Here is a 70,995-nt window from a genome sequence, read left to right on the forward strand (position 1 = left end):
TTTTCTCAATTCATTCCCCTGTACACATAATTTTTTAATTTTTTTTTTTAATCCTACGCTTATTATGACCTTGTTATAAAAATCTCCCTTGCTAGGGTTGTTTGCTTTTGCCTCTCACAGGCAAGGAGGTCTGGGCCATTTTTTAGTATCCAGAAATTTGTCAGCAGGTTCAGGCTCTGCAGGCCCAGCCCCTGGCAAGCTCCCATGGGTCACAGAGGGCAGGAGTCTGTGCTACCAACCCCAAATTCTGCACTTCACAGACGGGTTAGCTATGTCCAGCTGCTCTACTGCTATGTTGGTACAACCCATGCTACAGTAGTTACTGAACTGGTTTTAGGACACATCAAATATTATTTTTTTCCCTTGACAAAGGGACAAAGAAGTGGGCTGGATTAGAAGCATTGCAGACAGCCTAAGTATTTATTGTTCTTCAGAGCAGAAAATCTAAATGAAGGAAAAGGTCTGGAATTAGTTCCAAATGACACCAAAGCCCAGGAAATACATTCATTTCCAGGAGAGGTTAATGACTTTGTGTAACACCCCTTGTGGCAGAATTACCCACTGGCTGGGGTCAGCCAAACAGCAATACAGGGAATCCTCTGCTTTCTGTGTCTTGTTTACTTTATCTCTTCCTGAAAGGAGGTTGTTTTCAGAGTTTTCATTTGTCACAGTTACTGCCTTTGGCTGGCTATGGCAATAAATCATTCCATAATAATCTAAAATGGAAATGCTGGCATGCAAAAGGATTGCTGCCTGACAGAAGGCACGTCCTATCCTGGCTGCCAGGACAAAGCAGCCCGTCACGTCCCCAGCCTGACCAGTGAAGTACAGAGGAATTATATCACAACAACAGTCCAATTAAATTCAGCTTGGGAGAATGCAGGAGGCACACTTTCAAAACCTAGTATGTCTCGCTGGAAGAACTTCCCGCATCCAAACAAGCTGTTGGAGCCCTGAGCAGCCAGGCAGGCTTCAGCACCCTGACCACCCTCGCCCAGGACTCCTGCTGGCTGCCCAAGGACTGCAGCTCCTTGCCACCTCGGCTCCCCTGATGACCACTGGATCATCGATCGGCAGGTCCTGTCACAGCCCTGGCTCTGTTCACATGTGGGGCATTCACATGTCAGGATGGGGTCTCCTCCACAGCTAGCTCCCTCCTGGGACAGCCCTGCTCTTCCTGCTCCCTGGCACAAACGTGCTGCCTTCAGATAAGCATTACTGCTTGGGTGAACAAGCAATAAAAATTACACAGTACACACAATAGCTACACAGAGGGAAAAGTGCCAGTTGCTGTTTCAATTGTAAATTATTTCACGGTCCAAGTTTTCAAAGGGGGCCTTAATCTTTAATGCAAAAAGGGAAAAAAACCCACACCTACCTTACATCATGAATAAACAAATACAGTATAAATCCGTTTTAGTCTCCTTCCCTTTGCCTGTAAAGTTTTAATGCAACATCTGTCATAATAGAAAATTTGGGATGCCAGTGGATATTGTAAGCCATAGTTCACATCGGTAAGGAAACAAGAGCTTTTCTTTCATTAGCACTGAAGCCACAAGTTTTTAAAACTTGAGAGAAAGAAAAAATGGAAGAATTTTATTTAAAGAAAGAGAAATAAAGCCATGTGAAAGGGGTACTTGGATTCTAGAAACGAGCAGTGAGAAAGCCTCCATTCAAAACATTAAAACAACTCTCCAAGGAAAGAAATCATGACCTCTAGTAATGTGCAGATGAGGGAGTATCCTGGAAATATTTCAAACATGAAAAAAACTGTTCAGAAAAAATTCCCCTCGTGCTCTGGCACAGCTTAGTGGGACAAGAGATCCTTGCTCAACAGAGGCTGCCGAGACCCAGTAAGACCATGCTCCTGAAAAGACCAGCAGTTATGTAATGTACTGGTCAAAACGGAATATTGATTTCAGGAAGTCCAAGTTCTCCTATTGCTCATGGGAGTACAAGGAAATAAACCTTTGATCTTTTTAATGTACACAGTAAGGCACCCTGGCTAATGTGGTGATAAGCTAATTTTCTCCTTGAAGTTTATGTCTCTTGTAAGCATCAATGCTATGACTTGTCCTGGCACTTCTTCTGGCAAAACACAGTTTAAATTCCTGTGTGTAGCTGGATGGAAAAAAAACAAAAAAAAAAAAAAAAAAAACCTACTCTGGAATAAACAAAGAACAGCCCTGAGGTTGTTTTTGTTAAAAAAAAAAAAAAATCTGTGATGGGTTAAGATGAAAATAATCAGAAACATTACAATTTGGAAAGTATCTTGCCGTGGTGTTAGTAATATACCTGAGACCCTCATGTAGTTCACTTCAAAAAGCTAAACCTGCTGACAATCCCTGGTTTAATAATATCCCAATCAAGCATCTGTTTTCTTCTTTATGACCTATTTCCACTAATCTAGTAAAATTTTATCTGAGCATTTGTCATTGATATTTTTGCTCTCTGCTGTGACAAGTTAGTGTTTCTCTAATCCACTGAACACAAATCAATGACAAACTCAAGAGAACTGTTTTTAAAAGCAGTGCCTGCTAAATGCATAATTCAGGCCTCATCTGGGCGATCTTTCTTTCATGCCACATATGCCAGCTCCTCTTCAGTCAACATGCACTCAATGAAGCCTGTTACCCATCCCAAGTCACTGTTTTCTGTTTGATTTCCCTGCTTCACCTGGACTTGTTGGCTCTGCTTGTGACAGCAGTGCTGCTTGTACCTGTCAGTCATCCACACCAGGTGAGTAGAGGGGGACTCGACCTGTCACAAAAGCTGACCAAAGGCATTTGAGTCTCTCACTACACTGTCAGAAATAATAGAAATAGTACTGCTAAGTGTCATAATAGAATGAAATATTTCAGGGAGCACCACTGTGCTTTTTAAGCGAGGTGACTTGGCATGGGAAGAGGGAATCCTCTGCGAGAAGAGTGCAGGGCTCTCTTGGCAGTTTTCCTTTCAGAGCAAAAGTGGCACTGCAAGTTGGTATGAGATGTCCTCTCTCCAGCACAACCCTCCCCTTCTCACTCATGCTCCTACTAGGACCCACAATTTTCCTCATCTTCCCTATCTTCTCAAACACTTACACTTTGCCCACAAAAGGCAGAGGCATTACAGGCAAGACAACGGGAAAGGAAAGGAGAGGGTTTGCAAGCATGTGGAGATGGGTTACTAGTCACAGGCTGAAGGGAAAATACACAAACTGCAACAAAAACATTAATTTACAGCGTGGCTTCAGATTCCATACGAAATCTGTATCATTGTGACATAATTCACGTGCAGGCGTTAAAAAGATAAATTACTTGTCGGCAGAATTGCCTTGTTAAAGTTGAGAGCTTGGGATGCTTTAATGATCTCAAATCTAGGGGGAGGTTAACAAAGCCTAAGGGCTTTGTTAGCAAACAGTAGCACCGATAATAGGCACAAAAGATGCAAAATTTACAGGCCACTAGGACATTTGGCAGAATTCCCAAGATAAGGAAGAAACCAACAAAACCAACCCAGCAACTGTGCTGAAATCAGTTCTGACTTGGTAAAAGGTAATTTCAGCAGGGGGATCTGCAACCACTGACCCAAGAAACCCACAAATCAAAAGCAAAAATAAGATAGACATGCAGACTAATTAGCATGATAAGTGAGGGAATCTTTAACCATAAAAGAAAGAATAATAATTAGTAAAATAATAAGATAACTTGTAGCCAATGAACATTAACACCTTTGTTTGCTAAAACGTATAAATAGAAAAAAGTTTTCGTAGTGCTGGCATTGTGGATTTCCCACCCAGCACCCTTTCTGCACAGAACTGTAAATAAATTGATTCTGTGTGTGGACTGGCTTCTTGCACAATGGGTGAAAGAACATATTTTGGTGACATTATGAGATCTCATATATTCACATTCAGAACTACTACATCTTGTATCACTTTGTGGATCAGAAAAAAAAAAACAAGGCACAGATGAACTGCTACAATTTGTAAACAGTACATAACAAATTATTAATGCCAAACTGACTGAGTAGCCTTCCTCCTGCCCAAAGAAGTACATGCACCCCTGAGAGAAAAGGATGCTGTAAATATCCTAACTTTCTTTCCCAGACTGGCAGAAAGAGCTGAACATGTTACCTTGTGTCATTCTGGATCTGTACTGCAGTCAAGAATTGCTACTCTTCTCATTTCAGTACAATATGTTTATTACTTCAGCTTCTTGATGAAAAGATCTCTACCACAAGTATGTATTAGAGATTATTAGATTAAACAAACAATGTTTACTAAACATTTCAGGATATCTATCTATCTTGCACCAGTCCGTTTAGCAGCATTAGTTGACAGCTTAAAATGTAATTTGATATGTTTTTGAAACCACAATGGATATGATATTGTGTCAGGCCAATGGCTTTCCTGTCATGAGCATTAGAGGAAAATCCTTTTCTATTTTTGATTTTAACTTCAGTTTGTGAATTGAGGGATAAAATATCATTAAACTATTAGTGTTTGTAGAGTGCTTTGAGAATATCAATGTGCTTAGAAGACACACGGTACATTACAACACTTCAATTTGTATTAAATCTGTCACAAACTTCCTATTCGTTTGAATTATTTGAATTTAATTTCTCAGCATTCACAAGTAGCTAAGTCTTCTTTCCAGTCCTTACCACGAAATTTTGAGTAAGAGATTTCTGTCCCTGAGATTACTACCCCTGTATTTTCTGCCATTCCCTCAAAGATGGTGATTTCTTGGTCTTGAAACCTAGTACCTCTATATGCTTGGAAGCTTTTTCATCACGAAATGTTCTTCCTGTGTTTGTTTAACTACACATGACCGTGCAGGTATGCATATGTATCCCAATATAAGATGGACATGGAACTGTTGGAGCAAGTCCAGAGGAGGCCACAAAGTTGGTAAGAGGACTGGAGCACTTCTGCTATGAAGTCAGGCTGAGAAAGCTGGAGCTGTTCAGTCTAGAGAAGAGAAGGTTATGTGGAGATTTCATAGCAACCTTCCAGTACCTGAACAAGGCTGACAGGGAAGCCAGAGAGGGACTCTTCATCAGGAACTGTATTGATAAGAATGGTGAGGAGAGACTGAAAGAGGGGAAACTTAGGCTAGATATTGGGAATAAATTAATTTCTGTGATGGTGGTGTGATATTGGAACAGGTTTCCCAGGGAAATTGTGGATGCCCCAAGCCCCAGCCCTGGCAGTGCTCAAGGCCAGGCTGGATGAGGCTCTGAACCTGATCTAGTGGAAGGTGTCAGGACTAGATGATTTTTAAGGTCTTTACAACCCAAGCCATTCTATGGTTCTAGGTATACACAATAGCTGGTTTTCATCAAAAAGGTGGATAGCATTTTATCTCATATAAAATGACATTTAACCTTGAAAGCATTTCAATTTAAATTAATCTAGAACTTTCTCACACAGCATGCCAGCTTCTTATTGGTAAGGCAACTTACCAATACGTGGTACTGTGCTCTGTTCCCAGCTCAAAATTCCTTTAGGAGCAGGTGGCCCTTGCTTTTTAAATCTTACCATATGGGACATGATCTCAGGAAGAAAATTACTCCTTCCTTTTATTTATAAAAGAGCCTCATGTTATTTCTGCAGGAATCTCTTTCCCTTCAAGTCATGGCGTTAAGCTGTTCAATGCCTTCTTATCCATGGAATTAAAATTCGGAACATCACACAAACGCACGAACAGCAAACTCACACTAAAACGTTGCTTTGGCTGTCACTATCCTATTCAAAAAACGAGAATCGAAGCACGAAACATTTTGGCATTATTTCTGGGAGAGGAGTGGCTGCAACTGTCAGGACAAAGTGGTTTTCTTCAGGACCGCGTTTGTTCCCTTAGCCAGCCCACGTGAGACCGGGACACACGTCGCCAAGACGGGAGCTGCAGGAACCGTTCCCGGGCACGGCAGTGTTGTGTGCGGCAGCACGGCCAGATCCGGGGGCTCCGGCAGCGCCCACCCCCGCCCGGGACCGCAGCTCCCGGGAAGGAGCCTCAACCCTCAGACCGCGCGGGACCGGCCGAGGCCACGCCCCCCTGGGCACACGGCCGCGTCCCATTGGCCACTCCCCCAAATGAGGCGTGTCCTGTCGGGAAAGCCACGCCCCCGATGGCCGCGCCCCTCCGGCTGCCGCGCACGCGCCGTCCACGAGACCCTGCCTAGCCCCTCCCCGCTCTTTGTTTACCCCGCGTGGGGCCGCGCGCCGGTCGATGGCGTCAGCGCGCCCGGCCCCGCCCTCAGGCCGCGTCCTCCGCGGCGACAGCGGCGCAGAGGGAGCTGCGGGAGCGTCCCTCCGGTGTTCCTGTCCCCGCCACGCCGCCCCGTGCCGAGCGCCGGCACACGCTGTTCGCCGCCCGGCAGCCGGCGGGCGCATGTTCCCGGGCGGGGTCGGCGCGCCGGCGGTGAGCGCGGGCGAGCATGGCCGCGCCCGGGTCGGAGAAGAGCAGCAAGAAGAAGACTGAGAAGAAGCTCGCCGCCCGCGAGGAGGCGAAACTGCTCGCCTCCTTCATGGGCGTCATGAACGCCATGCGCAAGCAGGTACGGGAGGCGCTCGCCGGGGCCGCAGCCCGCGGTGTCCGTGCTGCCCTGAGGGCAGGTCCCGCTCCCGCGCCGAGGGTCCCGTGGGTTTCCCGTCTCTTGGGCCCGACTGCGGGGAAAAGCCCAGCGGAGCCGGCCCCGCCGGTGCCTCAGGGTGTCTGGAGCCGCACAGCGGGAGTGGCGAGTTCCGATTCCGGCTCCGTGTGGGTGCTGGAGGCAGAAGACGCCGTGGATCTCTTTTTCCTTGTCTGATAACGCCTTGTGCGTGGCAGGGCAGGAGTGAGGCTCTGGTTGAGGGATGGCCCAGTGCCTCCAGTTAGCCCTTTTCGAACCGAAGCCTGGGGGCAGTGGAAAGGCACTGATGCTGGATTTTTTGACCGGAAGCTCTTCTCTGAACAAATTGACTGTGTAACCTGTGAACAGTGAAACTGCAGAGGGAGGAGCGGGACGAGCAGAACCATAGTTTGGTTTCACAGGTGGCTTTTTCATCTTGAATATCTCTGGCCATCGAACTAGGAAGCCATTGGCAGTGTAGGAGTTTGGTGGCTTCATCCAGCCTCAAATTGTGAATTCTTGGCCTGATCAGCTTCCATGGTCAATAGGTTAATGAGTATTAAATGTGACTCCTCTGTTTACCAATAGAGCAAAGGTGGTAACCAAAATTGCAGTCATACAAGTGCATTTCAGTTGAGCTGTCCAAACATAAATATTCATTTTAATTTCTTTTTTTTTTTAAACATTGAACTAATAGTACAAGGGCATAAGGATCATATGTGTAACTACTTATATATGAAGAAATCTTTCTTCTCAGTGGAGGATCTACATTGATCATGGAACTTTGGTTTGTTTAAAAATTGATGTGCAGCCAGAGTTAAAGCTGACACTGAAGCCACACTTACAGCACTGTCATGTATCTTCTGGGGTTTAGTTTTTTGTCCTCCAGTGGTAGTCTTGCCAGAGGCTCAGTGCAGCTTTTAATGCTGTCTGCACCAGCAGTCTGGGTCCTGACCTCACAAGTATTGGTGTTGGTTCTGCTTTTCTCTAGCACTTCAGCGCTGTTCTTCTCTCAGTAGCAGACAGTCAGTTATGTTGTCTCCATAAACCATTTCATGCAGCTAAGCTCTTATGTGTGAAAAACTAAATTTTTTTCAATTACTTCAAGTAGTAGTGTAAAGACTTAAAAAGCCTATGATCTCTGGTTTTTTTTAATGTAGGCTTAGTTTCTGATCTAAAAGTGTAAACATACTCCAAGGGGTGGCCAAATTCACAACTTGGTTCCCCAGTGTTTAGTTCATACCTCTGACATTGTTTAAAAGGGAATGCCAGATGCTATTATGATTTGTAAGTAGATAAAGGAAGTTTTGTCCTCCTGTAGATACATGTGCAATCCCCAGCACAGATATTCACAGAGCTTTACCATGTCCCTGTTGCAGTGTGTGGTACCACACTGTTCTGTGTAAGTGCCTCATCTTGCAGTATAGTAGAGTGCCTGCTCTCATGTAGCTGTGAATCGCTCCAAACAAGGAGTGAGAGGGTCAGGATTAAGTGCTGTGAAGTTTGTGTGTACTTCTGATTCAAGTCCCAGAATCTATTGTGCCCGGGAAGGTGCAGCTCTTGAGTTTTGCCTGCAAACTTCTCATCTGACCTCAGGTGAGCTTTACATGTCCCACACTGTGCTGACTGGTCCAGAGATTTTTGCAGATTTCATGAAACTCATGCTTCTTTTAGGAGTTGTTTGTAAGAGGACCTCAGGTATTACTGAGGGAGTAGGGGGAGGTATGATTATACAGGATCAGCTTGGGAAGTCAGCAGTAGTCAGAAGAAAACATGCTGGTTTCAGCTCATTGGTTGTGCTAAAGTTGTAAGAGGATTTGTAGCCAGTTCTTTCCTCTTCTATTTTGATAAATCAAGAACTATGCTGTAGTTATAAAACCTGAATATGATTTAAAATTTCCTGTGATGGAAATGTCAAGGTGTTCATGCAGCTCTAGATATTTAGCTCTTTAGTTTAATCCTGTAGGAATCTGGGCCAATGGGAACTTCCAGCTCACTTTAAGGAGGTTGCTTTTTGTGTGAGGTGGGATGAAGAGGAATCCTCCATTGAGTATGGGAGTTAAGAGTAAACTACGGACATACCTGCACTCAGTAGAGGTGAGATGTTGGGGCCAGGTGTGTTTAGTGCTTGAAGGACTTGTTGCTTGTCTCTGGCATTGATGACCCACATCTTTGTGGGTTTTCCAGAGCTATTGGACAGCATATGCTAAATCATTTGTTGCAACATTGCAGCTCAGTAGAGGTCAGCCAAGGATGAAGTCATTGGCAATGAAGCTGGCATAGAGCTGCAAGGTGTTGCTGAACCTGTTATTTAGAAGGTGAAGTGCCCTGCAGAAGCTGACACTCAGGTGTGTCCTTTGGTTACCACCAGTCACTTGTTGCATCATGGAGGTGACCCAGTGACAACAGTGTGTCCTTCTGGAAAGAAGTGCAGAAATCCTCAGAAGAGCATTAGTTGGAATGGAACCATCACACCCGAAAACATCCCAGGGAAAGAAGTTAAAATGATGGTCTGTTTTGGTTGGCAAATGCACCCAGAGGGCCTTAGAGCATCTGAGGTGTTTCAAGTGCTGAGTCATTTAAAGTGTCTTAGAAATGCAGTGTGGAGCTCAAGCAACAGCTGCAAGTCTTGGCAAAGCTTGGCCATAGGATTTTATGGTATCGTGTACTGCTAGTTTCCAATGCTTGTTTTGAACCAGGAGTATATTAGAAACTTCAGCTTTTAAATTATTTCTTCTGAGATTTTTTTCAGAATAGTCTCTCTTTTTTTGTTATTTCAATCCTAAATGGCTTAAAACTACTACTAAAAGGAAACTATGTGTCACCCCCATCTAACTTCCATTTAGATAATATTTTTTAAAGTATTATTTATATTTTTTCTAATATGTGCTTTTGAGTGTCCTGTAAAAAAAATAAAAACAGGCATGTTTAAAGGAACTGTAAATGTGCATTATCAGCCCTAGATAATTTTGTCTGCATGTGGAAAACACTCTTGCAGTTCTGAGCAAGTATGTATTTCCCACAGTTGAAATGTTCTTTTCTGGGGCTGGCCTTGGGATGGCTGTACGTAGATGTTTTTGAAAGCAGTTCCATGAACTTAAGGTAATAGTCCAAAATTATTTCCTGTTTTTTGAGGAAGCAGTGCTGCTCAGTTTTTCTTTCTTAATAGATAGTTATAATTACTATAGTATGATATGAATTTATTTCACTCAATATGTTCTTAGAAGAGATAGTATTTCAGAATCTATTCAAATTGTGTCTTTACCCCAGTCCTTCCTGACAGCTTTTATAAGTTCTCTTGCTTTCCCTTCTTCTGCCAGAGCATGACATTCACATGTAGGGTAGAAACTAGCTGCCTACATATAAACAGCAAACAAATGAGAAATAAATTGTCTCGTTTGGAAGCTAGTTGCTCATCAGGTATGACCAGTCAAAGCCTTCCACAGAAGTAGTATTTTTTTATACATTTTCTCTAAAATGCTCCACTGAATGTTTTAAGCTCATTCATCACTTTGACTCCAGTCAGGAAATAGGATAGCAGTCTTTACATAAGAAGTTCCTGTGAATTTTTTTGAAAATCAGAATCAGAGAAGAGCCACTGATAGATGAAAGCGGTGCAATATAAATGCAGCCCCTACTAGATGCTGCAGAGCCTACATTATTGTAGGCTGATGTAAAAGCTACAGGAAATACTTTAATCAGAGTTCATGTTGTTTGTGACCATCCTGTACAAATTAATGGGTAAACTGATATTTGCTAGTTCTTCAGGCTACTGAACTTTGACTTGAAGAAAATCTTTTTATCACATAATGGTCTTGAGTTGTGCATGTTGGAAAAAGTAGTGAATTTCCATAAACTGTTTTTAAAGGAATATTGTTGAGATATTTTTTAAATGCTGATTTGTCTTTTTTCCCCTTCTGATTCAGAAAACTCTTTGTGATGTCATTCTTATGGTTCAAGAAAGAAAGATCCCAGCTCACCGTGTTGTGCTTGCTTCAGCCAGTCATTTTTTTAACTTGATGTTTACTAGTAAGTCTTTTGAAAATTGATTAACTTTAAGCTTTCATTATGATATCCTGTTATATTTGTGTCTGTCAACTTGTTTATCTTATGAAAATGATTAATTTGAGTGATAAGTGTAAGGTGAAGATTTCTTATTTTGTGTCCTTCTTCCGTTCATCTCTGTTCACCCCTCCCTTCATTTTTCCTTTAACTCTGTTTTGGTCAAGTCAAGTGTTACGTCATATATAAACTCTCTTTATAACTGGGACCTATACATTGTATTAGAGTTTATCTCCCCTCCATAACCTGAAAATTGGGATTTTATTATTTTTGCCCATTACAGAATTTGTCTGTATATAAACTGGGCTTTCAGAAGTTAGAGACATGGTTTAGTGGCTGCAGTGGATGTTCTTAGAGATCTTTTCCAGCCTTAATGTGATTACCTTAATTCTGTGATTCTGTAATTCTCTCATTTATGCTCTCTTTAAAAATTCAGTTATGTAGTATCTTATCTATTGTATGCCTTACCCATGAATTGTAAATTTACTGTAAAATCAAAGTTGAGTGAAAGTAAAATAACCATTCATTCCAGTGGTCAGTGGTAACCATCTGTGGGCAAACCTAGTGCTGCATCTGGATGTGGGGAGCTCAGAGCTGTCTCCATTGTTATCAGCTTGAATGTGGAAATGGCTTTTCACAACATTGATGCTAATATGGCAGCCTGGCTGCAGTCAACAACATCTAGTACTTTTTTCTACTTAGCACAGTTTATCATAATTAAGATAATACAATGATGTACTCAAACCAGTTATCTTGTTTGTTCCACTGCCTCCTTTCCTGACTTGCATTAGCAATCCTGGGAAAACAGCAATCAACTCTGAGCAGTTTTTAGCAGGTTACCACTTTGTATAATTGCTTTATTTTTACTGTTTGCAAAGCATACAATAACTAGAGTGACTTCTTGATTAAAACTTCTTGATTAAAATTTTTAATCTGTTTGCAGCAAATATGATCGAATCAAAGTCCTTTGAAGTGGAGCTAAAAGATGCAGAGCCTGACATTATTGAACAGCTCGTGGAGTTTGCTTATACTGCGAGGTAGTTTTGTTATTTAAAGCTGACACTTTTCTATGAAGTCTGCCAATTTCAAATTATTATAATAATTTTGAAAGCATTAAAGTAATGCTTTTGTGATTCATCAGTTTTGTTACCATAAAAATTCTTTCCTTTGTTTAAAGCCTGATGTGACTAGACCTTCTGTCCTTCTTCCTTTTTATTTAAACAGTAGGAAGCCCAACAGACTAAAGAGAAGGGTATTTTTCTCCAGAAAGCATTCAAAGCACTTCAAGCTCCAAGTGATGTTTCCTGTTGTTCTGTAATTCCGGTCCTTATTGAGGTCAGCAGGGTCTCTTTGTGGCCGTAGTAGCTATGGCACAGAACCATTTCCAGGAGTTATACCTTCATCTCAAAACAGGCAGGGTGGATAACTCTTCTGTTAACAGTGTTTCCCCCATCTCAGCTTGTCCATGTATTTGGGGGTTTTTGTGGTTTTTTTTTTGTGTGTGTTTTTTTTTCTCTTCCAACCTCCCCCACCCAACAGAGCTCTTGCAGATGGCTATGATTGTAAAGAGTACTTAGTCAGCTTTAATCAGACCTATGGATGGCAGGCCTTTCATCTAATGGGGTTAACTCTCATTAGGGAGGCTTTCTCCTTTCTTTTGAGAGGAATCTTCTTGTATAGTCCATCAGTGGTAAGAGACAGTCTGTGTCAACAGCATCCTCCCCCCCCCAGCCACATGGTTGCCTGCCCTGATACCCAAGCCCTAGACTGCGGCTTCCGTAATGTCTCTTGAAGCACTGCCCAACTGGTTGTTCTGCTTATGCACTCTGGGCACAACAGCCAGACCAGTCTTGACAGAGTTTAGACAGATTTTGCTGGTGTCTGTTTGGGAGTTGAAAATGGTCATTAAAAAAGGTTTTGGGTTTGTTTTTTGTTTTTTCCCTTTCGTGAAAGTGGTTAATCACACAACTCATAGCAATAGTATAGGACTGCACAGGACCAGTGTTAAAAGCTTATTCTTCAGATTCCAAGACTGGTTCTTCTTTGCCTTGCCTGGGTAAAGCAGAGCAAGCAAACACAGTTTGGAAACATCATGAACAATGTGTCCTTGGACTGTATGTGAAAGATTCTTGGGTAGATAGGAGGGAAATAATTTTGCAATTTATGTGAATTTGTGTGAGTTGCTTTTTTTTATTGCCGCAACTTTGGTCATTTCAGTGATGCTAATTTTACATCTTCTGTTTTGCAGAATCTCAGTTAACAGCAATAATGTCCAGTCTTTATTAGATGCAGCAAACCAGTATCAGATTGAACCTGTGAAAAAAATGTGTGTGGACTTTTTAAAAGAGCAAGTTGATGCTTCCAACTGTCTTGGTAAGAGAAATAGACTTAAAGTTACTGTTTATTTTTTAACTTTGCTGTATGATCTGTCTGTGGATAGACAGTAACATTTGGCTAAATTCAGGCATGTGAAAATAATTTTTCTCTGAATCTGAACTGTCACCCCTTGCCACAGGGTCTACTGACTGTGCAAGGTTTCATCCAGCTTGGCAGGACACTGGGTCTTCTTGTTTGTTAGAGAACTGCATGTGTTTTGTGAGGTGGATCTTTCATTTGTTACTTTACTTGCAGACAAAATTTGACATATTTATAACTTTTACAAAACTAGCATATCTCTCACAAATATAATCAGAGTAAGTTTAGGCTACTTTTGGTTTTACTCACTTTTAATTTTGACTGAAAACAATGAATGTCATCTGGGCAGGTTTGATATCATGTTCTGTAGCTCTGATGTGAACTCAGTGTTGCAGAAAAGGTAAACAAGTAGAACTAAATACTTTTCATGCTTAAGATTTGGTGCACTTTATATAAGCAGAAATTTAAGATAAACTTATTTTAGTGTTTTTTATTGACACTGTTAGGTAATTCTCCTAGTAACATCTCGATCATATTACAGATGCTTATGGCAGCAATAGAAATGTTTTGCAGAGTATACCTGAATTGCAGTGACTCAACTGACACTTCAGTGCAGTACAGCTGTGGCTCTGAAGCAACTGCTGGAAGAAAGGCACTACCTAAGGAAGGTGTCACTTAGGCTTGCTTTGAGGCATATTTCTGCCCTGTGGCTTCTGTTAGGTGGAAAATTAATTATGGTCTCTAACGCTTGCATACTTCGTTGCTAATTTATTGTAAAAAGGTTAAAACAATTTTTCCATAAGGCACTGTTTTTCAATTGAAACATGTTTTGTACTTATAAGCAAGTACACAGTTCATTAAAAAAAATATTTGAAAGAAACCATGGCTTAATTTGAATCTCGAAATTTTGTCATATATGTGGAGTTTATCTTTCTAGCTTGCAGTTTACCACTCTGAGCAAGTTAGACTAATTGTAACCCATATATTAGTGAGTTGCTCCTACCCCACTTGCCATTTCCTGAAATGGAAGGAAAAGGAAGACTGTGGCATGATGAGAATTTGCTGCTGAAAAGCTCTATGCTTACATGGTTTTTAATACCAAAGTTGGTAGTGGTGCTTCTCACCTGCTAATGCTGTTTATACCTTTATGCCAATCTTCTGTTCTTCCAGCAACATTAGCTTGAACCACCTTTGTTTTGGTCTGTAGCTGTCTGCTACATGAATAGAAAGGTCCCAGTCCACCATGACTCTTGAAGGAAACTGGGCTTGGTTAGTGACTGATGCTGCATGAGCAGGTCAGGAGAGGTTGTAAAATGTGGATCCAGTTTCTCAAGCTGTTCTGGTTAGACATGGCTAGTGTGGCTTGCCTCAGACTTGGTTAAGGTGCTGTTGTCTGCCTTGTAATTGGGAAAGAAACAGTGAGGAAATAGTGCTGAGAGACAGTTAATACAGCAAGTGTTGCAGGTCTGACTCTCCAGTTAGTTCATTACGGATAGGGGTCAGGAGCTTGTCTCTGTCTTAGTTTGCCTTGAATTGCAGATGAGTTATGGAAGCATGTGTTTCAGTGGGGGGGAAAGGCATTGTAATAAATATTAAACTGTAATTGTAAGTATCACTGGAGTTACAGTAATTGTATTCTATTTTAATATATTAACGGTTATTGAAGTTCAAGTTGAGAAGGGCTTTTCCTTAATTTTCCTTCATAGGCATAAGTGTGCTAGCAGAATGCCTAGACTGCCCAGAACTGAAAGCTACTGCAGATGACTTCATTCATCAGCATTTCACTGAGGTTTACAAGACAGATGAGTTTCTTCAGCTTGATGTTAAGCGTGTGACACATCTCCTGAACCAAGATACATTGACAGTGAGGGCAGAAGACCAGGTGAGATCTGTTTTATAGCACCTAAAAGCATTGAACTTAACTATCTTTTCTTAATCAAGAACTGGCTTCAGGTATTCAAGTATCTCACTTCTGATGCTCCTAGAGGATATGATGCACATAGTGCTTGCTAAATTGGGGAATTAAAGGTGCATCCTAACTTGATCAAAACCAAATATTTATAAATATTCACATTTCAAGTGTGGCTTATATGACTGTTGTTTTGGCAAAGTTGGAAGAAGGTCTCAGAGGGAGTAAGCAGAACAGTTTCCTTTGTCAAGATAGCTATAGGGCTTCTGATTCAGTAGTACATGAGCTAAATTGTTTGTAGTGGTTGCTTCTAGATTGGGATTTATGTGCTTCTGGTGGAAGTGGACCACTTCAAAGTGGTGAGCAAACTGCACCTTAATGGGTGTATGTATGAGTATGGCCCAGCCCATTCCAGAGAGGAGTTTTCACATGGAAACATATACATACACAGGCCTAGGGAGCTGAAGGACTTGAAAGTTAGATGAGTAAAACACTGAAAGCTACATGCATTAACAGTGGTGGATTGCTGTAAGACCTTTATTTGGGGACTGGACATAAAAATGTTTAGGTGGCTGAAAGGAGCCTGGAGTTCACTCAGTTAAAATTTGTAACCTGTTCTAGGAATTCACAGCTGTCCTATTTGGAATGCTTGATTCAGCATTGAGCTCAGCCCTGAATTACTACTTACCAGCTTTTTCTTCCTACTGCAGGAAATAGGAAGCATATAGGTGTCTACACTGCAGCCCAGTAGGTGGCTATAAGCTGGTTGTAGCAGTGTAGAGTGGTAATTACTTGTAGCTTCTTAGTCAAAGCTGTTGAAAACAAACTGAAATCTTACTTTTGTAGCTCTGCTATTCTGGTGCTTGAATGAGGTAATTTAGGTTTGTGTGGCTGTGGCATCATAAGTTGACTTGTACCTTTGAAGTATGAGGGATATTGTAGCTGAGATGGTATGTATATCCTCTTGTAGATGGATGTTCTGCTGACTGTGAAGTTTCCATTGACATTGACCTCCAACAGGCAGAAGAATTAATTTTAAGCATTAAGGTTTAGTTATTTGTTCTACTGTATGGTGATGTAACTCATGAAAATAAGAATTACTAAGAGTGGGGGATAATATCAGGTGGTTGAATATGGTAGTTGGTTTGTTACAGGTATAAATATGAGTAATGTCACAGTTCAGCATTATTTCTGAGTGCTGGGAAAAGTTCAGATCATGGGGTAGCATTCGCAGAGCTGGAAGTGTTGATTGGCTTGCAGTCAAAATGACACTTAAGATTTCTGTTCTTGAAGTTCTGTTGGTAAGGTAGGATGATGTGCTTTAACCTGGCAGCAGTGGTAGAAATGTTATGCATTCAGCATAGCATCATTAAAATTCCTTTAGAAAACTGGTAGTGTGCAGTAGGAAACTATAGAAGTTTACCAGTTGTACTATAGGAATCTTATTTCTCAGGAATACTGCTAGAAAGTTGACATTATACTCTAACTTTTGTTTTGGTGTGGAGCATAGTTACATTTAGAAAAAGGGAAAGATACCATTAAGTACAGTCTGTCCTATACAATATTCCTGTTCAAGTCATTCTGTTGAATTTCCTTAGCTGATGGAATTGAGCCTTTAATTATTTTCTTTGCTCTCCCACATTTCCTGGTAATTTTGCAAAGTTACAACTGGGGTGTAGTTTTGAATAAGTCTTCCAGGAAGTCGTTCCATGTTATATCTCAGTCACTCAGCACCAATCACTGTGACCAGTTTCAGCTGCAGGTTTAAGCACTGGCTGTGCTATTGCTTACAGTGAGGTTGTCCTGCCACTTCAGAGTCAATGCTATTGGATAAGCTTCCTGTGTCTGAGAGCAGCATGAAAGTAACAATATGTCCATATAATCCTGGATATTTTTTTTTTTCATTTCTTCCTGACCCAGCAGGCAACTATAAATAGAGCAGATTTCTTGATTATCTTCCCTGTTCTACCTTCCCTGACCCCTAAGAAAACTCATTATCTTTTCCTGTGATGAGGAGAAAAAGAGGAGACACTCTGGTAAATTTATAGTAGTTTGCAGATAGAAACTTTGATTTAAATGGTCCCCTAGGACACAACAATAACCATGTATTTGGAGTCCCAACATGATGATTTGGTAAGAGAAGCAGTTTATCACCTCAGGAGACTATATCAAGTAGAAGTTATTTCATTTCTGCGAAAGCATTACTGATGTTTTGGCACAGAACTTGAAGAGTATTAGATTTAACCTTTTACAGGAGTTACTGACGTAAATGTGAATTGCAGATGCATGTTTTCCATTTGGAGAGAAAAAAGTTTAACAGCAGAATTAGTAGGTATTTGAAGTTTGTAGATGAGCTTTGTTCAGTAGCTGTGCATTTGTTTTACTTATTTGAGCATTGTCTTTCTTTTGGTTTGGTTGACTTTTGTTGTAGGGGGGTTTTAGTTTTTGTTTTTTTTTATTTTTTTGAAAGATGGCAATGGGATGCCCACATAATAAAATGTTAGCATAGGTTAACCTCCAACAGGCATTAGAATCAATTCATAGCATGAAGATTCTGTTAGTTGTCTTGCTGTGTGGTAATGTACCTAATCCCTTTCTCTCCTTGTCTCTTGTTTAAGGTTTATGATGCAGCAGTCAGATGGCTGAAGTATGATGAGCCAAATCGCCAGCCGTACATGGTTGATATTCTTGCTAAAGTCCGATTTCCTCTAATATCAAAGAACTTCTTAAGTAAAACAGTTCAGGCTGAACCACTTATTCAGGATAACCCAGAATGCCTTAAAATGGTGATCAGTAAGTTGACCTCTAGCTGAAATCTTTATGATGTTCTGTATAATTAGAAAAATGCTTTGAAAATTTTTGAAAATTGTTTGCTTTAAAATAGCGTAACATATTCACATTAAATCAATTTGTATTCCCTCTAGGATGCTGTGTTTAGTTGAAGTTGGATTAGCAGATTATTATGTGAATAAAACTCATTTTATGTAACAGTGTGACTTTGATTTGTTTTCTCCTAGCAAATGGCATGAACTCTATGAGAAGTAATGGAATGGAGATTTTGTCAATGACTCATTAGAGTAACTGAAAGTTAGTCTGCCTTTGTGACAGGCTCATAACTTCAATATTGTTCATGTTAATACGTGCATTAATAAAAGAAATATGTCATTTGGAATATTTTAAAGCTTTCCTAAGCAAATTAGAATTTTAAGCGTATGTATGTTTTTATCTACTATATACTGGTGATTGATCCTGCATTTGCATTCTCAGGGTGCAAATGAAATGGGAAACAAGCTTCCCTTTTGTTTTTAGACACCATTTGTAAAATTTTATCATGTAAGAAAGAAAGGCAACTTGATAGCAGTTAACTAGTAGGCTTCAATTTAGTGTAGATCTAAAAATCAGTACACAGCTGTTTTCCTTCAGACTCAATGAGCAAAATTCAAAATAACCTATGTGTTGGTAAGTGCTGGCATTTGACATCAGTCATACTTCTTGTGTGACACCAAGTTGGGTGCATTGTACAGGAAATAAGGATTTTTGTCTGGTTTTAGTGGCTTGTAATGTCAGTGACATTTTTGCACTCTTTGGAATGCTTTTTTTCTGGACTTGCTTCCTTTTAAGTGTTTCAGTGCAACAATCCTAATTGCTTGTTAATATTGGATAAATGAGCTGATGAATCCATTGGTACATAGCATGAGTCTGTATTTGTCCTGTGTTCACATGGAGCAGCCAGTTTGGAATAGGGTGTAAATGGATGTATGTTCCCACCCTCACATGCTGCAGTGCATTCTTCCATTTTGAGTCAAAGCATATAGGTGTAATGTAGAAACTTGGTTTTCCTCTTTTCCCTCCCTTCCATCTCTCTCCCATCCCTGCCTCTGAAACATCCCTATCCATGTATGAGCTACACTGGGTCTGCAACAGTTGTCTTCCTTGCAGGTGGGATGCGATACCACCTCCTTTCCCCAGAAGACCGAGAAGAGTTAGTGGAAGGTACCCGGCCAAGAAGAAAAAAACATGATTATCGCATTGCTTTGTTTGGAGGCTCTCAGCCCCAGTCCTGCAGATATTTTAATCCCAAGGTAATCGTTACCTCAGAATGCATTAAGATTCACTGTTTGTAATCTTACCTGTTTTCTTTGCTGATGATCTTAACTAAGATGTAATGATCTACAAAATGATATTAGGAAGGAAGTATTCCCTCCCTCCTGGGTATACAATTGGAAGAATATGGTTAATTAAGTATTTTTAAGTCTGTGTACCTAGATGTAATAGTTCATTTTGAATAGAATGATTGTGTTTGTTTCTTAGCAATATTAGATATGGAGATCTAATCAATCCGTCTGAGTTGAGCATTGATTGGTGTGTGCATTCCACAGCTGCAAATAAACAAAAGGTCACTAGAACATCAAGCAATTGATTAGGAATATATGAAAGTCTGTATGCATGTGCATGCACCTGGGTGTTTAGAGATTAACTCAAAACAGGTTTTTCTAGCGCATGTTAAGTTACTGGCTAATATGTTAGTGTAGAACCCAGTTTTTATAAGGGTTTTTAGTGCATTTATTATAAATATGCAACCACTTCTAAATTCCAATGGTTCACAGTTTTGTTTGTTCTTAAGAGTATATAAGGAAAAGAATGGGGAGCCAAGTATTACATAAGAAAAGAATGAGATTAGAGATGGTCAGTTTAGAGCAAGCAAGTTCTTCCTGAAATTTATCCCATATTTCTTGAATAAAATCAAGCCACAGGAATGGTATGCATTTCAGCTATGCAGACTAAAGGGTCTAAAAACATCAACTGCATGCGGAAGGATTACCCATACCCTGTTTTACCAGGCAAGTACATACACTAATATAGAACAAATTTGCTATGTAAACATCAGGGCTTCCTTAAGTTATGACATCCCATGCATGTAAAATTTTTTTGAAGAAATTCTGGTTCTAACTCAGCATATTAAATGCTTGTTAAAATTTCAAACAGTTCTGTGTGCTGTGTGAACTTCGTAGTCAATGTGAGCTTTGTCAAAGCTAATTCTGAACGACTGAGCCTTTGGGATGTGTTTTGAACTTTTCTTTCACATTCCTTTTGTTAGATAAAATTCAAGCCAGTTTTCTGAGTACCATTCAAGTCTGGGGGAAAAAAATCCCCAAACCTACCAGCTTTGCTCACTTAGCTTGAGAGACGCTTAATATGTATTCCTACTGGGAGTTCAAAATTCTTAGCTAATGACTGCCTTTTTTCTTTATACATATACTCAAGATAAGCACCACTTCAACTGAGGGTGAGGAGGTGAGGGGTACAGAGCAGATAATTCTCTCCTTTCCAAGGTCTAAGTTTGGGAAGCCTTTTTTGATCCAGACATTCATAACTTTTCAAGCAGTTGCATGGTTTTGGCAAAGAAATCTGTTTTGTAGACTAAAAGTAGTGTCCGTAAAGGTCCACATAAAGCATAGAATAAAAGAACTTAACCTTTTATAGACTACTTGTCCAGGTATAACACCATAAAATAACTGAATTTGAAATAAATTTTGAAGAATTGCCTCTTTATCAAGACTTACAGCCCTGCATGTGGAATAAGGAAGAAGGAGGCTGGAAAGGAAAAATTTAGAAGTGTGTGACTGGATATCTTTATTCTAACAAGCATGTGTTCCTTCAGTGTTTTCCTAGTGCTTATATGCTTTCTTGGGTACTCTTAGCCAGCCTGTCATGTCTTGTTGAACAGCTTTTACTTAATTTCCAACTCTTAAGCTATTTAAAGGTCCTTTTCTGGATGTTTTGCTTGAGTATTTGATTTTAATCTTTAAACTGTGACAGTAGCTTACAAGATGCAAGAAACAAAGGATCCAGAACCCCTGCCAAATTACCATCTAACTCACTTTGGTCTCATCAAAAGATGATGGGAGAGTCACAGAACAGAGAATTAAGCTTATGTATGTACTTTTGCAAGGTTAGGACCTTGGGAAAAAATTGGAATTTTGCTTGTCTGTTGAACTGATTGAGTAGTGACCTAGACTTTCACTTCTGATTTTAATTAAAATCAGAAAATTAATTAAATTGTTACATGTCACGTAAACAATTCAAGACAGAGGTTATATTTTTCCAGAAAGTATTTTCTTGGTTGCAATATGAGTTACCATAACTGTTATATGATAAAACTAGTGCAAAAATTTTAATTTTCACTGATTCCTTTGCACATAAAATTAGTCTCTAATGCTGATATTAATTTCCTTGTTGTCAGAAGGGTTCTTTAAATAAGACTGGATTGGATACTCTGTTTTATTTGTTGAAAATGTTAGCAGTATTATTTTAAGACTATTTGCTATCTTTGTTGCACTGTAACTGGTATTTCTATTGATGCATGTACTTCATCAGGAAAGCAAAATGGTGCAATGGGACAGATGCAGATGGGCATAACAGTTGTGCAACAGTCTGGCACTAATATGAGTAGACATACATGATTTCAGAATACTACTAGAAATCCTAGGTGTTCTATTAACAGTTGTGGGGAAGCATTTTCTTGTTGAATTTTTCACAGAATAATAAAAAAAATAAATTCCCTAGGTTGGGAATAAAACACTTGTTGTTTTGTTTTATGAATTCTCAGTACAGAATTTATATATGATTGAGATTTTGTGTCAGCAATATGCTTATTCTTTTGAAATTACTATCTCTAGCACCCAGAAAAAATTGGAAGTTTTAAATTCTCAGCAGTGCAAAATTCAACAATGGCAAATAAAAAGAAACAGATACCTGGAAATAGCATTCTATTTGTTGATGATTAAAGGAACCAGCATACCTTTAGAGGAGATAGAGCTATAGTCAGTAAGCTATTAGTGAGGAGATTGTCCACAGTGGGCATGTCTGCTGGTTTTTATGACAAACTGGGAAGAGGATTCAACTGAAAATGAGGAAAAGTCTTAAATGACAAAAGGTACTTTTTCACAGGGCCCATAATTATGTGTGCCATTCTTGTGACAGGGTCTTGAGGCTCCGAGGAGTTCAGGTAGTGTAGTAGGTGATTCAATAAATTGACAAAAGAGAAAAAGGTATAACTTTTGCCTCTGGTGTCCTGCATTGCAGTTTGATGATCACAGAGATCAGCAGGGAAAGAGTCACCATATCTTGGTCTGTCTTTCCCTACTCAGTCCCCGAGAACTGAGACTTGCACTGACCAGAGCTGTGTGGTTCTTGACTGTGGTGTAAAGCAACACATCTGCATAATTCCTAAATGTGTTAAATTCAAAAATTGAAATCAGTTCTATGTGGTACAGACTAACATCGAAGAGCATTGCAAGAGGATGACCTAAATTGCCTCCTGCTGAAAGAGGAGGATACTGCTGAGTATACTCAAGTTATGGCTTTTCATTTGATAAAGGTATGGATGAAATGGATACGTGAACAGAAGCCATAAAAGTGGGTCAGGTCACAGCCCTTTATAACAGTAAAGGAAAAGAGGATATTTTGTAAAATTGCCAGAAGTTTGAGCTAGAAAGTATGTTATCTTACACAATGCACTGAGACATTTTCTTAAGATTTATGCAGCTATTTATTTTGCCATGCTGTAGTATGGCTTTCCTTTCTAGGATGCCCCAGGACCTGTTTCTCACCATAAAGGGCCACATGCAGCTGACAGCTCTTCTTGATATGGGGGATGCTACAAGAAAAGATTGTAAGATGTTCTGGACTATAACATGCTCTGCCTCTCTTTCTTTGAACCCCCATGTAGGAGTCGCTGTTCTTCCTCATTGACCAAGGTGTTTGAAGTATGTCCTTGCTAAGAAAATGTAATGATGTAACGTCTTGTGTGAACCACTACAGTGAAGGTCATTCAGCAGGTTGAGGTAGACCTTCTTGAGGTGGCACAGATAACAGTTAAGGTCCCATACTTTCCTGTTCAGTATAGGATTCAAGCTATGCTCATGGAATATGTGAGATGCTATTACTCAAGAAGTGTTTCTTGTGCTGTATGCTATCCTGGTTTGCCATCAGTTGTTGAGTTTGGTGTTTTAAAGGCTTTGGGCATTATTGCTCATATTTGATACTTGCTGATTTTGCCAATCTATGCAAAATCAGTTTCTAGGCATCACGACTGCCAGTATTTGTGATGGAGCATTACCCTATTTCTCATGCTATCAACTGTGGATAGCTATAGAACATTTGTGTTTTGTAAATTCTGTAAATAAGCTTCTAGTTGTCATGGTAATAAAGTATGTATCAGAGCTTTTTTACTGAGTTGCTTGTCAATTTGGATATTATCTTCTTTTTCCGTTGTCTTTGTTTGGTACATTCTGTATTTTATTATTTTTTAGAAAGAATCTGTTACTATATGTAAGATGTCTTTTTTCCATTGCTATAAAACAACATGCAATCCTACTTTATTGATTACATGCATTGTTTCTAACATGATAGCAGCAGGAGGTCAGTTGTGTTGGAAAAACCACCAAAACTGTTTTTCAGGGAAGCTCTACTGGGTGCACACAGGGAATGAGGAAATAGAAATTCATAATGTCATGGTTCATTGCAGCTAACTATGTCTGTGTCTAAGAGAATTTTTCAAGAGTACGCCTGAGGAGTATTCTTCAATAAACAGTGTTCATGTTTGTTTTGAAAAGGAACTTAAAACTGACCATATCTAAATCTCTATGAAAAGCTCTGTTTGAAAAACACTCACTGTGCAGGTAAGTGTTATAATCTATTAGACATTACTTGTGTTTTGTAATGCAGGATTACAGCTGGACAGACATCCGATGTCCCTTTGAAAAGCGCAGGGATGCAGCTTGTGTCTTCTGGGACAACGTAGTTTATATTTTGGGTGGTTCCCAGCTCTTCCCTATAAAGCGAATGGACTGCTACAATGTGGTGAAGGATAGCTGGTATTCCAAGCTAGGACCTCCAACACCTCGAGATAGCCTTGCAGCCTGTGCTGCTGAGGGCAAAATTTATACATCTGGTGGTTCAGAAGTGGGTAAGACACTAAAAATCTTTAAAACAAACAAAAAAGCACAAAGAAAGATAGCTGGAAATTTTTCTGGTTTTTTGCATGATTTTGTTGACAAGAAACTGCACGTTGCCATGTTAGCCTAATGAGTTTATTTTCCCATATTTAGGATTTTATTCCCCTTTTCCTAGTCCAACAACCTATTTCTGTTGTGTTTTGAAAATGGTTTCACTGATCGAAATGAATAATATTCACATTAATTGGAGTAAAAAGTACCCTGCTCTTAAAGCTTTTAAAGAGTTAAATAAGGACAAGATTGGGTGGAGCTCTGAGCAACTTGATCTAGTGGAAGGTGTCCCTGTCCATGGCAAAGGGGTTAGAAATTGATGATCATTAAGGTCCCTTCCAGTCAAAACCATTCTATGATGGTCTGATTTAATTAAATATATTTTGGGAGTCCCACTCTTACCTATCTTCTATAAATCCACAGAATTCAGTGTAGTTTAAAATTTTCTGGAATGTGTGACCAGAATAGCTGCATTTTGCCAACTGCCTTCTTTTTTATAAAGCATATGTTGGGCCTAATGAGGTGGTCTAACTTTTACAACTACTGCTTTTGGTAGTGAAATTGTACTTGGTTCCTTGGTAAAGGAATTTGTCCAATTTTTCTGTCAAATGACAGAATTTGTCTTGTTATTTTGTTGGTTTACTTCCACAAATGGAGAAATTATACTTCCTTTAGACATTATTATTCAACGCAGTAAAGAAAATAAAATGCCATTGGGATTTTTTATCTCTCCAAAAAACCCAGAAAATGACTTATGCTGTGGTGTTACAGGAACATTTTATTTTGTCTAAACATGATGCATCATGATCAACCCAAAGGTTGAAATGCAGGCATTGTATACCCATAAAATAGTTACGCTAATAAAGCTGTGTTCTGGGGAATAAAAACAAATGGGAAAAAAATCCTAGAATAAAGATCCTTTTGAGGTGTGCCTTGCTGCAGAGGGAGGTGAACAGAGGAAAGAATTGTCATGATCGGTACTTAACATTAATAAGTCACTTAATGGAGGTTGTAACATTTAGGCCATGTTACCTGACCTTTAAAATATTTTAGGAGGTCTAATGTAGCAGCAGAATAAGCAGTTCCCAGCTGCCACCTCGTGTGGTGAATGTGAAACAGCACCTTTCCCATTACTTTAAACAGGCTTAACGAAGCCTAGCATTGGGAAACTTGAAACACTACAACATCTCATAAACCTTTGCAGTTTCCCATATTTCAATTCATGAGGAATAACAATAGGAATTTTTGATTGTACAGTATATTTTCTAACACATTGTACTGTTAATACAACTGTAGTTGAAATTTTGATGTAGCAGTTCTCTTAGGAACACACCCTCACATTACTGCACAGTTTTACTTTGCTTTCCATAAATATTAATCAAGAAAGAATAGTAAAAGCTAAACATTAATAATGGAGTTTATTTTGCCTGTACTTTTTCTTCAGAATTCAGTGAATACTGAAAGTTTGGAAAGGTCTCTCTCCTGAATCTAGTGTTTCCTAATTTGAAGCAGGCGATTATGTTGAAAGTATTAATCTGATAAAATGCTGCAGTGTGCTTAGCTGTAAAGAAATCTAAAAATGGCATGTTTTTTCCATCAATTGAAGAGGTTGGATTACTGTGCCATTACAGATCACGTGGCTCATTTCCCCTTCTTGAATTGATGGGAGTCCTGTTCTATTTGCAATAACTAGCAGAGTTTGGAAGCTGAACGTACCAGATTCTTCCACTATTGTTTCAGTGCAGAAGAAATGATTAACATTATACTAAAAATGGAAGCTTCTACCTTTTTAAAAAAAAGAAAAAGACAGATCTGTATTTTCCATGGATGGGAATTTACAACTTCAAAGCAATAAGAAAGTCTTTACATCAAAGAAAACATATTTACACCAAAGAAAAAATGTCCCACTCTATACTGAGAACAATAGGGTGGGAGTGAATAAGTGCACGCTTTATAGGAGTGTGTTTATAGGAGTCATTTTGGGTTTGGAAACATAGCATCCTTTTGAAGGTTCAAATCCTCAGCTGGTACTAACTGCTGCTAGTGTGACATGCCTAATTTTTGGAAGCAGAAAACCAAGGTAAAACAGGCACAAGAAAAGGCACTTTTAACTGTTCCAGGTGAATATAGCTCTTGAAACAAAGGGAATAAGGATATGGTTCTTTTCTGAGAAAGTTGTATTCAGCCTTCTCTGCCTTGGCTATGATTCAGTTACTTACCTGAGCACAAGTTTTGAGCCCCCATCTATCTTCATTAGAAAAATTGCTTTTGATTTCACAGTTTTCATGGCTTTTGAGGGAAGAGTACACAGACCCTGCGCTTCCAGACAATAAGTGTCTACCAGTCTTCAGGAAGAAAGTAAATTGGGCAGACATAGCTGTTTTGTGGTTGCTAATAATTCCAGGAGTATCTTATGACCTAAGCTATCAAATTCCAAACAAGTATTCTGTGTATTGGGCAAGTCACATTGCTTAGAGGAAAAAGATTCATGAACCTGTAGTGAGTTTACAAAGCTGGTTTCAGCTTCACATATGAAAGTTCAATATGTTTCCAAGTAGTAAGAGTAGCATGAGTTGATGATAATGGGATGCTCTATTTAGCACTCATTCCCCTCCAAGAAAGAAAAACCAACTTATTTTCTCGTTGCTTTTAAACACAAATAGCAATTTTGTAAACTTAACATATTTTTGAACAAAAGAGTCAAAATAATTACAAGTACGTGCTTTCTGAATAATCCCAAGTTTAAAGCTGGTTAGTTATATTTTTGGAGGTGGGAAAGCAGCTTTCCCTTTTCCTCTAATAAACAAAGCATCAATTTGATAATTGCTGTTAGACACTTCTCTTGAAAGACAACCATAAAGATTAATGCCACTTTGGTGGGTTTCTATTTTTTTAAGGCAATTCTGCACTGTATTTATTTGAATGCTATGACACAAGAACAGAGAGCTGGCACACAAAGCCCAGCATGCTGACTCAGCGATGCAGCCATGGAATGGTAGAGGCGAATGGGCTCATTTATGTATGCGGAGGGAGCCTGGGAAACAATGTTTCCGGAAGAGTCCTGAATTCCTGTGAAGTTTATGATCCAGCCACAGAAACGTAAGTGTTGTTTAAGTCAGGGTGGCTTTAGTCACTTATATCTTTGCTAGCTCTGTGAATGACTGAAGTATAGATGACTACAGGAAAAACTCTGGTAAAGAATTTTTTTCTGAATCAATATGAACAAATCAGTTATTTGTAGATCTACTTGAAAGGTGTTTTTTTCCTTAAGCAGCTTTCTTACATGTTTTATTTTCTGAATTACAGGTTATGCTTATTTTCTATGAACCAGATGGTGATTTATCCTTTTCTGTTTGATTTCTTTTCCCCAGGTGGACTGAACTGTGTCCAATGATTGAAGCCAGAAAGAATCATGGGCTGGTGTTTGTAAAGGACAAAATATTTGCTGTGGGTGGACAAAATAGTTTAGGTACTTTAATTCTATTAATTCTTTAGCTAGTCACACAGTTTCAGGGTTTTTTTTTTTTTCTGTTCTGGAATGAATTCATTCCACTCTGTTCAGCTGAAAAGCTTGGAGCGGCACCCTCAGATATGTCCTGTTGTTGTCACATCAGTGTTGCCTTCTTCCTTTCACATCCCCATTTCACTGTTATCTTATTTTTCAAATTCTTGTACTAATGGCAGTGAAGTTCAGATACGGATCTCTACTGTAGCCCAGTTCTGAAGCAGTTAATATGGCTAAACCAGGCATTTGAGGGAAGATTTTTTTTGTTTGTTTGGGGGTTTTTTTGTTTTATTTTTTGAGGGGACTTTTTAGTTATTCATGTGGTTTCAGAGATCTTGGTATTCTTTTGAGAGACAGGTAAAGGTGTAGCCACTATTTTAGGAACTTCAGTCTAAAGACTTAAATCTAGTCTGATACTGAAAAATTGTGAAAATGTGAGACCTGTTTTGACTGCTCTAGCTTTGAAATATGATATACTGTCATGGCAAGGTCAATTATGATCTGCCTGTCTCCTTGTCTTTCAAACTAGAATAATACTTCTTAAGAAGAATTGAATTTTAATTGAACAGGGTTTCTGAAATGCTTTTCAAAATGAAAAATTCTCTTTTATGAGGTTTTTTTAATTGCTGTTTATGGGAAGTGGAATACTTGATTTCAGATGCATGCTATTTTAGAATGTAGCTTGGTTTTAATTTGCTACTGGAACTATTCCATTGTGATTGATTCCCAATTCAAAAATAATAGATACATTTATTGCACAAACATTTTATCAATCCATAATCTGCCATCTTGCAAAATATAAATGTATTCACTGAATGCTCCTCTTAGAAGTGTTTAGAATTGTTCTTACTAGAGTAAAATGAGGAAGAGTTATGTCTTGGGTGAAAAACTCCTATCTATTAATATGATAGATTTCTTAATCTCTCAGATCTAATAATTCAGTACTGGAACTGAAAACTTATTTAAATAGGAACAGCAGGATGTTTGTAGCTATTGTCAAGTGTAATTACTAGTGTATTTCCTGATGAAGCAAATCTTAGTCACAAAACCTACTCTTCTCTAATAACTTTTGGTTCCTTTGGCCCTTTTCAAAGGGATTTAGGCTTTTACACTTCAATGATTTTAGTATCATCATGATGAGAGACCTTCTCTATCAGTAAATGGCCAGTTTTGCTAGAAGTACCTATGAGCCCTCTAGAATAAAATGCCATTGCTATAGGGAAGTTTCAGGTGATTCCTGAGTTTTAGTCACTAGCCCCAAATACATCAGAAATTCAGCATCAAAATTCCTTCTGTTCTTGAAGTACCATATTGGAATCTATAGAAACCATCTATGGGAATTTGTTAGAATGCATGTTACTTTCTATCTCCTTTTCACTTTTCTCTGGTTTTGTATTTATACAAGGATAAGCTGCTAGTTTAGAAATGGGTGTATTTCAGATTTGCTTTCCTAAGTGTAGGCTTTTTTAAACCTTGAAAATAAAAGACTGAAGTTTGCATGCTTTAGTGCAGTCCATGCAGTGCAACATAATAAGCAGTTATCTATCTCATTGCTTTGTAGGTGGCCTTGATAATGTAGAATATTACGATATCAAGATGAATGAATGGAAGATGGTGTCTCCAATGCCATGGAAAGGTGTAACAGTGAAGTGTGCTGCAGTGGGATCTATAGTCTATGTCCTGGCTGGTTTTCAGGGTGTTGGTCGCTTAGGGCACATTCTTGAATATAACACTGAAACAGACAAATGGATAGCCAACTCCAAAGTCCGTGCTTTTCCAGTGACAAGTTGTTTAATCTGTGTTGTAGACACTTGTGGGGCAAATGAAGAAACTCTAGAGATCTGAAGACTGTAGGAGATGCTGAGGCATTCTTCAAGGACTTGGGAAAAGATGGTTATTGGTGCTTTGCTTCCATGTTTTATTGAACCATGTTAAATTTAGTAACAGGAGAAAAAAATGAGATGCAGTCTTTCACTTTGTGTATACAGCATATTGTATGATGTGGATTTTGTCACGCCCATTTTCTTGTCTGTTTTAAAGAGATGGGGATGTGTTTTGAGAATCCACTTACCTAGGTGATACCACATGGCATCTTCCTTTAGAAGGACTGTGGGTATGGCCCTGTCAAACACAAACCCAATCCAAATATTTAGAATGCCTCTAAAGCATTTGATGAGGAAAAAGTTTTTGGTTAAATGACATTTTACCAAGTTCAATTGCAGAGACACTTCCCTTTATGAAGGTGAGTAAATACAGCTTGGCTCATAAGACAGATGAGCAACAATTTTTTCTCCTTCACACCTACCTGCAGAAATCTTACTGGGATTAAATGAAGATATTTTCTCAGGAAAGACCAAGGACTGCTGTCTAATAAAGATTCCCGATGTTTCAACAGCTCTCTAGATCATGATAGCTGCCCTCTTCCAGTGAGTTTCTTCCATCATTTGCATGACTGCTTATCAATTTTTTTAAGGTGAGAGGCCATATATAGAAATTAGAGAAACACTTTGATGGTTTCTTTGGCATATTTTGGAGCTTTCCCAGAAAGACTTTTTGATTTTTTTTTTTTTTTTATATTACACTGAGGTAGGGAATGGTGGGACAAGTTGATGAGAATTGTGCACTATAATTAGCAAGTTGGAAACCTGGAAAGAATTTTCAATCTTCCCAGGCATCAGACTGTACCATACTGTGAATGCCAAACCATTAGCAAACATGGGAACAGGAATGAGAAAAGCAAAGTCAATACAACAGATATACTGATTTTCTTCTTGAAAATTACTGTTTTTAAAATGGCATGAACCAAGTAATTAAAGATACTTTACAGAAGTCTTCAGAAGTCACGCATGGTTATTCATCTCTGGTTTAGAAGCACAGAGTTCTGTAAATGCTTCCAGCCCACATGATGGTAAATTTCTTCATGCAACTTTGAAGTCCAGCCTCTCAAGCTCTGGGTGTCATCAACATTGTGTGCCTCTTCCCAGTTCTGGAAAGCTATATGAATGATCTCTGTCCTGCTCCCCTGCTGGTTTATTCATAGCTGCATCGTAGTTTTGTCACCTCTCTTCTAACTTGCTGATTTTTTTCAGGTCTGTTTCTATGAGACTAGTGAATTAACTTCAAAAGTTGGTGCTTGCCTACCTCTACATCGCTGGTTCTGTGGATGTTTAGTCTGTTTTAGTTCTGAAACTTATCCAGCTTCTCCTAAGTAGATCTTGGTTTTTCAAAGTCAGTGCATTGTAGATTTGCTCCTCGTTTCCTTCCCTCATCCTGACAACTCTGCCTGAACAGACAGGATTAGATGCACTCACGGCCTCCGTTGTGATTCCTGCAATTCCGTTCTTTATTCAGCAGTAAGTGAAGGGCGTGTGACTTCTTTTCTGTTTTCCCTTGCCTTTTCACTTCTCCTAGCCACGAAACGTGTCCCTGGTGTCTCCGCTCCTTGAGTCTAAACTACTGGAATCCTGGAGGGTGAAGTGTGTACCTTTTAGACTGGACAAGCTCTTTTATCTGTATTGCATCCGCTTTTAAACTCGCGGCCCCCGTTGTCCTGAAGGGTGGACAGTCCCCGCACGCCTGTGCGGCGGCAGCGCCGAGCGGACGCGCTCCCCCTTTGGCTCTGCGGGGCTGCGGCCGCCTCGGGGCCCGGCGCCGGGAGCGGCCCCCCCGCGCTCGGACACACATCCGCACCCCCGGCCCACGGCACCCACACGGGCTGCGGGCCGCTCCCGGTCCTGCCCCGGTGCTTCCCCGGGGCGCTCCGTGCGGCCGCTGGCGGGAGCTCCGGAGCAGAGCGGGCCGGGCGGGTCGCGGCCGGGGCTGCGGGCGGCAGCCCCTGGTTCGGCACTCGCAGGGTTGAGCTCTGGAAAGGGACTGCGGGATGATGGGGCCGGGGCAAGGCAGCTCGGGGATCTCGGCTGCCAGGAGCAGCGTGCAGCAGCTGCGTGTTATTTCCATTGTCACCCGCTTCCGTGGTGCGGAGCTTTGGAAGGCGAGGAACTAAACGGAGAGCCGAAGGCTGCGGTTGATGGTCGTTATTCCTGCTCGAAGAGAGACGGCGTTTGCCAATTCATTTGGGGCGTTCACACGTCTGCAGGTCTTGAATGAATCCTTCGTGTCTCCGACTGTGACTGTTTCCGAAGCGCCAATATACCAAAGGCCCACGTCTTTGTAATTGTGGAGGGTGGTTAGAAGTATTAATCAGTTTTCTTGGAAGTTTTTGATTTTTCCTGTCCTTGCAGGCTTTTTAGATGTCTCTTCAGAAGAACTGCATCTGGAGTACTGTGACAGCAAACAATATAATTGGGAAATGTGTAAGCAGTTTAAAAATGATGACTCATGGGGACAGTCCTAGGGATAAGAATTATTACCAATCTTCAGGTGGCAACTCTTGACTTATTTATGTCCCAACTCTACGAGTTATTAGAATGCCAAAATTTCCTTCAATTCCCGGACACCGAAGAGAATGCCAAAATCACAGCTGGTCGATATGGTCTACCATAACATGGTATTTTTGCCCGACGTCTCTGGCTCAGACTGTCTGATCTGATATTGCTCTTTATGTAAAGACATAAAAATTTGGTATAAGGGCAATGGTAAGAGTATTTAAATAAATCTTGTATAAATAACAAAAATTTCATCTTTTCACATTAAAGTGGAAGAAAAGCAAAATTCATCTGTTGGATTAATGAAGTTACATTTCGACTTCTAAATATCTTTGTTTGGTTCAGTTGACAGACCACCTTTTTTTAATCCATTTTTTGAACTCTTTCCCAATAATAAAAAAATGCACTTTTTTTTCTTCTCTCTCATTTCAGATAGATGCTGTTGAACTGTTAGCAGAACAGTGGGAAAATTGGCTGATTCAGTGAAAAGCTTTAATTGCAATAGCAAAAGGAGCATTGGTAGGTGTTCACGAATGGTAACATGTCTCTGTCCCTGATACCATTTTTAAATGAAGTCATTTACACAGATGTTAAGTATTAAGGTTGAAAAGACTTCTGAGATGTGGCAGTTGTGATGTGCCAGCTGGATGTATTCTCTGGACTCCTGAAATCAGTGAATTGCAGGTGGTGTAATAAAGCCTTTCAGTTAACTGGGGGGAAGCATGCATAGGGATGGTTCCATGTTAGCAAGGCAGCGGCTGCATGCCAGCTTTGGAATACTCTCATTGCAAGCCACATGAAAACAACCAGAGCTTAAGGTTGGGATATGGTTGTGTATGTGACCAGGAAGAGGCCAATCCCCAGCCCACCGCTTTTTTCCCATGTGCTGATGTTGGCTCTTCCAAGACAGGACCAGCAGACTGGACCAGAATTGCTCTCCAGGACGCCTTAGGATAAATGGAGCATTTGGCCAATGTCAGAATTGAGAGATAGGTGGGAGAGAAGCCCCCTGGATAACATCTGAAGATAGAAAGAGTCATTGGTCCTGGGAAGGTGACAAACACTTGTGAGTGGAGATGGCTTTTCAGAAGCAAATGCTTGAGTTACAGCCCACATGAAATGATGTGGGAGACAGAGGAAGTGGCTCTCTCTATTTGAGTGCCGTGTGCATGAAGTGCAGTGAAGGTTGAGTAATATGATCCCAGCCCTTGGTGTGTTCAGTGCTGAAGGTGGACAAGCAGCACTTGGGCTTTACCACAGGAGGCGGGATGGGCCGAGGACAGAGAACAGAGTGAGTCAAAGCTGTGCCCTAAATACAGCCATGGAGCACAACCTGGAATAGGAAGAGGTGAGAATGAGAGCTCCCAGGTGGGATCAGCTCATTGAGTGACAGGCAGAAATCGATCAGTTGGAACAGATTTGCATTTCTGGAGGGTTTTACAGAGAAGGGCATGTATGGCCTTAGAGCACTTAAAGCACTGCAAGAACAGGCAGTTGTGAGGAGTGATCACTGTCCAGCATGGTCTGAGTTGGATTCAGTAGGACTGGGCAGCTCTAATTTTGTTTCAAATCGTTACTGAGAGAGAGTTCCCTGTTTTGGAATCTAGTTTTCATGTGCATCTGTGGAATTTTTCCAGCTGTCTGCTTTCAAGACTACGGGCACTCACCCAGCCCCTGCCTTTGGAATGGGAGGACAGCAAGCCTCAAGCTTTGGGCTGTCAAGTAAGTTCCTGTTCTAAGAACCAAAACATTTTAACATTTTCTGTAGTTTGCTGCTGCTGCATCTTTGAAATACAGCAGTGGTTTACTATTCCCGGGGTACTGTCTTGGTTTGAAAGACAGGTGCATGCTAACACATGCAGGACCCTCTCTTTGAAATGGAGACTGTAAACCCTCTCCCTCTAAATTATTATAATTTTGAAATTAAGGGGCTCTTAGGCAAAAATATGGGAATAGGAATAACAGTTCTTTACTAGGAAAAAATAGGACAGAAATACAGTATGATAAACAACAAACCCAAAAACACTGACAGAGTCAGAATGCAGCCTGACACCCCATCAGTCAGGGTGTTGGTAGCAGTCCCATTAAATGGTGACTGCCGTCTTCCTGCAGTGATAGATGTGGTTCAGTTGAAGCAGTGGTCCTGTAGAAGGATGCAGTTTTCTTCCAAAGGTCCAGTGATGATGTGGAAAGGTCCGGTTTTCATCTGGAATCCAGTGGGAAAAAAAGGCTGCTTTGGTGTTCCAAATCTCAAATTTTATCTAGGTAGGACAGGATTGGCTCCTCCCACTGGATGCAGCATTTCATAATGGGATGATGTAATTTTATCAGTCATACAGTGGCACTCAGTGGCCTATTAACTGTTGATATCTTCCTGGAGGAAGGATGGGTTGTGGAAAAGATAAAGAACACTGCCCCACCTGGTTTCAACAGATGGTGATAGAATATATACTTCTGGTCACATCCTGTATTGCAACTTAAGACAGATACCCATTCTAATATTTTTTGTAAATTCTCTACTTGCAGGCTTTCCTGTCAGCAGCAGCAGTACTAGTGCCAGCAGTTTCTCTTTTAAAACCACTTCCAGCCTCATTGGGTCGACTTTATCTGGGAGCAGCCCTGCTGCTGGGAGCTCTTCTGCTGCTGCAAATCCTCCTGCATTTGGGACAACATCCTCTCCTAGCGCTCCCCAATCCGTTGGCTTTGGCGGCCCGGCCGCTCCATCCGCAGCTTCCTTCTCCTTTAAAGCAGCTGCCACAGCTGGTGGCTTTGGGACTGCTGGCTTTTCAGGCTTTGGTAATGCTTCTGCTGTGAACTCTGCAAGCACCACTCCCCTCCCAGCCTTTGGAGCCTTTAGCGCCACCGTAGCCACTTCTGCCTCGCCTTCCAGCAGTGCTTTATTTGGCCAGAGCAGCAGTGCCTCTGGAGCTGCTGTCACCTCAGCCTCTGCTGCAGCCACCAGCTCCAGCCCTGCCTCAGAGAAGTTATTCACACCCAAGAGTGAATTGTCAGCTGAAGAGTGGCACCAGTTTGAAGCAAAGGAGTTCACAATTGGAAAGATTCCTCTTAAGCCACCACCATTAGAACTTTTACATGCTTTTGACCTTGTAAGTTTATTCTGAAATGTTGTTAATTTTTATTTCCTCTCTCAATTCTCTTCTGCAGAAATAATAGTGAAAGTATAAACTTTTGAATGTTATTTTGGGACAAACTTTTTACATCTGAGAGATGAACTATTGAAAGTGAAATGAAACATTTCCTTCTCTATTCTGTCCTGTGAAATTCTTTGCCAAGACTGTATGAAAAACCTACACTTGGATCAGATTATCATCTCCAAATGTACACTCCATGGGTTGTAGGACTGGCCACAAAAGCTTTTTTCCACATTGCCCCAACAATTGGTATTGTATCTTTATTGGTGAGACCTTACTGATAGTTATTATTGAATGTGTGCCTTTGCTGTCTATCTGTTGTTTTATTCCACAGTTTTACTGAAACTAGATGATCTGTGAGGGATGCTTTCCTACTGTCTTCCAATCCCCTTCACTCATTATCAAAGTCCTCCAGCATCCAAATGTTTACATCTTTAAGCTGACCCTTCCTGCCCACAAATGGCATGTGGATTCAGGTCAAAAGGAGGGGCCATTTCAGACCCCACAACCCCTGCCTATCCTTTTGCCTTCTCTAATACCTTTCTCTTTTCATCCACATTAAAAATGGGTTTAATATAGCCTGCATATCCCACCAATTAGGGTTATGAGTCAGCATGATAGTTTCCAAAAGCTGATACATTGCCTCAGGATACTGTCATTATGAACCAACAGATCATTTCCAATTCAAAAATCAAAATTAGTACAAGGAACATGTCCAGAAAAAAATGGCTGATGCTCTGCCCCCACTCTGTCTTACCACTGGCTGGGTATGTCTCTGAGTCCAGCCCACAACAGGAGTAAAATCCCCACTTCCTGTGTGCTCTTTATTTTGATCTGTATCCTCTTTATCCATCTCCACCCTGCTGTTACAAGGGTGTGGAATGAAGGGAACTAACATTTGCACATAAAACCTGATCCCCTTTTCCAAAATCCACTGTGAGATATTATTGATCTGCCATGACATATTTTCCCCATATTCCAATTTATAAAGTGGCCACCAGTGATGACAATATCGCTTCATTTTATCTTTAGTCACTGGATCTCACCTAAACATATTCCAGTGTTTTGGGATGCATCCTAGACAGCTATGGGAAGAAACTGTGGATTGGCATGTTCATTAAATTTAATAACATTCAAGTTACCCAATCCTTTACCCTTAGGTCCAGACCTTCAGTAGTTACACAACACAAATCCCTCTGATTGGTCACACTGATAAACAACAATTACAATTACAACTGAATTATATTCCCCTTTTTGCACTTATTTGAGTCTCTCTGCAGTATTGCACCTCTGAGTTGCTCACCACCGTAGTACGGGAGAGGATTTGATGGAGTCTGTGATCAGGTGGTCAGTACATGCTGCAGTCCTGTCTCATCCAATTCTTCATTGCCAGAGGAAGCAAGATGGTCTAGTCAAGGCTTTTGGCCATCCCACCTGGATACTCAGAACTCCCAAATACAGGTTCTACTGGGTGCAAGAAGCAGATTCTCACACAGAGTGAAGTTCATAGAATATCTTGAGTTGGAAAGGACCCACAAGGATCATCAAAGTCCAATTCCTGGCCCTGCATAGGGCCATCCCCAAGAGTCACACCATGTGCCTGCGCTCTGTCAAGTTGGTGCTGTGACCATTTTCCTGGAGAGCCTGATCCAGTGCCCAACCACCCTCTGGGTGAAGAACCTTTTTCTAATATCCAACCTAAACCTCCCCTGACACAACTTTAGGCTATTCCCTCAGGTCCTGTCACTGGTCACCAGCGAGACCAGTGCCTGCCCCTCTACTTCCTGAGAAGTTGTAGACTGCAGCTCAGTCTCATCTTGTCCAGGCTGAACCAACCAAGTGCCCTCAGCTGCTCCTCATAGGGCTTACCCTCAAGGCCCTTCTTGATCTTCGTTGCCTTCCTTTGGGCACTCTCTAACAGTTTTATGTCCTTCTTATACTGAGGTGCTCAAAACTGCCCCCAGGTTTGCCCCCTTTGAGATGAGGCCACCCCAGTGCAGAGTGGAGTGGGACAATCCCCCCCCCCTTGCCTGGCTGGCAATGCTGGGCCTGGTGCACAGAGATCTTTGTTATGTGGCTGTGCACATGGGTGCTGGGTGGTGAATCCCTAAATGTAGGATGGCCTCTGTGTGCAAGCCACCCACTTTTATACACTTCAAACAGCAACAGGTCAGCATGTCCCATATAGACAGAACAATCTGAAGCTATACTGTACCTACAGTGAGAGGATTAGAGAAAATGGCCTTCACCTGAGAGGGGGGATTCAGGTTAGATTTTAGAAAGCATTGGAATAGCTTGCCCAGGGAGGTGGTGCAGTCACTGTTGCAATATGTGGTACAATTTTCTTAAGAAAGGATGTTGTTTAATGCTTGATCGTTATGTACTTTCAAGCCTAATCATCAAGAAGGGAGATTTAATCCCTGAAACAGATAGCAGCTGGCAAGCTCTAAATGATGCTCACGTGTTAGAAAAACAAATTACTTGTAGGTAGAATTGCCCTGTTAAGGTTCAGGGCTGGACATGTTTCAATGGTATCCAATCTCAGGAAAGGTTAGCAAAGCTTGCGAAGAAGGATGTACCACTGATAGTGGACACAAAGAATGCAGAATTCACGGGCCACACACAAGGACATTTGGTAGAACACCCAAGATGGGGAAGAAACTAATAAAAACAACTCAGCAACTGTGCTGAAACCAGCCTTGACTGGGTGAAAGGTTATTCTGGCAGGGGGATCTGTGACCACCAACCCAAGAAACCCACGAGCCGACAGGAAGACTGAGCATGTGGACTAATTGGCATGAGAAGTGAGAGAATAATTAGCCAATAGAAGATAGAATACAAATTAATAAGAGTAACTTGTAGACAATGAACATTAATTCCTTTGTTTGCTAAAACGTGTAAATAGCAAAAAGTTTTGATAGTTGGTGTGTTTGATTTGTGGAATACCGTCTACCACCCAGGCTTGTGCAACTGAAATAAACAGCCTTTCAAATACATAATTTTTGGTTTGTCACTGGGTTAGGAATCCAATTTTTGCAGACAACATCACCATCCCTGGGGTGTTTAAGCGGCACCTGGATCTGCTGGGTGATGCGGTTTAGTGGATTACAGCGGTAGTGAACGGGTTGGTGGTTGGACTGGATGATCCTAAAGGTGTCTTCCAACCCTGACGATTCTGTAGCCATGGGCTATACACATTTCTTAGTCTCCCCATGAAGACTCGGCACAGAAACGCGTTACCGCGCAGGCTGCGCGGAGAAGGGGCTGATGCGAGTGAGGGGCGACTACAGCCGAGGGCGGCTGTTTTACCGCGTCCGTGACTGAAGGCTTGCACAGCACAAATCAAATCCGTACTTGGTTTTGTCACCTACTTTGCCCTGGCCATCCCCCGGTCTGGCCGCACGTAAGCGCCGGCCGACGGGCTCCTCCCGGGGCGGCCCCCGGCCCAGCTCGGCCCCACCCGCGGGGCCGCCCCTCGCGTCAGAGCCGCGCGACGGCGGCGCGGCCATGGGCGTCTGCCAGTTCTTCCTGCGGGGCTACTGCCGCTTCGGGGACCGCTGCTGGAACGAGCACCCCCGCGGCGGTACGGGCCGCACCGGGGCTGCCCCGGCCCACGGTACCCACACCGGGACGGGACGGGACGGGACGGGAGGGGCGGGGCGGGAGCTCCGGAGCAGAGCGGGCCGGGCGGGTCTGGGCCGGGACTGTCGGCGGCAGCCCCTGGTTCGGCACTCGCAGGGTTGAGCTCTGGAGAAGGGACTGGAGCACAAGTGCTGTGAGGAGCGGCGGAGGGTGCTGGGAGCCTTTAGCCTGGAGAAAAGGAAACTTGTCGGCTTATCGCTCTCTACAAGTGCCTGGAAGGAGGCTGTAGCCGAGGGGGCGGCGGTCCTCTTCTCCCAGGCAACCAGCGACGGGAGGAGACACGGCCTTAAACTGCACCGGGGGAGGTTTGGGTTGGACATTCACGGAAAGGGTGACGAGGCATTGGAAATGGGCTGCCCAGGGAGGCGGTGGAGTCGCTGTCCCTGGAGGTGTTTAAGGAAAGACTGGATGTGGCACTTGTGCCATGGTCTGGCTGACAAGGTGCTCTCTGGTCAGTGGTTGAACTCGATGATCTCAGAGCTCTTTTCCAGCTTAATTGATCTTGTGATTCTGTGGCTGCGGGATGGGCCGCAAGGCAGTGGGAAACCGGCTTGGAAAACTCGTGAGCAAGGAGCAAGTTTCCAGCAGCTGTGTGTTGTACCCAGTAAAGGCTGTTTCCATTCTCATCGGCTCGGGGAGCTTTGGGAAGGAAAGGGGCACGCCGGAGAGCTGAGGGCTGCAGTGGTGGCACGGCAGGAACTCACTGCAGCCGCTTGTCCTTCCTGCTGGAGGGAAGGTCGGGCTTTGCCTGTAACAACACGGACAGGTGTGTCCGAGGCCTCAGAATGAGACTCAGGAGCTCCCTGTGCTGGAGCAGAGCCCCTGCTGTAGCTACAGCGGCAGGAGTCCCTAAAACAAACTTAATGGTGTGTGAAATTTATTTTTTTCTGCTGGGGTAGTTACTTCATGAAACAACCAAAGCAAAACTAAGCCAGTGTCTTTCTGCAGTGCTGCAAGTTGTTGGCACGGTGATCTAGTTGAAGGTGTCTCTCTGCTCATTAAGGCACAGGGAAGGTCGAACCGGATGAGTTTTAAAGGTGCCTTCTAGTCCAAACTGTTCTGTTTGAGAAGTAGCACTTGAGAACTACCTTGGGTAACTCACTAGCTAAGCTAAAATAATAGCTTAATAATGAGGTTAACACATTAGGAAAAAAATGTTTCAGTTTCAAACTTTTTTATTGCCACTGTAAGACTAGTTATACTTAGAGTTTTTGTTGATGTTGATGCATATCTTAAGGATTAAAATTTTTTGTTGTTTGCTTTTTTGTTTGTTTTTTTTAATTGGAAGTTACCAGTGGAAGAGGAGGAGGAGGATGGGGTACCTCTAACCAGAGATACAGTAATGTTATCCAGCCATCTTCCTTCAAGTCTGATACATGGGGTGGCAGCAGAGATCACGGAAGAGGATTCTTTGGCTCCTCTGACATTGGATCGTCAGGCGGCAGCAGCAGAAATGCAGACTTTTCACAGAACAGGTTCTCTGCCTTAGCCAACAGTCAAAATGTTGCTGATGGTTCTAAAGATGAAGAGGAGAGACTTCTGTAAGTTATAGTCCTGTCTTACTGAAAGCATTTAGAATGAGCAGGTTGAAAGCTTACTGACTTCCTAGAGATAATGCAGAGGACAGGATCGTGAGGAGAAGGCTGGGACATGGGAGGAAACATAGAGAACATTACTTCATTTGGTTGTCTGGAATGATGCTGGCATGGGGAGGAAGTGGTCCTTGTTTGGGGCCTGGGCTGGGCAGATAGTCAACTGTGATATTAATGAGACGGTGTGGTATTTAAGTTGTGCTCAGGAGGATAAGGAAGGAAACAGATTTCAGTGTTTGAAAATAAGAAATCAGAGCCCCTTTAAGAAAATGAATTATTTTACTTGTTTTTTTGACACTTAAGAAAACTAATCTTTCTGCCTACAGCAAAACTATTGGCTTCTCAGAGGTGTATGTTACAGTCAGTTACAAGCGACCAGCACCTGCAGGGCAGGTATTGAGAAGCAGCAGACAGTGTGATTTCCCAGAGAAGCAAGGTTTTGGAAACACTTTCTATCAATTTTTTTTTAAGATTACATTAAGAAAATGTTTGGTTTTCACAGTAGCAGGTTTTTGACTCTGAATTTGGATTCAAACCAATTGTTTGAATTGGTCGTTACTGGAATTTTTGGTTTGACCATGGAATTTCACCTTCATCTCTGATTTTGTTTTGTTTGTTAGTGAATGTGTAGTTAAAGACATGGAAATTTGGGACTCTTCTGGACAATGGATATTTTCATGTTACTCACCAATGAAAGAAAAGCCCAATGTCTCAGGTAGGTAATGTTTTCAGTGTTGTGTATTGCTGCTGTTTAGGATGTTTCTATGACTTGCCCACACTCTTGTACCTCTGTGCAGTCATTAACAAGGAGATGATTTGCCTTGTGATAAAACAGAAAGGAATATTAGTTGATGGCAAATTCATTTTGGATGCTCACACCTCTGACACTCTATAATGAATCTTTTTTTGTCTCTGACTATAAATGTCTTAAAACAGTGTATCAAGGTTGACATCTTAATAACTGTAGAGGACAGTTGAAAGTATCAGTCTGTTTTCTTGGAGGTTTTTTGACTATTCCTGTCCTTGCAGGCTTTTCAGATGTCTCACCAGAAGAGCTGCGTCTGGAGTACTACGACAGCAGGTCAAACAGTATCATTGGGAATTATGTAAGTATTTAAAAATGTTGGCTGGTGTGGACACTCTCAGGACAGGACTTGTTACTGTTCTTCAGGTTGCAACTCTTGATTAATTTATCTCCCAATGCTAGGAAATGATCGGAATGCCAAGATACTTTTCAATTCCTTTGCATCAAAGCAAATAAAAAACGAGCTGCTAGGCACTCCTTGGTTTAATCTTGTCCCTGCTCCTGTGTGTTATTTGTAGAAGTTACTTGAATCCTGTCTCAGAAGTTTAATGCCTTCTATGCCGTTAGTCAGTTTGGTTGTTATAGGTGGTTATTTGGTGCTTTAAATAGAAGACTGAGCAAGTTAATTTGACCTTGTTCATTTTCATACCTTTGTTGGCAGGGAATTAATGATGAAAATAGCAGATACTTCTTTTCTAGAAACAGATACATATATACTCATTTGGAAGTAAGGCATATGTTTTAATGTAAAACAATGTATGTATATCACTCAGTGTATATATATCATTCCTTCCTTGTAGTCCTGTCAATACCAAGGAAGCTAGCAGAGTTTAATGTTGTACCAGGAAAGAAATTAGGCTGTTGGATAGATGCAAGTACAAATTAATTCAAGCTGCATTGCACTCTTTCCTCTTTTTCTTGGTTGTGTGTTACAGAAAGAATTGCTCTTGTCACCATTCTTGCTTCACATGTTTAGATTTACTGGAACTGCATTTTTAGAGACAGGAGATGCATAATTTTTTAAAAACTCCAATTAAAGTAATAAACTGAAATAATAATAAATAATAAGCAATATGCTATACATGGCTATTAAAAAAATAAAATTATTACCTCATCAAAGCAGTAAATGCAAGTTTTCCTAACTCTCAGTGTATAGATGATAACTGTATGTACAGTTCTCTTAGAAAATGTTTAAGTACAACATGTCTTTTCTGTGTTTCTATTCTTAAACTGGGTCAAAATCTGAATTTTCCAGTTTGTTGTATAGAAGCAGATACCAAGCAACATGATCTTCCACCATGTGACTAGACACAAAGGAATTATTTATGTTTGTGATGTAAAACTATTTTGAAAAAATAAGGAATTTGTCTGCAAAAAAAATTACTCATTCCATTTTTGCAGGCATTTGTGACACTAGGTGTTTTACTTGTTTTGATTTTAAGGAAAATTCAGTTAGGTCAGGCAGAATAGATGCGTTGCTAAACGTAAGTGTAAATGTAGGAAATTCGGGTTTGAAATTCCTGAAAGGTTGTTTGAAGACTTTTCAGGTTTTTGCTTAGCATTAAATCACAGTTATCAAGACACAGATACCATTAATCGCTCCACTGTTCTGTGGAGTTATCTGATGGATCACACTAAGGGGGTGGATTTAAATTAAGGAAGCTAATTTAATCAAAAGTAACTAGTCTAGGATGATACTATTGAACTGTTCTAAATTACAGTGGTTTTAGAAGGGTTGTTTTGGTTTTTTTCCCTGAAAATGCGGAAGAAGCTAAGGTAGATCTTAGGACTTCGGTTTACTGAGTGAGTGCATAAGTGGAAAGACCAGATTGAAGGGTTTGTTCACATATATATAAAACTTACATTTCTTGTCTTGTGTCATTTTTTGTCCCCAAGCATCTAATTTGGAAGAAAATAGAATTTGGATTTGTAAAGTCCCAGAACTCGTTTGAATATTACCCTTATGTAAAGTAAAAGGGTGGATTTAAGGACAATAGTAGGAGAGTTTAAAAGAATTCTCTGTTAAAAAGAGAGATCAGCTTTTCATGTTGAAATTTCAGGAACGAAAATATCTTCTTGGGTTAATGAAATTTAATTCCTAATTTTAGATTTCTTTTTTCCATTCAGTTGCCAAATGACAGGGATTTTTTAAGTCTTTAGTGATAAAAGCATGCTTTTATTTACACCTTTTCAGATAGATGCTGTCCAAAAGTTAGTACTACAGTGGAAAAATCGGCTATTTCAGTTGAGAGCTTTAAATGCATCAACAAAAGCATCATTGGTAAGTGTTCACGAATGGTAACATGTCTCTGTCCCTGATACCATTTTTAAATGAAGTCATTTACACAGATGTTAAGTATTAAAGTTGAAAAGACTTCTGAGATGTGGCAATTGTGATGTGCCAGCTGGATGTATTCTCTGGACTCCTGAAATCAGTGAATTGCAGGTGGTGTAATAAAGCCTTTCAGTTAACTGGGGGGAAGCATGCATAGGGATGGTTCCATGTTAGCAAGGCAGCGGCTGCATGCCAGCTTTGGAATACTCTCATTGCAAGCCACATGAAAACAACCAGAGCTTAAGGTTGGGATATGGTTGTGTATGTGACCAGGAAGAGGCCAATCCCCAGCCCACCGCTTTTTTCCCATGTGCTGATGTTGGCTCTTCCAAGACAGGACCAGCAGACTGGACCAGAATTGCTCTCCAGGACGCCTTAGGATAAATGGAGCATTTGGCCAATGTCAGAATTGAGAGATAGGTGGGAGAGAAGCCCCCTGGATAACATCTGAAGATAGAAAGAGTCATTGGTCCTGGGAAGGTGACAAACACTTGTGAGTGGAGATGGCTTTTCAGAAGCAAATGCTTGAGTTACAGCCCACATGAAATGATGTGGGAGACAGAGGAAGTGGCTCTCTCTATTTGAGTGCCGTGTGCATGAAGTGCAGTGAAGGTTGAGTAATATGATCCCAGCCCTTGGTGTGTTCAGTGCTGAAGGTGGACAAGCAGCACTTGGGCTTTACCACAGGAGGCGGGATGGGCCGAGGACAGAGAACAGAGTGAGTCAAAGCTGTGCCCTAAATACAGCCATGGAGCACAACCTGGAATAGGAAGAGGTGAGAATGAGAGCTCCCAGGTGGGATCAGCTCATTGAGTGACAGGCAGAAATCGATCAGTTGGAACAGATTTGCATTTCTGGAGGGTTTTACAGAGAAGGGCATGTATGGCCTTAGAGCACTTAAAGCACTGCAAGAACAGGCAGTTGTGAGGAGTGATCACTGTCCAGCATGGTCTGAGTTGGATTCAGTAGGACTGGGCAGCTCTAATTTTGTTTCAAATAGTTACTGAGAGAGAGTTCCCTGTTTTGGAATCTAGTTTTCATGTGCATCTGTGGAATTTTTCCAGCTGTCTGCTTTCAAGACTACGGGCACTCACCCAGCCCCTGCCTTTGGAATGGGAGGACAGCAAGCCTCAAGCTTTGGGCTGTCAAGTAAGTTCCTGTTCTAAGAACCAAAACATTTTAACATTTTCTGTAGTTTGCTGCTGCTGCATCTTTGAAATACAGCAGTGGTTTACTATCCCTGGGGTACCCATTCTAATATTTTTTGTAAATTCTCTACTTGCAGGCTTTCCTGTCAGCAGCAGCAGTACTAGTGCCAGCAGTTTCTCTTTTAAAACCACTTCCAGCCTCATTGGGTCGACTTTATCTGGGAGCAGCCCTGCTGCTGGGAGCTCTTCTGCTGCTGCAAATCCTCCTGCATTTGGGACAACATCCTCTCCTAGCGCTCCCCAATCCGTTGGCTTTGGCGGCCCGGCCGCTCCATCCGCAGCTTCCTTCTCCTTTAAAGCAGCTGCCACAGCTGGTGGCTTTGGGACTGCTGGCTTTTCAGGCTTTGGTAATGCTTCTGCTGTGAACTCTGCAAGCACCACTCCCCTCCCAGCCTTTGGAGCCTTTAGCGCCACCGTAGCCACTTCTGCCTCGCCTTCCAGCAGTGCTTTATTTGGCCAGAGCAGCAGTGCCTCTGGAGCTGCTGTCACCTCAGCCTCTGCTGCAGCCACCAGCTCCAGCCCTGCCTCAGAGAAGTTATTCACACCCAAGAGCGAATTGTCAGCTGAAGAGTGGCACCAGTTTGAAGCAAAGGAGTTCACAATTGGAAAGATTCCTCTTAAGCCACCACCATTAGAACTTTTACATGCTTTTGACCTTGTAAGTTTATTCAGAAGTAACATGTTTTGAAATGAAATAAAATGCTACTGTTAACTTTTGTTTCATCTCTCAAGTGTCCTGAAGGAATAAATTTACAAGTGTAAACATGTGGACTTTGTATAAGTTTTTAGTTAGTATGGGACAGACTTTTTGCAAGCTGTTGAAAATAAAATGGAACACTTTCTTCTATTTGTTGTCCTGTGAAAGTCTGGGGAAACACTGTATATAAAAAGGTAGTGTCAAAAGAAACAGTGCTTTAGTCAAGTATTCACAGCCTCCTGTGAATAGAACCCTAGAAAGACAAATGCAGTGCAAGTGCTTTCTGTCGGACAGCCTTGTCTTCTGTCTCTTTGAAGTTTTGTGCAGCAGTGGAGGATTGTGTGGCAGGAGAGTGGGATGGGTCCTGTGTGGTCTGTGTCATCCTACACCCTTCTGTCCCCTGGGAGCCATCTCATTGTGCCAGTTGACATAACTCAGCTGTTGTTCATAGTTTTGCCTGAGGTCACCAAGCCTGCAGGCGTAAATGGGAGAGGACAGCCCTGAAAGCATTCATCCTGCTGCAGAAGGAGCCTGCAGGTTGTTATTTTGATGCCTCTTAGGTGAAACTTTGCAAGCAATAGCAAAACTGCTATGGTGAAACAGCTTAGGGGTAAAGCATTCATCCTGCTGCAGAAGGAGCCTGCAGGTTGTTATTTTGATGCCTCTTAGGTGAAACTTTGCAAGCAATAGCAAAACTGCTATGGTGAAACAGCTTAGGGGTAAAATAGCAAAACTGCGTTTTTGTGAAGCATGTCAGGTTGTTGTCAGCCTCTCAAAACTTGATCGGTGCATATATTAACGTTACCTGTCCGGAAGTCATGATGCTAAAAGGGATCAATTTTGTTGCCAAGATGCTCAAAACAGGAGTCAGGAATCTTCCAGAGGATGTCCTAGACTCAGGGAAGGAGAACATTTGCTCTTGACCAGACCCTCCCCTTAGTAGTCTATCATTGCCAAACCTCATTCTTTAAGAGGAAAGCAGAAGTTTACTTCAGGATACACATAACTAAATCAATTGTTTCTTTAACACTTGTAGATAACATTTCAGTTCTCAGTATGGACCTCGTGGTCCTACGTAAAACTTCACCTCTCTTGTATCCAATCATAGTTCCGTCAGCTACTGGCTTACTAAAGCAGTGGGAATGCCTGGAACAACATGTAGAATGTTAGGCTGGGGGTAGACACTCAGCAGCCTTCATAGAGATCCAGGTTCCTTAGTATGTGTGCTCAGATGTAGCAGAAACTTGCAAGTGTTATATATCTCAGCAGCCTGTTGCTGCTAAACTGCTGTAGGAGCTTTCCAGGCTTAAAAGTGAGCATGTGCTGTTTTAAATGGAAGCATTTTGTTTAAAAAAGAATAAAATTGTAAGGCTATAAAAATCTGGATATTCTCCTGCACACACCCAAACAATCTTGGCTAGATTTTCTCAAACATCCTTCTAACATACAGAGACCTAGAGGAAGAAGGGAATTTTTAAGTGTTAGGTCACATTGCCATTAATGAACAAAGATTGAGTTGTTTCTAATTCTGAGGGCAAGAAATAAAAAAATATGATCAAATGTAGTTTTTTAAATCATCTCCTCACCCTTAAAAGTTTTTTTAAAAATTACTACTACAGAGGTACTAGGATTTGGTGTTTTCACAAATGGGCTTCAGAGCATCTGAAAAGATGGCAGGGAGCAGTGTGATAAGACTTACCTGGCAAAAGGCAAGATGTGTGTTTGGCTGCAAAAGTATGGATAGGGATAGGATAGAAGAGAAGGGAATAATAGTACTCTAGGGGGCTCACTAAGCTACAGAAAATAGGCAACAATTTTTTAGACCAAAGAAATCTACCCCAGTCTTTGCTCTGCATTTATTTTGTGTTTCTTCTGTTCATATTTTTCTGCTTTTGGTATACTTGATATCAAAGTTGGTTGCAAGCACAAAGGAGGATAAATAATATCTTCTATTAGCTACAATTCTTCCATTCTTTTAACTTCTACTTTTTGCAACTGGTTTTTTTTTGTTTGTTTTTTGTTTTTGGTTTTTTTTTGGTATATGGCTGCTCCCCAGAAAGCCATAATATTGTGGTCTGGCATATAAAAACATATATAGGGTAGCAGCAAACTCACAGATGTCACTTACTGTATTTTGATTTAGAACAGAAAACATGAGGTGAATGTCCAAGCAAAGATGCATAATGTCCTTGATTAGCTGAAAATCTTGGTCTGTGAAATAGGCTGGAACATTCAAGCTCCGTGTGATATTTTCAAGTGCTTCCCTTACTTCAAAATAACAGGATTTATGAGTCACTGAAATTCCTGCAGTGTGGTGCAAACAACTAATTTGAAGAATGAAGTTTTGGTTTCCAAGAGATCATGGATTAATCCCCGGACAGCAGCACATGAGGCTGGCTTTATACAGGAGAAAAACTCTGCACTGCCCCATCTGAGGAAGCAATCCAGCATCTAACAAATTGATTTTTCTCTGCCCTTTTTCTCACATACTAGCAGCATTGGCAGATCTCAAAATGTGATCTAGCAGCTGAGAAGGAAAAAAACCCTGTGAACCTCAGAAAGCATTACAATTAATTAGGTCTTAAAAATTAAACATCACAGTAGCCCCATACTCTGTAGTTTCACAGGGTGCAGCAGCAAGTGGCATGGTAGCCTTACACTGAATGAGGGAAGATGGGCTGCAAATAATCAGCTGACTGGATTTAAGCCTCAGAGAACAAGCTAAGGGCATCCACAACAATAAATTAACAACAACCAGAAGACTAAGGAAAGAAGAGCTTTCATAAATGTGCCTGGGGAGGGAAAGGAATATGAAAAACCTATTAATACAGGAACACTGAATTGAGATTGATAAGACTGAAATGGTGGAAAGCTATTTTAAAAGTACTTGAAATGAGGGATGGTTGAAAATCAATAAGGATGTAATGGAGTAACTGATGAAAATAAGTAAGAAAATATTTGTGAAATGTGAGCTTACTGCAGCACAGTGGGAGTCCAGATAATTTGCTGTATGGGTCAGTAAGGGAATCAGATAATGGACTTGCTACAATTCTGGTAAGTGATGCCACTCAGATAAGTGGCAGGACACCAGGGATTGCTAGCAAACCACGGAAAAAACACACCTCTGTGAGCAAAGGTACTTAATTTGTTGACAGCTACAAATAATTTGAGGAGATTGTAAAGACAGATCAACTAACTGGCTTTTAGTGAGGCATTTGATACAAGCATTTAGGAGGTTTCAGAGTTTTATGTGACCGTGATTAGGGTTAGTGATTAACCAGAAACATCTATGAGTGAAAGCTTTTGTTTCTAGTCCACCTCCCTGTCCTAATGCAGAGGATAGACAGAGAGAGATCTACCTGGGCAACAGTGGAGGCAAAAAGCCACAAATCGTATTTAGACAGTTTGTCTAAATTGATACCTACTTAGATATCAATTTAAGTAGGTATCTAATTATTATTGACCCAGTATAAGCCTAATGTAAGCTGAAGGAAAAGTCTGACACTACTAGTGTTCAGAGAGTGGGAGCAAACTGCAGAGTTGAAAAGTGCTGACAATAAGTGAGATCTGAAGCCATGGTGGTTCAGATCAGTAAAATGCAGTTTGAGTTGTAGCAGTCTCCTATAGCTACAGTAATGCTGTACTTAGTTCTGAGCCTGCAGTTGCCAGAGATAAGTAGAAGGAAATTCAGAGTGCAAGCAAAGCCATTGGAAATGAGAATTCAGGAGGGAACTTAAGAGCTGAATATTTACTGCTTGCTGAAAGCAGAGGCTGCAACATGCAATGATTGTCTTTGAAAGGGCACCCTCTCAGGAAGGAGGAAAAAGGACTTTTCTAGTAATCAGTATATTGAGCTACTTTCACAGACTTGTCTTGGACAGGAAGTTTCCCACCTGGAAAAGTCCTGTTCTACACCTTTGTTAAGATCTGGCCAAGCCAAAATCAAAACAAGAGAATGAAGTCAGGACTTGTCAGAACTAACAGCACATGTCCTTAGGGATGCAGCAATCAGCATAAGTAGATTTAATCCCTTCCCTTTGAACCAAAATACGCCAACACTTTTGCAGAGAGTGACAGGATTGCAACAGAGATGTGTGTGACTGCCACCTCTCCTGGAAATGATTCAGGGTGCTGGTCATAAAGAGGGAGCTTCTCTCCTCTGAGTTTAAAGAGGCAGATTAACTCTCTAGCCCTGAGAGTGAATATGCCCCTTGGTCTTGAAACTTCCACTTGCAATTGCCTGGTTCTCCTGTTAAGAATAGCTAAGTCAAAAACCAGAGTTGTTCTTAGCAGCTCAGCCTTAGGCAATATGCTTATTTAATCTCCAACACTCTTGCAAATTTTCAGTATCACGCAACAGGCTCCTTGGTGGGACTAACTCTTTTGCAAAAAAAAAAAAAAAAAAAAAAAAAAAAAAAAGTCTTAAAATGGAGGGAAGAAGAGCAAGAAGAACAAGATTTAAATGTCAGTAGGCTGATGAGCATTTGTGTTCAGGTACACAGATTGCTTTGTCTTTCCTCCCCAGCCAGTAGGATTTAATCCTACCATGTCACATGAGGGACATAAGAAACAAGTTTTATGCCTTTCCCCTTCCAGCAAGCAGGTCTGTTACGTTGCTAATTACATGATAGTCATCAGAAATGAAGTCTGGTGGTTTTAAAGTACCTGCAGCAATTATATCCTGTTCCACCTGAATTTCTATTTTGTAGTGGCAGTGGGTTCTTAGCAAACTAAATGCATTCTGGTCAACATCAAGGAAGGCTCCTGTTCTTCAATGGAGCCTTATCTTTGCAAGTCACATGAAATATTCCCACTGCATATGCCCTACAAACTAACTAGAATAGTTCTAACTGTACCACATAAACCAACCCTCCTGTGTCAATCAAACAAGCAACATTTGCATGTATGCATGTAAAACCATGTCCTATCACATTTAAGAGGTAACTGAGGTACAGTTGTGATCTCTGATAGCTTTTCTTTCAGAGAAAAGGCTACCCAATGCTGTGGTGGTTTTCTGACAAGTGTTTGTGGATCTCTGGCTTGTGATGCACTTCAGTATTAAAGCACTCTTTATAGGCACATGATATTTTGTTACTGCAGTTTACTTCTGTAAGTATAGGCTTCTCTTGAAGTATCTGCAATGATAAAATAGAACTAAAACAATATAGAACTGAAATAAAAGTTTATAACCATGGGTTACATTAAAAAAAAAAAAGGACTGGTATCACTGTATCACTTACTGATTCATACACATACTGTATGATAATGTATGATAAATGGACCATAGATGAGGTGGAGGTCCTTCTGTATTCAGGATACATGAACTCTTTGGGGCAGAAGAGAGCCTTCAGCATTCTCCCATAGCCTTGTTCAGGAGCTCCCATGGGCTGGGGGCCAACAGGCCCTTGCAAAATGAAGAGCTGCTTGAACTTCACCCCAGGAGCTTGGCAGAGCCTAAAAGAGAGCCCCAGGCAGACCTGCCTGACTTGAGATACGGCCTTTTCAAATTTTACTGCAGATCCTTGTGCCTGGAGTCTGCTTCAGACATCTCTGTCTCTATCTAACCTACCTGACTTGCTGGAGACTGATTTCTTTACTCCCTGCCCTATGTGCCTCCCACTCCTCCGAGCCCTTGCACGCATGGAGCTGTGACTCCCTCAGCCTCCCTGTGCAGGTTTTGCAGAGGGAAATGGCCACCAGCAACCCCTCCTCTTTAGAAGTCTCTGCCTGTGGGAACTCACATGATATCAGGACACAGCATTCATGACTCGAGATACCTCCGAGCCAGCCTGAGCACACAAGCAGAGCTGTACATCACAGTGGGGGCTGACACAGCTCCCTGGAGGGAGCTGACACAGCAGGACCTGTCCTTCCAGCTGGTGCTGTTTCAAGGTTCTGTCCCATCAGTGCACTTTGCTCACATATTCAAACTCCCTATCATATGGCATTGCTAGCAAAATGATTCCCACTTAAACCTTTGATCATGCTCTATAACCACTGGGCAACCCAACCTGCCTGTTCTTCCCAGACAGCTGCCTCTGCCTGTACTTCTCAGGAGTGGTACACCTAGAAACTCAGGGGTACTAAAGCTCCTCCTTGACCCTGACAGGAGAGTGCTGCTGCTTCTCCAGGCACTTGTCTGAAACACATCTAAAGGTTTCTTTTCTCCCAAAGAACAGTACAGTGGTACAGTGAGGTAGCTTCCTTCTGGCTTGTGCTCTAGTCTCCCACCCCTTCAGTGCACTGGGGCCAGAGGGGGCACCACATTTTGTCATCCATCGGCTGTACAACCCAGGGAAGGAGGAGACACCTCTGGGCCTCCACACAGGAATGACTGTAGTCTGTCTGCAAACAGTTGCTTAATTGTTTGTGTCTGATAACAATCAAATTAACTTTCTCCTATTTTTCCCTTCTGAGCATTGCTGTACAGAAGATGAGGAAAAGACGGGGGGAAAAAAGGGCACAAAATACCCAGGCAAGTTTTCTGAAATTCATTTTACTGTCGGGGAAAAAACCCAGACATCCTAACTTTGGGTTATATGGCTGAAACACAAGCCCATCCTCCTTTTCATAACAAAGTTTCAGAGCAGCACCTATCGAAGAGCACACATTATACAAGTAACACAAGCAATCTAAGTTGGTTCTTGCAGAAGGAAATACATATGGTTGCCAATAATAGGTCCATACTGAAGTAACCAAGGTATGTTGGACACCTGATGGCATATAAAGCTGTCCTGTCTGTTGAAAAAAAGCAAGGAACTCTCTCTGACCTTTTTTTATGCATTTGCTGACTTTGTTTTGGAAAAACACTGGCTAACATTAAAGATACTAGCAGACCATCTCAATATTACAGACAGTATGGAAGAGCAAACAAATAAGTGCACACAAGACTGTTCGTGATCACAGCTGAAATAAACTGGTTCTGGCAGCAAACTTCTACTTAAGTGGTCACTGGACAGATTCCATCCTTACGATGATCTATTTTGAGAAGGTTTATTCTTCCAACAATAACAGAAACAGTCACGAACAGAGGGAGTCCTATAAAGCAACTAAAGAGTACATGAGAACAATATGTGATTTTTTTGTTGTTGTTTTAAAAAAATCTGTTAGAGTGTGTGTGACTGGAATTTATAGCTGTGCATCCGAAATCATTTACTTAGAAGTTTGTATATATTGCAGTACTTGGTGTACAGGAAGAGGAAATAAATTGCATTTTAAGGCATTCCCACCTCTGATGCTGGGCCTGTGATGATTCATGCAGCCCTGGAGGTCAGCCAGGGGACTCAGAAGCCACAAAGCCCCCGTGCACACTGTGCATCTTCCGTGCTCTGCTCAGCTCTCACAGACTCTCAGCGTGGACTCATCTTTAGAGAGGATGCCCCAGGGTTGTGGTGCTGGCTGTTATCCATCTAAAAAAATACCCCATGGAAGCAGGACTCCCAAAAACCAATTTTAGTCTCTGACATAGAGCACAGGAGCCAGAAAACTGCTGAGGTTCAATTCATTGTGCTTTCTGGTTTATATCCAAATGACTCAATTTTAGCAGGTTTCCTAAAAAAATTACATGGGTTTGATTATACCATCTGATCTGTCTGTGGTTCCTTCTGCACCAGTCATTTTTTTTAACTCCATAGCCAATTTTCAGGAAATTAATTTTTGAAGATGACCCTATTCTCATAGTTATAGTCAGAACTGGAAAGGAAGGAAAAGCAGGCTAAACTCAGCTGCTATGAACGCTCTTAGCAGCTGGCTGGCTGATCAGCACACGTGGAAATCTGGTATCTAGAGTAGTTTACCAGACTTTTGCCTCATTGGGGTATTAAAGAGGACAAAGGGCACCAAGCTATAGGAAACTAGGTTTCATCCACATATTCTGTGGCTCAAAACCATCTTGTTTCAAGCATCAAAGCAAGATTCCTCCACGTTCCATCATGAAGTTATCCTAGGAACAAGGAACTATGTAAGCTCAGATGTTAAAGAACCGAAAGCTCATAACTTCACCCTGGGAACTGCTAACTTGCTGCCAGTTTCATACTTAATGGAAATCAATTAAATTATCCATGATCCAAGAGCTCTGCAGATGGACTCCCTCCTCTCTCAGGATTCATAGAATCCTGCCATTGTAGAACCTTCCAGCCTCCCAGAACTTTTGAGAAAAACAGGATCATGGCAGAGGAGCTTTTACAATGAGACAGAAACCACTAATGATCTTTCACTTAAATGAAACTGGAAATAACAATCTGATTAAAATAAAACTATTGTTATTACATTTTTTTGCCTTCTGATCAGCTTCTAGAAACAATGGTGCACTAATCCATTATTGTATCACTAACCTTTTATCCCGTCATATGACACAGTATATTAGCTTGCTCTGCCATTTGGCAGAGAATGGCATTTCTGCCAAAACATGTGAAATTTTTCAAGATATTTCACATATCCTGATTATTTTGAAGAAACTGCTGGCTCAGTTCAGCTGAGGAAATTTGCATATTCATTCATCTTCTAATCATAAATGTAACTTACTCCATAAGGCTTAAAGTACAGGAGAGTGTGATTGAGACTGAACAAATCCAGACAATAAGAGATGTTTTTGCCTCACACATGACAGCTTGAAGAAGCCCCAGCAGCCACTGATGGCCTCTGTTCAAACTGGAAGGAGCTGTCCATGCATCAGCACATGGAGCCTCCTTTATTCCACAAGACAACCACAGCCCCCTGAAAAGGATCCAAAACATTCAAGGCAGCCCAAATCTGAGCAGGAATATTTAGACTCACCACTAAATGGAAGCTCAGGCAGACTCCAGAGCATGGCTCTGATGGGCTTTTCACATGAAACACAACTGAACAGTGACCACAAGTCCTCTAACTTGAGGTAGCGTCTACCTGCTCATATTCCATCATCTCCAGACAGGGACTTCTTAGTTATCATACAAGGCTTGATAAAACTTTTAAAACAGGCAGGCAAGACTTCACCTATTCAAGTGTAAGAGAAAGCAAAGAGCACAAAAACAGCAGATCAAGCATTCATCCCCCTTGCATCACTCCTGGAATACCTGCACTGCCCGGGAACAGAACCTCCTTCCCACCTGCTTCGGCTGTGGTCCACTATAGCCTGAGAGGGTAAGAGAAAGAAAGCAGGTGTTGAGAAGTCCCTTACAAAGATAAGGAGGAAAGGATGACGCTGGAAGTTTGCTTGGGTCCCCTGCAGGGAGGGGATTGCCTCTCTCTGCACCTTCTCCTCCCTGTGAGCATGTAGGCCCCTCTGAGGTCTGTGTCCTGGATCATCCAAACATTGCCCTAATCATACAAAGGAGGCGTAACTGTGCTGCCCATTCTCATTTTCTGCTGGCACATTCTCCCTGCCCCACAAGTGTTGTTATCTCTACTGGCCAAATTGAAAACCACCAGAGAGTCCCTGCTGACCCTATGGCTACCAGAAGAGCTTGGGTTAATATAAGAGCACCCTTTGCTTACAATTAATCAATTATATAGATAATAGGAAAGCACTAACTCACGTTGCATTTAGCCAGGGCACCAAAGCTGGCATGGTGGAAGACTGACTGAGCCAAGGTCATCCTGCAGAACCACAAGAGCATATGAAAATGCTCCTGCAATTCTGGTGCTTGGCTGCCTGGATGGTCATTATATGGTCATGAAATGCTTAGCACAAAGCAGTGATAGCTGATTATGCCTCCTAAATACTACTGTGGTTTCAACACGAAATGGTTCTATTAGCAAGTTCATTTTGCCAGTTCTTAATTGCAGTGAAACCTGGGAAGATAAAAACATCAAAGGAATCCTTTTAGCTAACCAGATAAGTCTTGTCTTTCTTCCTATGACCTTTTAAAATTTCTCACCCCATTCAATTTGAAAACCTGCTGTAGGCTGTTAGAATTTAAATTGATATATGCTTATTTGGAGACTTTAAAGGTAAATGAAAGGTTACATATACTGGACAAAAGTGCTTCTTTTTAATGGTTTGCAGGTACATAAGAAATAGAATTAAATAGCCTTCTGGTTGCCCAAATTGTCCATTATAATCCCCCATGCCAGTAATTTTAAAACTGAATTTAAAAGCTTTCACTAAAGATTGTGATGTATCTTGAAGATGTATCTGCCTGCTCTCAGCCCTGTCTCTGCAATTATTATTAGCAAAAAACTGTGTCCATCAACTTTCTCTACACAACATTCTGCAAAACATTAAAGGACTGACTTAAACACCAAAGGAGCTGAGATTCAGAAAGGAGCTTTACCAAAGGTCACTAATGGGAGACAGACCCTTACAGGCATTACAGTGCCCCTTACAGCCTCAGAAACAGCTCTAGACTGAGCCTAGCAAAAGAACCCATCCAACGAGAATGCAATGAGTAAGCATGGAGTGCCTTTTAAATTGCCTGCTTTGTTTTAGTCCATATTTGCTCTTATTTAAATAATGAATAGTTCTCCTTTACGTTCTAAACCAGAATTAGCTCTTAAGAGCCAAAGCCCTTCTTATCATGGATGCTTGTTTTAACAGAAGTGATCTCAAAGCTCTGGATGACTTTGGTGGTCCCCACCCAACAGGAAATCACCTTTCCTCTTTTGTAAACAACCTGAAACTTTTCAATTTAAAAACAGTATCCATTACAAATACATTTTGAGAGAGAATTTTTCATAATTGAAAACACATGCAAAGCATTCAAATACCATAGGAATGAAAACCATAAAACATGTTTTACATCAATAAAAGACAGAGTTTGCACATCCCTCTGCTTTCAGTGCAGAGTTGTGATGAAGAGTTAGGTTCTGTAATGTGAGCAAAATATTTCAAGGAGATTGTCTTTTCAGGAGCTTTGGACTTCTATCTGTATGAACAGGCTGTTTTGAAGCTTTCCAACAAATGTCACCTAAAGTCCAAAGCATGTCACTATGGAACACCTTAAATGTCCTCCCAGAGCCTTTCAGCACACTCAAATAATGTCCTTAAGCCCTACTACATTTGACTTCAAAAATTTTGTAATACACTTTGCTCCTTAATTTTTATTTAACATTTCTGTAGTTCTAAAAGCTTTGAAGACCTGGCACAAAATTCTTAATTAAATACTCTGTGATTTTCATACAGTTTTCTACACAATTTAGCTAGCCAGAAACATTTTAGCTGCTTAGACAAAGGAGGAGGTGTCAGTGTTAGATCAATCCCAGGCAGAGATAGTATTAGCTCCTGGGAAGACCATGCTGGCTTATCCAGAGGGAAGAATAGCTGGTTTATGATGCTTGGGTGGGCTGCTAAACATAATGTCACTTTCAGTCACTTTCTTTCAGAATCTTCCCATTTCACGTGAACTGAAGAAATAAAACAAAGTTCCTTCAAATGTGTTCAATAACTGCAAGGAGATGTCCTTAACAGAGCATTAGGGGTGCTGGGGGAATGTAGGGGGTCAGAAATACACTGCCATTCCTCAGCACAGTAGGCAGAGCCTTGAGGGTGGTTATTGCTAATTACAGACACAGCTGCATGGTATTTTTCATATTGATATGCTTGCGGAGCTCGTTTTGGTTAAAGTATTACTAACCTTCCCTTCACTTGATTTTCCTCCCTCACTTGTAAAATGATTAATAATATTTTACTCAAAAACTAGAGTGGTAAAGGAGTCTTCTTTTTCATATTCATGCATCCTTTTCACAGCTGCAGAAGATGTTTGGAACACTCAATTTGTGCTTTCCCTCTCAGTTTGCACAGCTGAGATGGAGAAGATGATGAACCCTTTTCTTGCAGACGTTGTGCTAAGCAGCCTCAAACAGAATTGTTGCTTTCAACAATTTTTTTCCGAAAATTCTCTCTCCCTTCTGCCTTCAGTCACGAGGCCCTGATCATTTACTCTGAAGCTTTCCACCATGCTCCAGTTAGGGAGATTTGCACTTTTGTACTAAGTGTTAGGACACAAGCAAAAAAATGAAAGCAAACAAACCGATATCATTGTTCTGACAGCTCACCTGCAGATTAACAAGAAAATTTTGAGACATCTTGTCAAGTAAAGACATCTACCAGAACCCAGAGCTGGATTTCTTCCAAGGTATTGGTGAAAACCACACCCATGCGAAATACCGATCCGATGTGGGTGCTGCTGCCAGTGCTCCAGCCCGGTGTGCCGTGCCTCAGCAATGCTCTTCATTCACACATTCAGTTGGAAAAGACCTTTAAGACCGTCGGGTCCAACCTTAACCCAGCACTGCCAAGGCCACTTCTCACCCCATGGCCAAGTGGCAGCATCACCGCAGCAATGACATCCAGTGGCACCCCCAGTGTGGGATTCATTTCCTCATTTGCACTTCTTCAGTGACCTTCAGCTGAGTTTTTCTACTTGGATTATTTATATAATAATCTAAAAATATAAATGTTTGTATGTTCGAAGTAAAAGTATAGGGTCACAGAAGAAGAAGAAAATATAAATGTGTATCTGGGTGAAATCCAGTAATTTGGCTGCCAAAACAGGTAAACAGCTTCATCATTTGCTCCTGGATTCAGACTTGTGATTTTCAGCCTAGACAAATAAACAGCATGAAAAGGTAAAGAAGCTCTGGCTTCCCATTATATTCTAGATAAAACAAATATAGCCATTTGTGTTATATTCTACATTTCTTTACTTTTGTCAATATCTCAATTAAATTTCTTGATTTCTTCTTGATATGAATAAAATTCAAACCCATGGAAAGGTATTTGTAATTAATTAGTGTTCTCTCATCACTGATGTAGTCTTTATTTATTACCAGAACATCCACAGAAGTTAAACAGATAAAAAAATTGCTCAGCAAAGAATTATTTATAACTTGAGTTTCCTTGGCCTCTACGTCTTAGCAAAAGCTGATTTTTCTTGTTTTTATTTTTCATTCTACAACACACCATTCGATAACCAGTTTTTCTTGCCAAAAATTCTTTTGTATTATGTAATAATAGGAGTAGGTACTCCAAAATGTAACAGAACAATTAGTAATGAAGAGATCAAATAATATCTTCATTTCATAATTTTGTTCTTAATTCATAAAAACTTTTTTTTTGCCTTCATCCAAATACCACTCACTACAACAGCAGCATGAAAAGACAATGTGAATTTATAGAGGTTTGAATGTGCAATCCATTTTTCTCCACTTAAGCTTCTCTTTCCTTTACTTTCTTTTCTTTGTGTCTATTCAATTTTTTACTCTTTCATGCCAGACACAGTACAGGACTAAATTCAGACTATTCACACTGGATATAATAACCTTTACTGAAAGGAACAGCAATGACCACACATTGGATGTTATTTTTTTTTTTTTAATAACTGTTTTCCTTCTTTCCATGAGAAGCAGAACAGAACCATTTGCAGTGAAGACTCTTATGCTGGGCACCAAAGAGCTTTCCCTTCCTCCCAGACCACTGGCTGCAGCAATGCTCCGGGCAACCAGCTGCAATTAGGCAGCATGGGTGTGGAAATATTTGTTAAGCTATTTTGCTCTTTTCAGGGAGACAGTTTAAATTATAGATCTAAGAAGCAGATTTTTCTATTACATGATGCACACACATTTTCTGTAGTGATTCTAGTCATGTTATATAGTATTTCCCATGCTGGGCTCACAGCTCTGGAGATCAGTGCAGTTCACATGCCAGACAGATTTTACCCTCACTATTTCACTTAAGCCAGGGATTGCAAGTAGGCTGCTGTATTAAATCAATTTTTTGGTGCTCACACGGTAACACAGTAAAGCCATGTTAGATTTTCCAGTATTGGCAAAGAAAGCTGAAATAAAATAACCATATTCCAATGCAGATTTAAAACAGAATCAGTGTGAATTTATTGCTCCTATCGCAGAGAATATGAATAAAGGATATGAGTGTTCATTTAGGATGAACTCAGAAGACTAACTCCTATATATTCAGTATATTTCCCTGCTCACATGTGATCAGAGCTTTTAAAGATTATTATATCATGCATTTGGGAACAGGGCATGAGGAATACACGTTTGTCCCAGTCAAGCAGCAGTTCCTGTTGAAGTTTCTGCAAGCAGGAGCCCCTCCAGCTGTGGGGCAGGGCAATCACCCATGCTGGTTTGGGGGCAGATTACCAGCCTGAGCATCCTCCCCTGCCCTGCCAGCAGAAGATCAAAGCCTGGTCCTACCACCTGTTACTCTGCAGCACCTGAAGATGAGTCGAGATGGTGATGGGTGAGTGGGAATGGGCAAGTTTTGGCACAGCCAGGCTGCTCCTCCTGTGCCTCACTGGCTAACCCATGGCCCCGGCAAGCTGTGACCACTCCGTGCAAATGGCAGCTGGCAAACTTGGAAAAACCCAACCCAAACCAAACCCTGTATAATTGTTTCCCTTCTATTTCCCTCCAGAGCCCCCAGTGAGTCCTCCTCAATGCTGGCAGGTACAGGAGGTGGATCCAGGTGGATTTAAATCCTAAGGTGATGGCAACACCTCACTAGGAGCACAACAGCTCCACTTGCTCAGTTTGCCTCCCTTTTATGCCATAAATATTAGTATCTAAGTGGGGCATTTAGATAGAAGGCTTTGTAATATATCCATCTTTTTTCTCCTCTCTATTGCCTGTATATTCACTGCTTGTTCTAGCCTCTAAGAAAGAGGTTACTCTCTGAATTACTGCTATGAGTCAGTGGGAATACAGTCCAAAAATGTCCCATTTTTTGATGTTAACACTGTAAAGAGTATGTTACACTAAAGTTCAGCTGCCAGCATTTTCATTAATTCTGACTCCTGTTTCAGGGAAGTGCTGAGGTTATTTCTTAAGCAGTCAAGGCAATTTCACTGGACCATAAAACAACTGAGCTTCCGTGGTGAACTCTTATCCCTCACCTATAATAAATGAAACATTACGGATACAGGGAGTAAGATACAACTGAGTACTCTCAGTTTACCTGATTTCTTAGAAAAGCTTTAAAGGAGCTTTGGCTGTGAGACTGCTTCTCCTTCATTGTCCTCCCACCAAGGAGTCTACATAGCAGATGTTCTTAAGTATAGTCTCTTTTTTTGGCTGGGGTTTGCTGGTTTGATTGTTTCTGGATAACTTTTTTTTTTGAAAGAAATTTTTCTCTTCTTCATAGTCAAAATACCAACTAATGTTTCTAGAGAAAACAGAACTTTTCAGCAAAAATCTGATGAGCTGGATGATACAAAAATCAATCTTTTAACACCTCTCTGAGCAACAGGGAAGCCTGAATCAATTTCATTAAAATATGATGAAAAATATCGGTCTCGTGCAGCCATAATCATGTGCTTTCACTGCAATTATCTACTGTCCTGATTGGAAGAGGTCTGTGCCTTGATGAATCACAGTGACTATAAGATACATCATTAACAATTCATTAAATCAATATGAGAAAAGTAGCAGAGCAAAACCAATGTCCAGATTGTAAATTAACTCTGTCAGCTGCAAAACTGGAAGTGGGTCAGCTGAGGTGCACACAGAACAGTCCAGAAGCTCACAGAGACTTTGGGGGACCATGGGCTACCACAGCAGAGCACTGAGACTGCCAGGATAGCTACACCTCCTCCTTGCACAGTCATCATAGTCTAAAAGAAAAACCACAACAAACCTATCCAGAGATAATAAATAAACTTACTTCCTTTACACACCTTTAAAAAAGGCGTGTGGCGCAATCTGGATGGTCAGTATCTGTTATTGTGCTTTGTCTTCAACTGCACAGATCAACCCTACCATGGGCAGGGAAGATAAGCCCACCTGTGAGGATGAGTGGGCCAGGGCACTCCGTGGGTTTCTATCCCAAAGTTGAGCTCTTGTGAGGATTTGCTGACATCAAAGTGCTACAGGTGATTTCTTGGGTTCCCCTACCTTCCCCACAAGCTGCTTGCATGAGGGATTCTGGAGCACTGTCACACATATGGCCATGACTGAGCAGGGAGTTTAGCATTTGTAGGGAGGGACCAAAAAAAGAAGAGAGCAGGCAGGTTCAATCAAGCCTTCCCTTAAGAGCAAATCTGGCCAAAAATTATTTGTATCACAAAAGAAATTCTACCTCTTTCATGGTACAACTTGAGGCTAATTCTTATTATTCTGTTGGCTGTCACCTGGAAAAAGAGACTGATCAGCCCCTGCTACAACCTCCTTTCAGGTAGTGGTAGAGAGAGATAAGGTCACCCCTGGGCCTTATCTCATGCTATGATCATTCCTTGTTCCTATGCTGTGGTCAAATGCCAAGTTTGGAAAAGATCTTTAAAATTGGAAACAATTTTAGATCGGATATAAGGAAAAATTTCTCCCCAGAATGGGTTGTCAAGCATTGTAACAGGTAGCCCAGGAAATGGTGGAGTCACCACCCCTGGAGGTATTCAACAGATATGTAGATGCTTCTCTTAGGGACATGGTTTAGTGGTGGACTTGTCAGTGCTGGGGTAACAGATGGACTCAATGATCTTAAAGGTGAAATGATTCTATGACCACCCCCAACACAGGAATTTGAGAAATGTATGACTGATAGGAAACACCTTCCCATTAAAAAAAATGGAAAAATTCTTTAGCTACTACAAAGGCAAAAAATAAAGGCACTGGAATTACTAAAAGCCTGTTTGATCAGTTGCAAGGGTTAATTCATTTTTCAGTGATAAACTGAGATAGATGATACTAGAAACTGATCAGGAGCTTTTTTTTTCTTCCTGGTACACGAAGAACTGCAGACTGTTAAGGCAGCTTTGTTTACGTGTTTGGTTCAATCAGCTGATGCCCACTGTCCCATGTGCAGTAAGGCACAGATTATTTCTTCCCAGAAGGGGAATTTGTCAAGCCCTAAGCAGAGTTCCCTTGAGAGATCACTGGTACTGGCAGATAACATTTACCTAAATGCACCTGGTTGCCAAACCAAGATTGTCTTGTTTTCCTTTGCCTTCTTGGTCAAAAGCCAAGTTCATACTTCAAACCTTTTTTTTTTTCTTTTCCTTTTTTTTTTTCTTTGCACTTTTTTTAAAGTTCCTGTGAGCAGTGATAAACAGTGATTCCCGTATTCGTGCTGTGTTGATGGCAGTGTGATATCAGTGTGAGCATGCCAGCTCTGTCAGTCTAGACATGCAGGTACACATGATGTGTTCACACCCTGTCATCTGACAGCCCTTCAGGTAGCAGAGATGTGTATCTCCTCAATGAGATTTAATAACTGAGCTGCTAAAGCTGTGAAGTACTGAGCACTTCCTGCCCACGCACTTCTTTGTCAGATGAAGCCCTAAATCTCCCTGAATGTGTATTTCTTTGCTGGGAGAATGTTTAGGATATATTTCAAATCTTTACTCCTTTATAGCTGCCTGATTCAATTCACTTGTTTAAATTGCAAAGCTGTTTCTCAGAGATGAAGGATAATAGTGTAGAAATCATAAAGGTAATTTAAGATCTGATGATGATCCACAGGTTTCAAGCAATCCTTCAGTGTTTCAGACACTCATTTTCAGACACAGTCATGTATGCTAGGACATTTAGAAAAGTCAGCTCAGTTTTCCGATGGTCCCTTCAGTCTTGACTTATCATACCTTTCTTAGCTTTTTGTTCTTTGCACTTCCTTTTCACTTCTCTTCCCCCTAGGTCTTTCTTCCCTTCTCCTCTCCTCTTGTGAATGCTGGCAGCACAAGCGGACCCAAATATTTTCTGTGTCAGCCCTGCAGGAATGTGTAATTTAAGGCTCAAAAGCAGAGGAGGAAGAACGTGAAGGACTGGAGTGTCACAGTAAAGCCACCTTTTAGTTATTACCCCAGCCCTGGTGGGTTTGGATTCCTCTAACCACAGGCCTGATCCTCAGTGCCTCTGAAGTCTATTTACAACATGTTTAATAATTTCTACCAGCTGCTTCTTATTGAGACTGTCACTCAAAATTTATGTAACAATTTCATGTATCAAATAACATGGCAAAAAACTCCATCGTAACCAACTTTATTGTTTTTAGGCTGATAAATTTTTGGTTTTAATTAGCAGGCATTTGTTGTCAGCAGTTTTCCTCTGGAGGTTCTCAAAACCCTCTTGGGAATGAGCATTCAAACTTCCTTTCTCCCCAGCAGACTTTGGATCAGGCTCCCAGTGCTGAACCACAGTGTTTGAAGGTCACTTTTCACTTCTAGGATCAACAACCTGGAAACAAAGGAGTGCAATTAAAGTTAATGTCCCACATGGTTTAAAAAATAATTGTGAATGCCTTCGAAACCTGACATTTCATCTGGGAATGCAGCTGATTGAATAAGAACAAAAAAAAAGCAACAATCACATGAGGACGCTGCAGTCATATGATTCTTTTACACAGTCAGTCACAGCTTTGACTTCGATTTATGCTCCCCCTTCTCTCTGTCAGATAATGAGAGCTTAGTTTAAACAAGCCTGTACCCCTAAGGCTATTGCTGTCACCCTGCTCCTTGGCTGGCAGTAGGAGGGAGGGTTCACTCTGGCCAGGAGGATGCTCAAGCATGGGCTCTGCATATGCAAGATCCATAGGACTGGACATCAGAGCCTCCATTACTGAGAGAAATGCTGGCTAGGGTGCTCTGGGTAGTGGTAATAACTTACACAGTTAACAGAAAACACTAGAAAAATAGAAGAAACAACAACAAAAAATGAAATGTAGTCAGAGTTCTAAAATCCCTTTCCATTAGGCAGTGTCTTCATTCTGTTGACAGTGGCTTGGAATTCTGGACTTTCACCTGCCCTGCCCAAAATACAAATGGTTTACTTGTTGCCCAACTCACTGGTTTCTGGCTAGCCAGTGTCACACTTATGAGCGCTGCTCTTCGGGACCTTTGAAACTACTACTCAGTTTTCTCTTGAGGACTGTACTTGGCTCTATGCCTTCTTACCAAAGCTTGTTCTTTGCTGTAAACAACAGCAAACTTCACAAGGCTGCCAGGGATTTAGTGAAAATCAGCTGCTGCGCTGTAGAAGAACTGGACTGCTGCTACTGCCTGTAAAAGAACACCTGGGCTGGGGAAGCACATTGAACCTGAATTTGAACCAGTAGGTGCAGGGTTTGCAAGTCTGCGCTTCTCCTCTTGAGGCAGTGGTTAAAGGTCATTATTAGGCTGGGCAGCAAAGTCTGTTTTTTGTTCATTGCTACAATCCATGAAGTTTATACAACCAGTTGTCTGTGTGTGGGTCATGACAACTTTTTTGCTAGATATTGAGTGGCCATCACCATTCAGGGGCTCTGATGGCACCTCTAGCCATCTAGTCTAGATGGGATAGGCATGCACCCACTAAATGTTTAAATAACATTTTCCTCAACAATCAACTCTAATCAGGAGCCAAGTCAAGAGATGCGTTTAAATTGGCCATTTTCCATTTAGTTTAGAGCTGTTGCCCAGCATATGGGGTGAGCCATGTGGTTAAGCAGTGACGGGTTCATCAAATGCAGCGAGTTGTTGCAGTAACACTTGCAAATCAGGCTGGGGTAAGAGTTAATTTGTATTTCTGGAAATAAGTATTCCTAATTTAAAAACAAATTAAGTACAAAAATTGATCACAGTGCAAAAGTAGTAGAAAAATGCCTGTGAGGTGAATGGTGTGGCTCCAAACAGGTCTCTCAGAAATCCCAGGGAACGCTGAAAGCAAAGGGAGTGAGTCATAAGCACATGAGCTGAAAGAAACTGAAGACAAAATCATGCATCTCTGCTTAATTCCATCACATGATGAGTCCCGGGGCCCTTCATTTAATCGGAGAGCAGAGCAGCAGAGAAGCTTCATTCTCACCTCGCAGGAGTTTCCGTGCGCGGGCTGCGGCCACGCTGATCCTCGGCAGGTGCTGAGCCAGCCCAGGCTCCCCGGAACCATGAGCGGTGTTGGCCACCACCACCACCTCGGACTGCTGCTCTTGGCCCAAGCGGTGCTGGGCGCCGCCGCCACACGTGAGTGCTACCCTTGCCCTGGCATTCCTGCCTCCTGCCTCGGCACATCCCGTGTCCCCAGCCAGAGCACGAAAAGCGGCTGCTCCGAGCACCTGTGGTGCTTGCTGGAGCCGTGCCTGCCACCCAGTAGGCAACAGCCGGTTCCACCCCAGGGTTGCCTGGTTGCTCTGGGTAGAAAAGTTGCCTGAGCTGGAGCAGCGTGCTGAGAACTGCTCACTAATCTGCTGCCTGTGCTCCACAGGTACATGGAGCTGACTGGAGCCAAACCTTGGCTCTCAGCAGTAAATTCTTAGCAATACTCCCCCAGTTCGAGCATGGATAGAACGGCAGATGCAGAATGGACTTTGCACAATTGGCTTGGCTCAGCTGTGGCTGCGAGAGGCCAAGTCAGAAACAGTGCTCCCCACTGGGACACTTGGACCTATGGATCCCCCAACCTCAAGGAGTCCAATCAAGAAATTAGATCTGCAAGCACAGTGGGCAGGGAGTGGGATGATGTGCTTCTTTCCAGGCTCACAATTTGACTCAAGTCTTAGGATGACCCCCTGAGCTCAGGGGTGGGAATGTAGAAATGGGATTTTTAAGCTCAAATTCCAGAATGTACAGTATGGAAATTGAAAACCTTAAAAGCTGAAGTCCATCTGAGCATTCATCCAGCCTTGTACCTGCCTCCAACAGAGAATAGTACTGGATGTATAACTGGGCAGGTCAGGACACTTTCCCAGGTTTTGATGATTTATAGCATTTATAGAATTGCCTCTGTCAGATGCAGAGTCATTGTATTTAATAGTTTTTACTGGACTTCTTCCATCTGTTCATGCATTTGGGTTTTCATTGCAACACGTGTAAATTTTTGGAACACACTACATCCTGCCAGCAAAAAAGTTCACACCTTAATTGTACCTTATATGAAGAGATACCTTTCATGTGTTTAGAACCTGTAACCTGCTGGTTTCATTTGATTCTCCTTAACTTTTATACTTTCAGCTTCTTCCTCCATGCTGTTCATGATTCTGTTTTTATATTCTCCTCTGTCACCTCCTCTCCAGGCTTCAAGACACAGTGTATTTAGCTGTTCCTCATATGGCAACAATTCTACCCCTCTGTTGCATCCTTGCCACCTCTCTCTGGTTTTTTTTAGTTCTTTTATAGTGATTGATCTGCAGAGAACAGAGCATACAGTACTCAAGACATGGCATTATAAAATGCTGTAATGATGTTCTCATCTTTGTTCTCTATCTAGGCTTTTTGTAGGTTTTCAACTACCAACAGGTACTGCGTTTAAAACTGTGAAGCTTCAAGATCCCCTTTCTGAGTTTAGAGCTAGTTTAGAGCCCCTCATTCTCAAAGTAAGAATTATATTTAACTCTGTTGAATTTCATGCAGTTTTATTCTTGAGTCATCAAGTTTCACACAGTCCGCCCCTCTACTACTTTAATTCACAGTCTTCAGCAGTTTAAGGAACTTTGCTGTTTACCTGTTTTCCAGATTATGAACATTTTAAGTTATTTTAACAATGGAGAAAACTGGGCATTTATTCATAACTTTTTTATTTTTTTCAAATATCCTAACCAATCATTTATTCATGTGAAATCCTTCATTCTTATCCCACAGTAACTTAATTGCTTTATGTTCCTTTAGCAAGGGACCTCACCAAGTGCTGTCTGGAACTCAAGCAGACTGTAGCAAGCAGGTCAGCCTTGTTCCCATGCTCTCTGTCTCCCTTGCAAAACTCAGAATATGTTTGTGAGCAATGCACTCCTTTTATGGCAAATCATATTAATGCAATGTACCTACTTACTCTGTTCTTCACTGCTGCTCCTACCAGCTTCTCCAGCTTGAGCCCCAAAGGGCTTTTTTTTAATCCTCTAAATTTTCCCTGGAAGTGTTTTTAAAAACTGTCATCACATTTGCCAATTTTTGTTTCTCAGTTGCTGAAGCAGTGTTAAGCAAGATGTTACATGCTATGGTTAATAGCTCATTTATTTCACTCTTGAATAACTTCCATACTTGGGCCATCCTATCTAGACAACTTTGTCATTTTGTTGATTTGTTCTATAATTGGGGTTTTTTGTGCCAACACTTCATTTTGAGAAACAGTCTCCGTTGTAAAAAAAAGATTCTATCACAGAAACCCCCTATGTTCTTCCTTTGTGAATGAAAATATAAACCAATTGACCTACTTGACTTTTGTGCTACCCCTTTACCTTCCCTGAATGCTTCTTTTGTATTTACATTACCTTTTGGCCCTATACTTCCTGGCAAGCTTTCCAACTTAGTTTATATTTGGGGGGAAAATTTAATTTGTAGTTTTTGTTTTTGCAAGTTGTTCCTCAAATTCTTTTTTGTCCTGCTTTATTATGTTTCTATACACAACTTCAGAAAGTTTATGTTACAGTCTGGTGCCGTTCCATCAGCCTTTTTACTTCTAATACACTTTTATCCTCTTTAGCTGGGTCATCTTTCTATTTCTGCTGCCCTAACACTGGCTCTCATTGTCTCTTTCATGGCTAATACAGTTTCACAGGAAATACTGAACTTGTCTTTGCTACATTTTTCACCAAAATGAAAGCCAGAATGAGAAAGAAGAAAATCAGTCAAAGTATAGGATCTTTTCCCCTATGATCACCTCACCAAAACTATTACAGGAATCTGTTCCTTGGAGCATAATATTACTCTGTCTATTTTGAACTAAATTGCTCAAATTTTGGTTATGACCAACATCTGTTCTTGAGTGGTTTTCATTGTTAAAAAAGAAACACATTAAAGCTTTTTGTTCCTTTAAATTCACCAACAGAAAATCTTCAGTTCCATGTGTTAGAGAAACCAGTGCAAAAGTCTTTCCTCATCTGAAAAACCATCTTTGTCTTGTCCTGAAGCTTGTGAAACATTTTATATTTGACTGAACTAAACAAAGCACATCAGGGAGGCAAATAAATACCTAAGTAGCTTGTGACTTAGAAGCAGTGACAACAGCTATTACTGGACTAGCAAATGAATTCTGAATTCAAGGATTGTTAATGAAAACTCAAAATTAAAAGCATTTATAAAATTAAAAGTGTTCCAGCTGTTTTTGATAAATTGAACATTTGGGGGAAAAAAACCAAACAATAATTCACAAGTTTTGATCTGACAAAATCAAAACATTTTTATTCATTAAATAATTTTTAGATAAAATCAAGGAGAATGAGAAAAATCAACTACAAAAATGATGTAGCCATTTACCTTTGAGTGAGATATTGATTTAATGATACCTGAAGTGTAATTGAACTTGCTGAGCCTTTGTGAAGTACCTACATAGTTGCTAATTTGTTTTTTTCCTGAGCAAAGTTTCTGAATGATATTACCAAACTATTCTTCTGATCAAGACTCAAAACAATAGAGCATGTGATACAGGTCATTAAGTAAATACCAGTCATAATGTTATGCTTGCTCACATCAAAATATATTAAATCTGCAGGAAAGACTTGATTCAAGTGATTTAAGTGAGACTGCAGGGAGTTCTCAGAGGGCAAAAGACTGTGGGAGATTGCATCTCTGAGTGCAAAATCTGTTTTTTTTCCTTAAACTGTTCAAGACTGGGGAGAGCTACCAGCACCAGCTCAGAGCTGAGTTGGGACTGGCCAAGGGAGGATCTTCCTGCCCAGCAGAAATCTCACTGGGCAATAAAACACCAAGAGAAAGCAGCTCCTGCCTCTTCTTCTGAGCCGTTTTTCTGATTCTCTCTCACAGTAAAATTAGGAGCCACCCACCTCTAAAGTCTGTGCTTAAACTGGCTGCACCTGCTCTGTGTCTTCCAAGGCTTGGAGAAATTCCAACCCAACCTGTTAGGTTACAGCACACAAGGCAATTCTTGCCCTTCTTATAGGTCTCTCCATTGTCCTTGAAGTCATCCAGAACTTTGTTGCACTAGGGTATAAATGTCTAGCATTCTGCATCAGCTGTACCTTTACAATAAAGCCATGGAAAGCAGAAATCCTAACTCCCTTAACGCTGTGACAGAATGGCATACCCAGGAGTTACCTATCTGATTAACGTGGCAGAGCTCTTTAAAGCCTCCAGGCTTTCATGGAACTATGCCCATGAACCCTCTTATTAACACATTTTTATGACATCCTACAGTGGGCAACACGTTCCTACAGGTTACTTGGATATTTACATTGCTTTCTACTATGTGTCCTTTGTGACAGAAAGAGGCATCCTAGAAGCCTGGGAAAAGTAATATGAGAAGAAAGAAGTTCTTGAAGTTATTTAATATCTGAGCCATTTTAAAATAAAAGGCATGAAGCTAATACGTTATTGTTGTTATATTATAAACACATTGAATTTACTATTCAGCTCTAAATTTCCTTTTCTGGAAATACCAGCTTCTGTTATAATTGGTTCCACCCCTCCCACCAAAACCACCAGCCAACTTACCAAAGGAGCTGCACTGGGTCAAAACTAATTCCTGGCACAACTTCCACTAGAGCACAACTCAGACACAGAACGAATTTATCCTGTTAGCCTTTTACTTGTAGATTTATTGCCAGGCAAAACAGTCAGAAATCAAGCAACCTCTGTGCAGACAGCATGACTGTTGCAGGGTTATATAAATTCTTCCAAACCATTGCTCTGATATGGTCAAAGACATTCTAAACATTTTTATTCTTTGTCTGGGAAGTTTGCAATACTGCCAATGGAAAAAAATGTCAGTCTGACAGTGGTAGAATTGTCTTTATGTTGATTATAGTTGATGTGTTTATAGCTGCAATGATAAAATTCTGTAATTTTTTACTGGTGGGAAGTTTTGTACCAGCACATGATTAAAGTTCAGCACCAGAGTGATTTTTTCATACAGTCCTAAGGAAAATAAAATTACATTTACACTGATGTTTGGATTTCTCTCTAGGGTTTCAAGATGTGTTGAGCCATGGAAGCACATCACCTGTCACATCCTACAAGAAGCTACAAGGCTGGTCTAGTGATCAAAATAAATGGAATGAAAAACTTTATCCTTTCTGGGAAGAAGGAGATCCCAGGTGGAAGGACTGCTGGAAAGGTTATAGCACATACACATTTCAAAGACACTAGAAAAACTGGCCAGAAAATCCACCACAGTACAGAGTGCAGTTGCTATAGTGCATTTTCATAGGGGCAATATCCACTGCTGCACAGAACAGCGAGTTAGAGATGATTGGGTTAGATACCATTCCCAGTGGGCTGTCTGAGGAAGCAGAACAGTGAGTTATTATATAAAACGCTTTCCTGTTATGACTAATCTCAGACATTAATACTTATCAAGAAGTATTGATGGTCAGGGCTCCAGCACAATCCATTATGTGAAATATGCCCTGGAGGACAGGCAGCTTCAACTGCTACCTTGGTAAGGCACGTGGGCTTCAGACTGACAGCTTCAGCAAAGACCATTGTTTATTGTCACCTGGTCTGAGCTGAGGACCAATGACTATCCCTGGGGAAAAGCAAAAATTTTCTCCTTTGAAATATATTGACCTCCACAAGTAGAAAACTATATTCTTAGCTCTAGGAAGAAAATTAATGGCAGACCAGTAAGTGATCTGCAGGGATAGGCTGAGTCCCTCTGATTGTTTGAGGATGGGGATTTGATTGGAGCACGAAAGCCCTCAGAAACAGAGTAATCAATAAAGCATTTCTAATGTAAACAGTGCACAGCCGATGGTAACTTCTGCTCTGGTGTACCCTTTATTGCAGCAAAGACCAATTTTCTTTTCTACAGGCGGAAGGGTGACAGCCAAATTGGACAGTGACAGCCCAGCACTGGTAGGATCCAACCTGACTTTTGTTGTGACTCTCCAGC

The 70,995-nt window shown here is 41.2% G+C and overlaps 4 protein-coding genes across 6 annotated transcripts in view; all 4 read left to right on the forward strand.

The window, feature by feature from the left end:
- The first annotated feature begins 6,274 nt into the window (after window positions 1-6,274).
- Window positions 6,275-30,328, forward strand: KLHL7 (kelch like family member 7). 2 transcript variants are annotated; one of them, XM_062508308.1, is made up of 11 exons: window positions 6,275-6,543; window positions 10,524-10,626; window positions 11,603-11,696; window positions 12,908-13,032; window positions 14,781-14,956; window positions 17,602-17,776; window positions 18,923-19,065; window positions 23,714-23,954; window positions 26,892-27,093; window positions 27,366-27,463; window positions 29,061-30,328. In XM_062508308.1, the coding sequence occupies exons 1-11, from the start codon at window positions 6,424-6,426 to the stop codon at window positions 29,342-29,344; spliced, it is 1,761 nt and encodes a 586-aa protein (XP_062364292.1). In that variant the 5' UTR covers window positions 6,275-6,423; the 3' UTR covers window positions 29,345-30,328. The 2 variants fall into 2 exon arrangements, with proteins under 2 accessions (XP_062364292.1, XP_062364300.1); XM_062508316.1 differs by lacking the exon at window positions 6,275-6,543 and adding an exon at window positions 6,777-7,019.
- A 1,198-nt stretch (window positions 30,329-31,526) lies between these two features.
- Window positions 31,527-35,149, forward strand: NUP42 (nucleoporin 42). Its single transcript, XM_062501938.1, is given in 6 exon segments — window positions 31,527-31,591; window positions 31,682-31,786; window positions 31,788-31,812; window positions 32,317-32,403; window positions 33,522-33,606; window positions 34,411-35,149. Coding segments are annotated over 6 exon segments (963 nt in total). The 3' UTR covers window positions 35,007-35,149.
- Window positions 35,150-38,536: 3,387 nt separating this feature from the next.
- On the forward strand, window positions 38,537-45,465 carry LOC134053345 (nucleoporin NUP42-like). Of its 2 annotated transcripts, XM_062508330.1 has the most exons (7): window positions 38,537-38,652; window positions 39,967-40,219; window positions 40,891-40,985; window positions 41,300-41,376; window positions 43,270-43,356; window positions 44,475-44,559; window positions 44,696-45,465. In XM_062508330.1, exons 1-7 carry the CDS (start codon window positions 38,544-38,546, stop codon window positions 45,304-45,306), a joined length of 1,317 nt encoding a protein of 438 aa, XP_062364314.1. In that variant the 5' UTR covers window positions 38,537-38,543; the 3' UTR covers window positions 45,307-45,465. The 2 variants fall into 2 exon arrangements, with proteins under 2 accessions (XP_062364314.1, XP_062364322.1); XM_062508338.1 differs by lacking the exon at window positions 43,270-43,356.
- Window positions 45,466-64,933: 19,468 nt separating this feature from the next.
- GPNMB (glycoprotein nmb) overlaps window positions 64,934-70,995 on the forward strand; it is a 15,915-nt gene continuing 9,853 nt past the window's right edge. The window contains exons 1-3 of the mRNA XM_062495593.1: window positions 64,934-65,177; window positions 70,069-70,218; window positions 70,915-70,995. The exon at window positions 70,915-70,995 is cut by the window's right edge and continues 63 nt beyond it. Coding sequence (XP_062351577.1) covers window positions 64,934-65,177; window positions 70,069-70,218; window positions 70,915-70,995 — 475 coding nt within the window. The remainder of the gene's footprint in view (window positions 65,178-70,068; window positions 70,219-70,914) is intronic.

The sequence above is a fragment of the Cinclus cinclus genome, chromosome 1 (assembly GCF_963662255.1).
Source record: "Cinclus cinclus chromosome 1, bCinCin1.1, whole genome shotgun sequence".
NCBI classification, from domain to species: Eukaryota; Metazoa; Chordata; class Aves; order Passeriformes; family Cinclidae; genus Cinclus; species Cinclus cinclus.

Excerpts from the sequence above, each read along its gene's own strand:
- KLHL7 (XM_062508308.1), top strand. The coding sequence starts at position 6,424 with ATGGCCGCGCCCGGGTCGGAGAAGAGCAGCAAGAAGAAGACTGAGAAG. Across the intron at positions 6,544-10,523 it reads TGAACGCCATGCGCAAGCAG|AAAACTCTTTGTGATGTCAT; the intron begins GTACGGGAGGCG and ends CTTCTGATTCAG. Across the intron at positions 23,955-26,891 it reads ATCTGGTGGTTCAGAAGTGG|GCAATTCTGCACTGTATTTA; the intron begins GTAAGACACTAA and ends TATTTTTTTAAG.
- LOC134053345 (XM_062508330.1), top strand. The coding sequence starts at position 38,544 with ATGGGCGTCTGCCAGTTCTTCCTGCGGGGCTACTGCCGCTTCGGGGAC. Across the intron at positions 41,377-43,269 it reads ACAGTATCATTGGGAATTAT|ATAGATGCTGTCCAAAAGTT; the intron begins GTAAGTATTTAA and ends ACACCTTTTCAG. Across the intron at positions 43,357-44,474 it reads CATCAACAAAAGCATCATTG|CTGTCTGCTTTCAAGACTAC; the intron begins GTAAGTGTTCAC and ends GAATTTTTCCAG.